The sequence below is a fragment of the Nicotiana sylvestris genome, chromosome 9 (assembly GCF_000393655.2).
Source record: "Nicotiana sylvestris chromosome 9, ASM39365v2, whole genome shotgun sequence".
NCBI lineage: Eukaryota > Viridiplantae > Streptophyta > Magnoliopsida > Solanales > Solanaceae > Nicotiana > Nicotiana sylvestris.
The window spans coordinates 52,864,769-52,936,857 of NC_091065.1; the positions used below are offsets into that span (position 1 = coordinate 52,864,769).

The window sequence follows — 72,089 nt, forward strand, 5'->3', positions numbered from 1 at the left end:
GGACCTTTAAATAATAAACGAGACGAGCCTCGCTAAATAAAATGCACATATTGCGGGGCCCTCAATAAATGGATATAATGAAATATTTTAGAATTTGGGATGGGCCATTTAACGAATTTCACGGCCTTCCCCAAAGATAAAAACACGTTAGTCTCTTTAGGCGCACACTTTAATAACATTATCTTCCTAAAATTCGGGTGCACATTTATGTGACCCGAATCCAAATCTCAACGAAGTCGAAATATGTTAACAATCACGGGTGCATTGATGTGACGTGGCTCGATATGCATTTTCACGACGTTGCAATTCTTTTAAAATAATGATAAAAGCGGTTTAAAGTAAAAGGGCACATAAGTTACAACATGTATTAAAATCAGATTTTAGCCATTTATAATAGTTTAAGCGACCGTGTTAGGACCACGGGATCCGGGGGTGCCTAACACCTTCCTTCGGGTCAACAAAATTCCTTACTTAGAATTTCTGGTTCGCAGACTCCAATTGGGAAGTCGAAAATTTTCCTCGGTTCGGGATTCAAGGTATAACAGTGTCTAATAAGACAGTATAATTAAGTGCAATAGTAAGAAGTAACACGGGATAGAAAGAACAACAACGACTATAACAGAGATAAAATAATCACAGAAAGGCATACATCTCAACACGGAGATAACAACTGGGGATCTCTCGGTATCCGGAGATCTCTTAGTATCCTCTATATGTGTGTCGGGGATTTCTCAGTATCCCGAGGATCTCTTAGTTTCCTCAATATATATACTGGGGATCTCTCAGTATCCCAAGGATCTCTTATTATCCTCAATATGTGCTAGGGATCTTTTGGTATCCCGCACTACAGTCCAAATCAATATATATATATATATATATATATATATATATATATGCAGGGGATCTCCCGGGATACCGTCCTGTAGTCCCAAAGTAAGCACGCAGCAACAATACGAAGAACACTCAATTAAATTAAATTCACACCAAGGTAAAACAGGTATTTCAAACCTAGCATGTTTCACATAGTCCAAATGAGGCAGTTTGAGCAAATAAAGTAATTAATTCAATTAGACATGATTCTCTAAGCTAACAGCAGACTTAAATTGCAAGTAGAATAAAGAGGAATGGAAAACACAATTAAAGTTACTTAATGAAAATAGGATTTTCAACAATTAGCACAAGTACGCACTCGTCACCTTACGTACAAGGAATTTCAAATATCAACAATACCAAATCCTAAGGGGAGTTTGCCCCCACAAAAGATTGGGCAAGCCACTTACCTCGAACCGGCTCAAGATCAACCCATAACCATGCTTTTGCCGCGAGTACTCAACTTCAAATGGCCCAAATCTATTCAATTCAAGTGCACAATGTAAATATAACTTCAGGTAGCTGATTCCACTAATTAATTCTAAGCTAATACGTGAAATTAGGAAAAATGCCCAAAACGTCCCTCGGGTCCACGCCTCAGAATCGGGTAAAATTTACAACTTCGGAATCCTCACACTCTCACGAGTTCATATACATAGAAATTACTCCAATCCGACATCAAAATCTTGATCCAACTCAAATATTAGGTCTAAGAACTTTTCCAACTTTTATCCAATTTTTCCACCCCAAATTCGAATTTAAAGGATGAATTTAAGAATAGATTCGTGGAAATTAGTCAAAACCGAGTAAGAATTATTTACCCAAAATACCCAGGTGAAAATCTCTCTCAAAATCGCCAGCGCCGAGCTCCCAAATCAATTTCTAAAGTTTTGAAACTAAACCCTCACTTCTGCCCCTTTTCTGACCACTGAAACTGCATCTGAGGCTCTAGGATTGCACCTGCGGTCCCACTTCTGCAAAGACCAGGTCGCATCTACGACATTTCATTAAACGGTGACATTCCGCACCTACGACTGCCTTTCCGCTCCTACGGTTCCTTGACCGCATCTGCGGTCAAATCCCATTTTAACTCAAACCGCATCTGTGGTACTTCAACCGCTTCTGCGGGCTCGCAGCTGCGGTCCCCAAGCCACAGGTGTGGTTATGATAGCAGACTCAACCGCTTCAACTGCAAACTCTCAACTCCAAACTTCATGTTAACCATCCGAAATCATCCCGAGGCCCCCGGGACCTCAACCAAAAGTACGAACAAGTTATATACCACTATCCAAACTTATATCAATCCTTAAAACACCTAAAACAACATCGAAACATTGAATCAACCATGGATTCAAGCATAAGAACTCCAAAAACTCTCAATTTACGCTTTCGATCAAAACGTTTATCAAACCTCGTCCAAATGACCTGAAATTTTGCAAGCACGTCATATTCAACACTACGGAGCTACTCCAACTTCCGAAATTCTGTTCTGACCCCGATATCAAAATCTCACTTTCGAACCGGAAACTTCAGAAATTCAACTTTCGGCATTTCAAACCTAAAGAAGCTACAGACCTCCAAAACACAATCCAAACACGCCCTAAGCCCAAAATCACCTAACGGAGCTAACGGAACCAACAAAATTCTATTTTGAGGCTGTCTTCATGCTGCTCCAAATACGGTGCAAATTCTAAAGCTAAAGCTCTCTTTTAGGGACTAAGTGTCCCAAAACACTCCAAAACTTAAAACTAAACATCCCAACAAATCAAAATAGCAGAAACAAACATGGAAAAAGCAGTTAATAGGGGATCAGGGTGTTAATTCTTAAAATGACCGTCCGAGATGTTATAGTATGCCTCTTGGGCTTATTCCCAAATAACACTTTGAACTTGTTCGAGGTGTTAGTCCCCGAGAAAGATGGCCTTGTCCTATAGATCGAGGGGCGCCTCTTTGAGGTCTTATGAATTCGAGTTTAGATAACTCGAATGTGTTGACTGTCGACGATAGTCCCCGAGTGTTCGAAGTGTATTTGTGCTTGGCCCTTGAGCCATGTCTCACAAAATAATAAGTATGGAACTCGCATAGTAGCAAATTTATTTAAGACATAAACCATTTGATATAGAAATAATGCTTCTTTGAATAATTCATACATGCGTACATCTTTTGCCATTGGGGCTTGACTAATCTATATCGACACGGTTCATTCGAGCGTTTGGCACATTACAAGGTTTCCCTATCGAGACCCTTTGACATGAAGTATTTTCCTAAAAAATACAACCCCCGAGGGTGATGCCCCCTAGTATTTGAGGTTGATTGAAAAGAGACTTGGATACTGTTGAATTTTTCTCAAGTAGCACATAATTGTTGCCTCTTCAAAACCTCGCCATAAAAACCCATTCGGGATAAAAACCAACCTGAGGGAAAAAGTGTGCAATGCGTGCTTTAAAACCCAAGATCTTCGTGTTGAAGAGTTTTCTTGAAGCCCCGATTGAACACCTACAATAAGTTAGTATCAAATACGAATGGAAAGGGGAGAAAGTCATACCTCAGCATTAATATCGTTTGAGTAGTGATACATTCCAATTGTTTGAAAATTATTCGCCCTCCATCGTGCCAAGTTTGTAAGATCCCTTTCCGATGACACCATTGACTCGATATGGTCCTTCCCAATTCGAGCCTAGTTTCCTTTTGTTTGGTATCGAGTTTTGAGGGTGACTTTCCTTAGAACTAAATCCCCAATTCTGAAGTTGCGATGGTTGGCTCTTCTTTTTAATATCTCTCGATTCTTTTCTTCTGTGCAGCCATCCAAACAAGCGCAACTTCTTGTTTTATATCCAATAGTTCGAGTCTAGTATTCATGGCCTTGTGATTCGATTCCTCCATTGCATGTAGAAATCTGGCGCTAGGTTCCCCAACCTCGACTGGAATTTAGGCCTCGGAGCCATATACTAAGGAGAACGAGGTTGCCCCTGTGCTGGACTTCGATGTCGTTCAATACGCCCAAAGAACTTCAGGTAGAACTTCTCTCTATTTCCCCTTAGCATAGCTCAATCTTTTCTTTAAGTTTTCAATGATAGTCTTGTTCGTCGATTTGGCCTGTCTGTTTCTTCTTGGGTGATATGGCGTTGATAAGATCCTTTTATTTTGTTTTCCTCGAGGAACTCTGTTACCTTGTTGCCGATGAATTGCTTTCTGTTGTCGCATACGATTTCAGCAGGTATCCCAAATCGACACACGATGTGGTCCCAGATGAAGTCTATAACTTCTTTTTCTTTTACCTTCTCAAAGGCCTGTGTTTCCACCCATTTAGAAAAGTAGTCAGTCATAAACAAAATGAATTTAGCTTTACCTGGGGCCGTTGGCAGAGGACCGACGATATCCATCCCCCATCTTATGAATGGCCATGGGGACGGGACTGAACGAAGTTCTTCTCCGGGATGATGGATCATCAGTGCAAACCTTTGACATTTAACACATTAGGTGCCGGAGTGGTGCAAACCTTTCTCCATGCTATCCTAGTAGTACCCTACTCTAATGATTTTGTTAATAAAGATTAGGTGTCGGAGTGGTTACTACTAGTGCCTTCATAGATCTCTCGTAAAACATAATCGGTGTCCCCTGGACCTAAACATACCACCAATGGTCCATCGAACGTCATTCTGTATAATGTTCCATCTTTATCCAATGTGAATCGAGCAGCTTTGGTTCGTCGGTCCCTCGACTCTTCAGGGTTCGATGGGAGCTTTCTGTTATTTGGATATTCAATATATTTATTCCTCCAATCCCAGGTCAAGCTTGTAGATTTTATCTCGGCATGACGCTCCTCGAGCACAGATCTCGATAATTTGACGACAGTCCCCGTGATAATATCATCTTCCTTGACTGATGATCCCAAATTTGCGAGTGTATCAGCCTCGCTGTTTTGTTCTCGAGGTGCAAGATCTAGAGTCCACTCCTTGAAGCGGTGCAAAGTTACCTGTAGCTTGTCTAAATACCTTTGCATTCTATCCTCTCAAACTTTGAAGCTTTTGTTTACTTGGTTCACCACCAGTAAAGAATCGCACTTGGCTTCAATTACTTCTGCCCTCAAGCTTTTAGCTAGCTGTAGACCTGCAATCATGGCCTCGTACTCAACCTCATTGTTAGTCAACCTAGATGTTTTGATAGATTGCCTAACAGTGCTACCTATGGGTGGCTTCAAAACGATGCCTAGACTGGACCCCTTCAAATTAGAAGCACCGTCTATGAAAAGAGCCATACCCCTGATGATGTGCCCGACTTTAACAAGAGTTCCTTTTCAACTTCGAGTGCGAGGATTGGTGTGAAATCGGTGTGACGACCCAAAGGGGTCATCACTTGTTTCTAATTGAAATCTATGTCTTCGAGGCCTTGAAAACCTCATTTAGAGTTGCCTCAATTTGTGTGCGCAGTCCGGGCGCGTAGCCGGAAAGCTTAAATGTGAAATCTTGTGAAAATTACTAAGTTTTGACCTCGAAATGAATAAATTTGACTTCGGTCAACATTTTAGGTAAATGGACCCGGACCCGTGGTTTTGACGATCCCGGAGGGTCCGTAGGAAAATATGGGACTCGTACGTATAACTGGATACGAAATCTGAGGTCCCTAGCCCGAGTTATGAATTTTTAAGTGAAATTGTTCTCTGAAAATGTTTAAAGAAAATGGAAATGAAATCTGATCAGAAAGCAATGGTATCGGGCCCGTATTTTGGTTTTGGCGCCCGGTACAGGTCTTATATATGACTTGAGTCATTCCTGTGAAACTTTGTTGAAAACGGACGTCGTTTGACGCGATCCGGACCCTAATTGGGAAATTGATGTTTGAAAGGAATTTTGGAGAAATTTCATTGATCTTAAGGCTCAATTCAATGTTCATGATATTACATTGGTGATGTGATCACACGAATATGTTCGTAGGGTGTGTTTGAGGTAGTGTGCATGCTTGGTTTAGAGTTTCGAGGGCTTGGGTGAGTTTCTAGTTGGTTCCGGAATGCCTTAGGCTTTAAAAGATCAGATGTTGTAGGTTCAGGAATTTTGACAGGTCTCTAAACCCTTTTGCGCGGCCCACGAGGAAATGCGTGCGGCCGCGGTCGCCTTTGCACGCTCCGCGGTGGGTGCTACGCGGCCGCGGTCGGCTTTGCGCGGTCCGCTTTGCGCGGTCCGCGCTGGGCATAGATCTGCAGGCCTTCAGGAAGCATGTGCGGCCGCGGTCCTTCTTGTGCGGTCCGCGGTGGGAACTTTAGAGGGGTATAAATACACGTGAATTTCAGTTATTTTACACTTTTCAAAACCCCAAAACATAAGAGGCGATTTTCCAAAAAACTTTTCTTCTCCAAAATGATTGGTAAGTGATTTCTAACTCATTTTCTTCACTTCTTAACATCATTTAACATGATTTCAACTTCAAATCAAATATTTTCATGGGGAAATTGGGTGATTTGGGTAGAACCTAGGTTTTTCTAAAATTGGGGATTTGGACCTCAATTTGAGGTCCGATTTCAAAACAAACCATATATTTGAATTTGTGGGGGAATGGGTAATCGGGTTTTGGTCCGAACCTCGGGTTTCAACCACGTGGCCCCGGGGTGATTTTTGACTTTTGGGTAAAACTTTGGAAAACTCATTTTCATGCATTGGGGTTGACTCATTTAGCATTTATTGATGTAGTTAAGCAACTTGTGACTAGATTCGAGCAGATTGGTGGTGGAATGAAGAGGTAAAGCTATAATTGAGACTTCAATGGTGTTCAAGGCATCGAGGTTAAGTGTTTGGTTTAACCCTAACTTGAGGGATTAGGAGTTGAGTCATATTTGTTACTTGTTTCTTGTTGAGTACGACGTATAGGCATGGTGACGAGTATCTATACGTTGGTGTCAAGCATGACCGTGGGTATTAACTTGAAAGTTGTTGTGTTTTTGAATGACACCTTGTATACTTTAATTAATGATCCTCTTTGATTAAGTATTTCCATTAATTGAACTGAGTACTAGCAAAGTGAGATTGGTTATAGCTGATTCTCCCTTGCCGGGATGACTATTTCGATATCCTTGTTACCTTACCGGGAAGTTATTATATTACTTATGTTCCCTTGCTGGGAGTTCTTGTGATTGTGTGATGAACTGAAATGGGAGCGGGTGGTAAGCTTACCACAAGATATGATGCAATGGGAGCGGGTGGTATGCCTACCACAAGATATTATGAAATGGGAGTTGGTGGTACGCCTACCACAAGATATTATGAAATGGGAGCGGGTGGTACGCCTGCCACAAGATTGATGAAATGGGAGCGGGTGGTATGCCTACCACAAGATATTATGAAATGGGAGCGGGTGGTACGCCTACCACAAGATTGATGAAATAGGAGCGGGTGGTACGCCTACCACAAGATATTATGAAATGGGAGCGGGTGGTACGCCTACCACAAGATATTATGAAATGGGAGCGGGTGGTACGCCTACCACAAGATATAATGAAATGGGAGCGGATGGTACGCCTACCATGAGATAGAATGAAATGGGAGCGGGTGGTATGCCTACCACGAGATATGAGAAATGGGATCGGGTTGCACGCCTGCAACAAGAGGAAATTGAAAGTGAAAGTTGCCTTTATTTTCTTCATTTGTGATAGAAGTTGTAGTGCTAGCTTCCTTATTATTCCCTGTTATTTCTTTTATCTGCTATCCCCAAAGCATGTTCCCCTTCCCCAGCTTTAACTGCTTACTACTTGTTTACTTTTTCGCCATATTTTATATAACTGTACAGGTTTATCTGGAGTCTGGTCTTAGCTTCGTCACTACCTCACTGGGTTAGGCCATAAACTTACCAGCACATGGGGCCGGTTGTGCTAATACTACGCTCTGTGCTCTTTTGCACAGATCCAGGTTTTCGACAACACCAGTAGCGCGGGAGCCAGCCTTCAGTCCAATGAGACACTGAGGTAGCCTTGCAGGCGTTCGTAGGCCCAGCGTCTCCTCTATCTTTTATTTTCGTCTATTATCTCATATATTCGAGACAAACAGTTTATATTTTCTTTCAAACGGTTGTATTTAGCACTCTTAGAAGTTCGTGAGTAATGTGACACCAGTTCTTGTGTAGAGGCATATGTTGATTCTCGCATTTTTGTTCAGTTTTCTTTAAATTTAAGTCTTCCGCATATTTATTTAATTCCGTTGCTTTCATGCTATCGCCGATAATTGTTAAAAGAAGTAATTGTTAACGAAGTAAGCAGTTAAGGATTGGCTTGCCTAAATCTCATTAGTAGGCGCTATCACGACTTCTGAGGGTGGGAAATCCGGGTCGTGACAAGTTGGTATCAGAGCTCTAGGTTACATAAGTCTCACAACTCACGGACAAGCTCAGTAGAGTCTGAGGGATCGGTACAGAGACGTCTGTATTTATCCCCAGAGGCTACTGAGTTAGGAAAAACTTCACTTTTGTTCTTTCTTGTCGTGCGGATTTGTTCCTCAAATGCTAATTGAACTTCTACTCTGTTCTTCGTAGATGGCGAGAACACGCGCTTCCTCATCTACTGCTCAGCATCCTGAGCCCCCTAAAGCAGCTCCCACTAGGGGTAGAGGGCGAGGCCAAGGCCGTGCTAGAGGCCGTGGTAGGGGCAACGCTCAGCCCCGAGCAGCAGCACTAGTGGCGGAGCCTCAGGTTGATTTTGAGGAGGAGGTTCCAACCCCAACATTTCTGGTGGGCCCAGCTCAGGTCCTAGAGGGGTTTATCATTACTCCAGTTCTTCAGGACGCTCTGGTTTGATTGGTGGGCCTTATGGAGAGTGTCACCCAAGCAGGTTTGCTTCTTGTAGCACCAGCCACTTCTCAGGCTGGAGGAGGGGCTCAGACTCCTACTATACGCACTCTGGAGTAGGTAGCTCCCCAGATTCAGGTTCCAGCAGTTCAGCCAGTGGTGGCAGTTCAGCCGGGTGTAGTGGCTCAGACCGGCGATGGAGCGGCTATGTCCGCCGATGCTTTGTGGAGACTGGACAGATTAACCAAGCTCTTCACTACTACTTTCAGCGGAGCTCCTTCTGAGGATCCCCAGGATTTCCTATACAGCTGCCACGAGGTTCTTAGGAACATGGGCGTTGTTGAGACCAATGGGGTCATTTTTGCTGCATTTCGCTTATCTAGATCCGCCAAGACTTGGTGGAGGGATTATTGCTTAGCGAGACCAGCCAGATCGCCATCTTTGACATGGGAGCAGTTTTTAGTGTTGTTTCTTGAGAAGTTTGTGATGCAGAGAGAAGCCTATCGGAGGCAGTTTGAGCGCCTTCAGCAGGGTTCCATGACGATCACTCAGTATGAGACCAGGTTCATCGATCTAGCTCGCCATGCTCTTGTCATACTTCCCACCGAGAGAGAGAGGGTGAGGAGGTTTATTGATGGTCTAATTTAGCCATTTCGTCTTCAGATGGCCAAGGAGGCCGGGAGTGAGATTACATTTCAAGAGGTGGCAAATGTGGCCCGCAGAGTTGAGATGGTTCTATCACAGGGAGGTGGTCATGGGTCGGATAAGCGGCCCTGTCATTCAGATAGATTCAGTGGTACCTCGTCTGGAGGTAGAGATTCATATGGTAAAGGCCATCCTCCTAGGCCCTTTCAGTCAGATCTTCAGGTCTCCCATGGTACTTCAGGCGGTCGTGGTTCTCAGACGCACTATTCTGATCAGCATCCTTACAGTGCACTATTAGCACCTATTAGTGCACCGCCACTTCAGAGTTGCTAGGGTGGTCAGCCCCAGCCCGAGGGCTTGTTTTACTTGTGGCGACACGAGGCACATTGCTAGGTATTTCCCTCGAGCTTCGAGCAGTTCTCCGCATCAGGGTTCTCGTGCTATGGTACAAGCACCAGATGTCCCACAGCCTGCCCAGCCAGCTAGAGGCAGGGGCAGAGGTGTTAGAGGTGGAGGTAGAGGTCCTAGAGGTATAGCTCAAGCCGCCAGAGATGGAGGTCAACCAGCAGCAGACCGTCCCAGAGAGGTAGTTCAGGGTGGTGGGGCCTAGCCCCAATGTTATGCACTTCCAGCCAGGCCTGAGGCTGAGTCTTAATATGCAGTCATTACAGGTACTATACTGGTTTGTGATAGAGATGCTTTAGTGCTATTTGATCCAGGGTCTACGTGTTCGTACGTGTCATCTTATTTTGCCCCATACCTGGTCGTGCCTAGTGATTCATTGAGTATTCATGTTTATGTGTCTATACCGGTGGGTGATTCTATTATGGTCGACTGAGTTCATCGTTCTTGTATTGTAGTGTTTAGGGGTATTGAGACCCGTGTTGATTTGTTGCTTTTAGACATGATCGACTTCGATGTTATATTGGGAATGGATTGGTTATCCCCGTACCATGCTATCTTGGATTGCCATGCCAAGGCCGTGACCTTAGCATTACCAGGTTTTCCCCATTTAGAGTGGAGAGGGACTCCTGGTCATTCTACCCGAAGTATTATTTCGTATGTGAAGGCTCGGCGTATGGTCGAGAAGGGGTGTTTGGCATATTTGGCTTATGTTCGTGACTCCAGTGCTGAGGTTCCTTATATTGATTCTGTGCCCGTGGTTCGTGAGTTCCCTGAGGTTTTCCCTTCAGACCTGCCGAGGATGCCACCCGACCGGGACATTGATTTCTGCATTGATCTGGCTCTGGGTACTCAGCCCATTTCTATTCCGCCATATCGTATGGCCCCGCCAGAGTTGAAAGAGCTAAAGGAACAGTTGCAGGATTTGCTTGAGAAGGGTTTTATTAGACCCAGCGTTTCGCCTTGGGGTGCGCCAGTTCTGTTGTAAAGAAAAAGGATGGTTCGATGAGAATGTGCATTGATTACTAGCAATTGAACAAGGTTACAATTAAGAATAAGTATCCACTGCCGAGGATTGATGATTTGTTCGATCAGCTTCAGGGTTCCAAGGTATTTTCAAAGATTGACTTGAGATTTGGCTACCACTTAGGGCATCCGATGTCCCTAAAACAGATTTTCGCACTCAGTACGGGTATTATGAGTTCTTGGTTATGTCATTCGGGTTGACCAATGCCCCAGCAGCGTTTATGGAGTTGATGAACCAAGTGTTCAGGCCTTATTTGGACTTGTTCGTGATAGTCTTTTTTGATGATATCCTGATATATTCTCGTAGACAGGAGGAGCACGAGCAACACCTCAGAGTGGTTCTTCAGACTCTGAAGGATAGTCAGTTATATGCTAAGTTCTCGAAGTGTGAGTTCTGGTTGAGTTCAGTGGCATTCATGGGTCACGTTGTATCAGCAGAGGGTATTCAGGTTGATCCAAAGAAGATTGAGGCAGTCAAGAACTGGCCTAGACTAGCATCAGCTACAGAGATTTGGAGTTTCTTGTGATTAGCAGGCTACTATCGTCGGTTCGTAGAGGGGTTCTCATCTGTTGCAGCCCCGATGACCAAGTTGACCCAGAAGGGTGCCTAGTTCAGATGGTCGGATAAGTGTGAGGCAAGCTTTTAGAGGCTCAAGACAACCCTAACTATGGTGCCGGTGTTAGTTTTGCCCACAGGTTCAGGGCCTTACACCGTTTATTGTAATGCATCTCGCATTGGACTTGGTGCAGTGTTGATACAGGATGGCAAGGTCATTGTCTATGCTTTGAGGCAGTTGAAGGTTCATAAGAAGAACTATCCAGTGCATGATTTGGAGTTGGCAACCATTGTTCACGCATTGAAGATTTGGAGGCATTACCTATATGGCGTGGCATGTGAGGTGTTCACGAATCATAAGAGTCTTCATTATTTGTTCAAGCAAAAGGAGTTGAATTTGAGGCAGAGGAGGTGGTTGGAGTTGTTGAAAGATTATGACATCACTATCCTATATCACCCAGGAAAGGCCAACGTGGTGGCCGATGCTTTGAGTAGAAAGTCAGCCAGTATGGGCAGTCTTGCCTGTATTCCAGTCGGTGAGAGGCTGCTTGCTTTGGATGTTCAGGCTTTGGCTAATCGATTTGTGAGGGTTGGATATTTCTGAGCCTAGTTGAGTATTATCTTGCACGGTCGCTCGTTCTTTGTTATTGGAGTGTATCCGTGATCGACAGTTTGATGATCCCCATTTATGTGTCCTTAGAGACACGGTGCAGTGTGGGGGTGCCATGCAGGTTACCTTAGGTGATGATAGAGTTCTGAGATTGCAGGGTCGAGTTTGTGTGCCTAAAGTGGATGGGCTCCGAGAATTGATTTTAGAGGAGGCTCATAGCTCCCGATACTCTATTCATCCGGGCGCCACGAAGATGTATCAGGATTTGTGGCAGCATTATTGGTGGCGTAGAATGAAAAAGGATATTGTGGCATATGTGGCTCGGTGTTTAAATTGTCAGCAGGTTAAGTATGAGCATCAGAGACCTGGTGGTTTGTTTCAGAGGATTGAGCTTCCCGAATGGAAGTGGGAGCGGAACACTATGGACTTCGTAGTTGGACTCCCGCAGACTCGGAGGAAGTTCGACATAGTATGGGTCATTGTTGATAGGCTGACCAAGTCAGCGCATTTCATTCCTATGGCAATCTCCTATTCGTCTGAGAGGTTAGCTGAGATCTATATCCGGGAGATTGTTCGTCTTTATGGTGTGTCGATATCTATCATTTCAGACCGAGCTACGCAGTTCACCTCGCATTTCTGGAGAGCAGTTCAGCGAGGGTTATGCACCCAGGTTTAGTTGAGTACAGCATTTCATCCTCAGATGGATGGACAGTCTGAGCGGACTATTCAGATATTGGAGTATATGCTCCGATCTTGTGTTTTTGACTTTGGAGGTTCGTGGGATCAGTTCTTGCCTTTAGCAGAGTTTTCCTACAACAACAGCTACCAGCCAAGTATCCAGATGGCTCCTTATAAGGCTTTATATGGTAGGCGGTGTCGATCTCCGGTTGGATGGTTTGAGCCGGAAGAGGCTCGGTTGTTGGGTACAGATCTGGTTCAGGAGGCCTTGGACAATGTCATGATTATTCAAGATAGACTTCGTACAGCTCAGTCCAGGCAAAAGAGCTATGCAGATCGTAAGGTTCGAGATGTGGCTTTTATGGTTGGTGAGCGGGTATTGCTCCGAGTGTCGCCAATGAAGGGCGTGATGAGATTCGGGAAGAAGGGCAAGCTTAGCCCTAGGTTCATTGGTCCATTTGAGATCCTTGATCGAGTGGGAGAGGTGGCTTATAGACTTGCATTTTCGCCTAGCTTATCAGCCGTGCATCCAGTGTTTCATGTGTCCATACTTCGAAAATATCACGGCGATCCATCCCACGTGTTAGATTTCAGCACTGTCCAGTTGGACAAGGATTTGTCATATGAGGAGGAGCCGGTGGCTATTCTAGACCGACAGGTTCGCCAACTGAGGTCAAAAAGTTTTCCTTTGGTTCGTGTTTGGTGGAGAGGTCAGCCTCCTGAGGCATCGAACTAGGAGTCCGAGTCCGATATGCGGGACCGTTATCCTCATCTTTTCCCCGACTAAGGTACTTCCTTCTTCTGTCCGTTCGAGGATGAATGGTTGTTTTAGAGGTGGAGAATGTGACGACCCAAAGGGGTCATCACCTGTTTGTAATTGAAATCTATGTCTTCGAGGTCCTGAAAACCTCATTTAGAGTCGCCTCGATTTGTGTGCGTAGTCAGGGCGCGTAGCCGGAAAGCTTAAATGTGAAATCTTGTGAAAATTGCTAAGTTTTGACCTCAAAATGAATAAATTTGACTTTGGTCAACATTTTAGGTAAATGGACCCGGACCCGTGATTTGACGATCCCAGAGGGTCCGTAGGAAAATATGGGACTCGGGCGTATGCCCGAAATCGAATTCCGAGGTCCCCAGCCCGAGTTATGAATTTTTAAGTGAAATTGTTCTTTGAAACTATTTAAAGAAAGTGAAAATGAAATCTGATTAGAAAGAAATGGTATCGGGCCCGTATTTTGGTTCTGGCGCCCGGTACAGGTCTTATATATGACTTGAGTCATTCCTGTGAAACTTGGTTGAAAACGGACGTCGTTTGACGCGATCCGGACCCTAATTGGGAAATTGATGTTTGAAAGGAATTTTGTAGAAATTTCATTGATCTTAAGGCTCAATTCGATGTTCATGATGTTATATTGGTGATGTGATCACACGAATATGTTCGTAGGGTGTTTTTGAGGTAGTGTGCATGCTTGGTTTAGAGTTTCGAGGGCTCGGGTGAGTTTCTAGTTGGTTCTGGGATGCCTTAGGCTTTAAAAGATTAGATGTTGCAGGTTCAGGAATTTTGACAGGTCTCTGAACACTTTTGCGTGGCCCGCGAGGAAACGCGTGCGGCCTCGAAGGGGCCAGCGCGGCCGCGGTCGCCTTTGCACGGTCCGCGGTGGGTGCTGCGCGGCCGCGGTCGCCTTTACACGGTCCGCGCGGGGATAGATCCGTAGGCCTTTAGGAAGCCTGTGCGGCCGCGGTTCTTCTTGCGCGGTCCACGGTGGGAACTTCAGAGGGGTATAAATACACGTGAATTTCAGTTATTTTACACTTTTCAAAACCCCAAAACATAAGAGGCGATTTTCCAACAAAAAAACTTTTCTTCTCCAAAATGATTGGTAAGTGATTTCTAACTCATTTTCTTCACTTCTTAACATCTTTTAACATGATTTCAACTTCAAATCAAAGATTTTCATGGGGAAATTGGGTGATTTGGTTAGAACCTAGGTTTTTCTAAAATTGGGGATTTGGACCTCAATTTAAGGTCCGATTTCAAAACAAACCATATATTTGAATTTGTGGGGGAATGGGTAATCGGGTTTTGGTCCGAACCTCGGGTTTCGACCACGTGGGCCTGGGGTGATTTTTGACTTTTGGGTAAAACTATGGAAAACTCATTTTCATGCATTGGGGTTGACTCATTTAGCATTTATTGATGTAGTTAAGCAACTTATGACTAGATTCGAGCGGATTGGTGGTGGAATGAAGAGGTGAAGCTATAATTGAGACTTCAGTGGTGTTCAAGGCATCGAGGTAAGTGTTTTGTTTAACCCTGGCTTGAGGGATTAGGAGTTGAGTCATATTTGCTACTTGCTTCTTGTTGAGTACGACGTATAGGCATGGTGACGAGTATCTATACGTTGGTGTCAAGCATGACCGTGGGTCTTAACTTGAAAGTTGTTGTGTTTTTGAATGACACCTTGTATACTTTAATTAATGATCCTCTATGATTAAGTATTTCCATTAATTGAACTGAGTACTAGCAAAGTGAGATTGGTTATAGTTGATTCTCCCTTGCCGGGATGACTATTTCGATATCCTTGTTCCCTTGCCGGGAAGTTATTATATTACTTATGTTCCCTTGCCGGGAGTTCTTGTAATTGTGTGATGAACTGAAATGGGAGCGGGTGGTAAGCCTACCAAAAAATATGATGCAATGGGAGCGGGTGGTACGCCTACCACAAGATATTATGAAATGGGAGCGGGTGGTACGCCTACCATAAGATATTATGAAATGGGAGCGGGTGGTACGCCTACCACAAGATTGATGAAATGGGAGCGGGTGGTATGCCTACCATAAGATATTATGAAATGGGAGCGGGTGTTACGCCTACCACAAGATATAATGAAATGGGAGCGGGTGGTACGCCTACCACGAGATAGAATGAAATGGGAGCGGGTGGTACGCCTACCACGAGATATGAGAAATAGGATTGGATTGCATGCCTGCAACAAGAGGAAACTGAAAGTGAAAGTTGCCTTTATTTTCTTCATTTGTGATAGAAGTTATAGTTCTAGCTTCCTTCTTATTCCCTGTTATTTCTTTTAACTGCTATCCCCGAAGCATGTTCCCCTTCCCCAGGTTTAACTGCTTATTACTTGTTTATTTTTCCGCCATATTTTATTTAACTGTACAGGTTTATCTGGAGTCTGGTCCTAGCCTCGTCACTACCTCGTCGGGGTTAGGCCAGACACTTACCAGCACATGGGGTCGGTTGTGCTGATACTACGCATTGTGCTCTTTTGCACAGATCCAGGTTTTGGATAGCACTAGTAGCGCGGGAGCCAGCCTTCAGTCCAGTGAGACACTGAGGTAGCCTTGCAGGCGTTTGCAGGCCCGGCGTCTCCTCTATCTTTTATTTTCATCTGTTATCTCATATATTCGAGACAAACAGTTTTTATTTTCTTTCAAACGGTTTTATTTAGCACTCTTAGAAGTTCGGAAGTAATGTGACACCAGTTCTTGGGTAGAGGCATATGTTGATTCTCGCATTATTGTTCATTTTTTTTTAAATTTAAGACTTCCGCATATTTATTTAATTCCGTTGCTTTCATGCTATCGCCGATAATTGTTAAAAGAAGTAATTATTAACGAAGTAAGCAGTTAAGGATTGGCTTGCCTAGCTCTCATTAGTAGGCGCCATCACGACTCCCGAGGGTGAGAAATCTGGGTCGTGACAATCGGCCACGAAGTCTGCTAAAATTTGAGACTTGATGGTCGTTCGGGGTTGATACTCAATATCATACCCATTGAGTTTGGCGGTCCATTTGGCCAATTGACCCGAAAGTTTGGGTTTGTGCAAAATATTATGAAGTGGGTATGTGGTTAACACTCATATGGGGTGACATTAAAAGTATGGTTTCAACTTTCTAGAAGCGCTTATTAGTGCAAGTGCTAATTTTTCTAAGTGTGGATATTTAGTTTCTGCTTCCACTAAGGTTCGACTTACATAGTAAACGGTAAATTGCATACCTTGGTCTTCTCGAACTAGGACACCAGTTACCACGATTTTCGACACTGCCAAGTATAAGTGGAGTTTCTCATCTGCCTTCGAGGTGTGAAGCAATGGTGGGCTCGATAGGTATCGTTTTAATTCCTCTAACTCTTGTTATCACTCCGGGGTCCAGGTGAATCATCCTTCTTCTTAAGTAAAGAGAACAATTTGTGCCTTCGATCCGATGACCTCAAGATAAATCGGCCTAAAGCAGCTATCCGCCCAGTAAACCTCTGCACGACTTTTATGATTTCCACAACGGTGATGTCTTCAATGGCCTTGAGTTCATCGAGGTTGATCTCGATTCCCCAAGTTTGACACTGTCACTCCTACTTTTTACCTCGAGGGGGTATATAAGGGAGTTTTTCCAATTTAAGTGACATAATTCGAAATGAGATTATTTTATTTATTTCAGAGTCGCCAGTTGGCATATTTATTATGGTGTCCCAAGTCACAGATTTATTTAAAATCCCAAATCGAGGAAAATCGACTTTATTTAAATGTCTGCCAAACCAGAAAACTAGGTAAGGAATTCTGTTAACCCAGGAGAAGGTGTTAGGCATTCCCGGGTTCCGTGGTTCAAGCACGGTCGCTTAACTATTAATAATTGGCCTAATTATCTGATTTATACATGTTTTTAATCTAGTATGCATTTTTAACTTTATTACCACTTTTAATTATTTTAACCGCTTTTTAGGATTTATGGAATTATTTCTTGAACAGGTTACGATTGTCGTACACTTGCCGTTTTGGAACATACCGCAAACCACGCTACAAGAAATTCACCCACAATTCGCGACATGTTTATTTTATTATTATTATTCAAAGTTGTTATGATCGGGTCACATGAAATGCACACCCGAATATAGAAAATTAAGCATCGTAACTATGTTACGGGAACCGTACCCATAATCACGATGGTTTATTAATAACACCTAAAGCATGATACAATGTTCAAATTATTTCCAAAGATATTTTTGATAGTTCCCAGCATATACAACAATGTCTAGTAATAAAAGGGACCAACTACTTCATGAAAGTATGGCCTTAAAGGGTTACAGGCCCCAAGGTGTAGATGAAACAGCCGAATTGGGATTTTTGGCAAGGACTGGCCAAATCATGATTCTTGAATAGCTGGGCCTATCAGGCCTTTGTGTTTGATGCCAACAAAATTTACCGAACATACATATTTGTCCAAAAGTTAGAATCCAGTTCATTTTTAATGTAAAAATAAGAATTTCGAGTTTTAAAATTGATTACACTATATGCGATTTACAATAAAAAAAAAAGGAAATAAGTTTATGTCATAGTTCAAAAGGTAATACCATAGCGGGGTCAAGTTATTGGGCTTAATGCCCAGGCCGAATGACCTAAGCTCAGTCTGATTTGAGATCATTTTTCCCGACTGAGCTCATTTGCGAGTCTAGCTCAATCTGAATCGTAGAAGCAGAAGTTTAATTTTAACATCTTGCCCATAGCCTTAACTATTGTGACATTACAAATTACACTAATAAAGAAGCATTACTATAACAAATAATGTAAAGGCAATTTAATAATCAGAAAAAAATTACATTGGAGTACTTAAAACATGAATTACTACAACAATAACTAATCTATTACATCAAAGTTCTATTTTTAAAAGGTAAAGATGTCAACCAATTCTATTACGATCTTTTTGGAATGGACCACCTAGTGAACACTCACTCCTTTTGGATATAATTGATCCATCAAGCTTAGTTCACCACATGAAGCCATCAATTTCAGCATAATAGCAACAACCAAATTCCATCTTTTGGCTTTCAAAATATGCTGATTTGGCCAACTAGTGACCAAATCCACAAGTTACAGCCCATAGGCAACATGACCTCAAGCAAAACACTATGTCATTATCATGTGAGCAGAAGAAGAAAGAAAAACAACTTCAGCAATCAATGTTCAGAATCGGTATAAAATTTCAACTAAAAATTCAAACTTGGCCGTTTTTAAGAGGGGATTATAAGTATCGGTATACCAAACAAGGTGTTCATACTACTTCATTTCCATCCTTAAACTCACATAGCAATAAACTAATTAGGTCTATAACAATGTAATAAACCACTACATGAAATGACTCTTATTCATCATATATAATTGCATCTTTGTTGATATTATAACATTCGAAATAGGCAGTACATCAAGAGACGTAAAATTAGTACCTTAACAACAACAAAAACCAACAGTAAACGTTGAAACTTTAAAGAGGGAGCAACAACCAAAACTAAACAGCAGCAATAAGAAACCAACCTAGAAACCAAAGAACCAACACTTAGACTTCAAAAATCAGGACACTAGAGAAAATCAGCCTAGGGTTCCAATAAAAAAACCAATGTTCTTAGCCAAAAGAAAGTTTTAGAAATTCTTTCTTTTGTATTCAGAACTTTTTAGGTGAAGATATGCTCGTGAATTCTACGCAGAATGACGAATAACTTTTTCTTTTATAAGGTATGCCAAAACAGCATCAAAATGGCATATTCTACCCTAAATTCTCTAAGTATCAGATAATACAACATATTTGGATAGTTGTCTGTCCTTTTTCAGCCCAGTTCCAACATTTTTCATGCTGGAAATGGGGACAACTGTACAATGCTAGAACCTTCTGATTTTTACTCAACATAAGTTTCAATTTTACCCCTTCAATTACTGATTATTTCAGCTATACCCTACATTCTGATCTTATTTTGATTTTAGATTCCTCTTAGGACCTTCTAGAACCAACTAGGTAATTCTACATTAGGGTTCCTAAACTTGTTTCAATTGTCCTTTTTAATTCTGAAATAAGTTCTAGGCTTAAGGGTATCTAGGATTTAATTCAAACAAATTAATCCAAATTAGTAAATTAAAAGGTTCCCTTAACAAGAACACTGCATTCAAAACTTATATCTAAATTAGTAACCAAACAAAACAGAATGCGATGCATAAAAAACCTATAATTTAACCTAATCAATTTGCAAATCAAACAAATTAATCAACCAAGCTAAACTTTCTAATAGCTAATCAGCAATAGACCAAGTAGATCATTAATTAACTTTTGAAATTTGAGTGAAACTATTCTAATCAACCTAAATTAAACACTGAATATAAAACAAACGAGCATAAGAAAGAAACAACCATAAAAAAATGGAAAACAAAACAGTCATGCAATTTATCAAAACCTAAAAGTTAAACCTAATTCACCTAAATTTATGCAATCGAAATTAAGCTTCAAGTAATTTATGAAATTCAGCATGATTTAATTACCCTAAACAAACGGCTACAAACCAACAAGATCAAACAAACAGAAAAGACCTAACATTATAATTAACCAAATTGTGTAGGCTAAGCAAAACCGAACATGAAAGAAGACAGAAGAAAAAGAAATAAATAAAAAATGGAAAAGAAATTACCTAAGGCTCATTTTGAAATGGACCAGTTATAAACTTGACCAAATTTAATGGGGTAAAAGTGAACTTGAACGTTCATTAATCAACTGTTCTTAACAAGAATAGTCGACTGATGGAAGTCTTGGGTTCAAATGATCCAGAAACTAACTGAAAATCAGAAGGGGAAAAATTTAGGGTTTTAGTGATCTTAGATCTCACTTCCCAAAAATTAGCATTTAGCGACAGCAGCATTCCGTCGCTAAATCAATGTTTTATGTCGCTAAAGTTGTTTAGCGACGGAATAGCAACGGATTCAAGTTGGTCCCTAAAATCCTGGAGCCTAGTCTTATAGCAATGAAAAATACCAAATTGTCGCAGAATTAGCGACGGAGTAGCGACGACATATTTTTGTAGCAAAGTTTAGCGAGGGAAATATCCGTCGCTATAGAGCTTGTTTATGTCGCTATTTTGATGCCTTTCGTCGCTGCAATTCATAATAAAATTCATCGTTTGTTATTATAGCGACAAAATAGTCCGTCACTAGCCGTGTTATAGCTAATTGTCCCTGCTTTTTGCAACAAAAACCTTTTGTCGCCAATTCGTCGCAATATTTTATTTTACGCGATAATTTTAGCTATGGAACGTATCCGTCGCTGATTTATTTTTACTATATTGCTGATTTTTTAAAATTCTTTTTATTTATTATTTTAAATGTACTTTGTTCAAACATATTACATAAACTATTAAATACACTTAATAAAAAGTCACCGATATTAATATAAATTCAACAAGGTCCAAAATATATAGCATAATGCATATAACAGTATCATTAAGTACAAAAAATCCACAAGGACCAACAATAATGTCCAAACAAAGTAGGCTAACTACGCTAGGCTGGAGAGTTACAATCATCATCAGAACCCAATGCATGAACCTCATCAATGTTAGCAACAGTAGAAGATGTTGGAACTGTTGGTGTCATATCAGTAATTGGCTGATGCGAGGGTAAGGAAACTAATTCACGTACCCACTCAACGATTACAGGAACTATATGATCTGTCAGTGCAGGAATCAATCGCATCACTAACTCATCCAGATTCCCTGTCGGTGTTGATTGAGAATTTGGAGGTGTTGTTGACAATGTAGCATCAGATCCAAGAGAGCCATGAAGATTTGACCCGTAGTAGCATTTTGCTTGCGATCCAAGACCATATACTCTTCTTTTCTTTTCTCCTCCCGCGGCTTGATAATATGCTTTACACTGATCAATATCAGATTGAGTTTGTGTTTGTTGTTGTAATATCTCCTGATATTTTTCCTGTAGAAGAGTTAATAATAACATTCAATTTACAAAATGAAAAAATATATGAAAGTAAAGTCAATAAAAAAGTTATCTTACACGTACGATTCGGGATTTCTCAGCAACAAAAGATTTTTCATCATTACCATTTGTATGGATGTGCAAATGCAACTCATTTGGTGTTGGATCTCGACCCTTTTTAACAGCCTATACAAAAATTATTCAATTAAGAAGATAGAGAAACAAAACGGTACACTAAGCGAATCCCAATCAACCTGAAGTTTGCTAAGGAGTTGAACGCTATAAAGAGTGTGTGCAAGGCACAAAAGAATAAAAGAAATAGTTTCAACATATATGCAGTAATAGCAAAAATTATTTTACACCATCAGGTTAAAATGACAACAATTAACAAAAGCCAATAAGATTTTTTTAATTCGTGCCCAGTCAAATGAGTTCAAGTAAATTGAAACGGAGGGATTATCTTGGTTCCAAATTTGAAATCCTAATTTCACAAACTAAGGCAGTTGTTCATCAGGACAAAGTGAATATTTCTTCCAAATTTCACATACTTAATTTCCTTTGAATTTCAAAGAAAGAACATGTTTGTTTACTTCAAATAGCAGATTAAATTTTTAGGTAATTAAACACGAAAAACATCGAAAGTCTATAGGTGCAAAATCAAGAGCTTGGCATCCCTCATTGCAGAGCATATCTGAGGCTACAGACTGATTTGTGATACCAAATAAATGCTTATAAGCTTATAGACTTGTTTTAGCAATGGAAAATTTTACCGCACCCCCCAATGTTAGTCTAATGACAGTTAGCAGCCAACCCTGAACTAACGTAAGTATACCAAATAAATTCTTATAAGACTTTTTCAACTTTTCCCAATTTCTATCAACTTTATATTTCAAAGAGTACACACCAAGATCTAATTTAAAAATACACCCCTTATCTAGAATATTTATAGTATCTACTAAGTTAATTCTCTTTTATATTTTTTCTTCTTAGTTATATTTTTCAGTTTAGACTAAAGTCAGTATCTATATATTGACTTCAAATTGGAGTGGAAATATAGAAACTAAATTATTCTTTAAATACCATTATTTGACATTTTCCAAAACCAATATTTCAGTAGCTGTTTAGCTTTTGGCTGAAGACAAAGGCTTTTAAAATGAGCTAACTTAAGTGTTTCAACCAACTTAATAGGCAAATATAAAAGACAATGCAGAACTAGCTTAAGAACATGAGTATCTACTCAACAACACACCTAATAGTATCATGATCAAAGAACGGGGAAGTTACTAGTTAAATTGTTCAATGTGGATTAGGAAATGGCTGGAAGCTCAAAATCTAAAAAGAACTCAATAAAAAAAGGGAGCAGTAAATGTATAAAGAAAAATATGGAAGATGCTATCAAATGAGCTATGGATCAGAACACTATCATTAATCAAAACAGCTTTGATAAACTGATGGAGGAGGGAGGAAGATAAAGGAAATAATTATGATATACAGAGAAAATTATATAAACTAGTATAGGTACTAAATAATAAAGGAATGGAACTAAAGAAGTTACTAGTGAGGACTCTATGTAAGGGAACATATCCCCTTTCATTCCTACATACAGGAAATGCTTTAATGATTTTGACAGAATCGAGTGATGTCATATGATTAGATAATTCAGTGGAAAAAAAGTCAGTGAATTCAGATATCGAAATTACTTCAAATCCTAGAAATACTTTCAAAACAAACATTTGATAGTAAAATGCATGAAAAGAATATTGCCAATATTACATTTTATAGAAATATATTGAGAAGATATTTTTGTAGGAAATTTTAAGAGTAAAAGGTCTTCATAGTAAAAGCATGAAACACTCTTATCAATTTGTCTTCTGCTTAGTATTCTTGAGAAACTTGACTGTCAATTTTGATTCTATCAACTGTTTGGTATTATGGTATCTCCTCGATCAGAAGTTTCATTGGTAATTTCATGTTTAACACAGCTCGGACAATATTATTGGTATATTTGGAGGAGAAAACTATGAGGAAAAGTTATTGATATCCCACAACAACCTAAGTGGTGAATGTATTTTCACATTAAGGTATAAACATATATAAGTTCTTTCAAGTTTATATGTATACACTTTTCTTGTAAAATATCTAATCCACTTTTGGAACAGAGGAATCTGGGGCTGCAAGTGAACATGCACACAGTACAAATCCAGGGAAAAGTTATAAATACACTTACAAGTCTCTTGTGATGCTCCCCAACACTGATAGAGCCACCTGTATGAGTCCCAGTAGCAATTTCGCTCCCACCACAATGATTTTTTGCATTTATTTCTGACTTTTCAACACACTTAGGATATTTCCAAAGTCTCGACCAACTTTTCCACACATTATTTGGAATAGTGTCCGGTTGCACCATATTCGCTTTTAGTTTGCTAACAAAATATTGTATCTTCTTGCAGCCCTACGCTCCCATTGGATCTGCACCGCACTATCAATTGAAGAATCCCAGTAGAAAGCCTTCTGAAATAATTTTATAAAGTAATAACATTAATAAGTTACATATAAAAGTTAATATACTTTCAAAATCTAATTGTGATATATTATACCTTGAATTCTCCAAAATAAAATTTTCTTAACTCATTTGAATGTTTTTCCAGTTGAATCCATTAGGATCAAGTTCATTCTTGAAAGACTTAGTTATAAACTCAGAGCATTCATATGAAGGCTCTAACCTGAACAAATTAGAAGACATTATTAAAAGGAATACCATGTATGAATAACAATATACCAAAAGTAATAGTACAAGTATGGACTAACCCTGTAGGAGAAATAGTAAGAAGCGTCCGCGGTCGGCGGGTACTGCTACACTCAGTTTCGCCTATTATGTTGCTTTGAGAAGATGTACCCTCACCTATTGTGTTGCTCTGATTAGGGGTATTTTGAGATGGTTCCAAATTAATAGTTGGGGTACTACCATGGCCTGATGTTTGAATAGGTGGCGTACTACTAAGACCTAATGTTTGAACTTGATTGATGTGATCCGGTCCACCTGAGGAACTCATACCACCTTGTTGAGGATTGACTGTGGGAATGGGAACAACAAGCATATTTTCACGAGTAGAAAAATTACCCCTAACAGAAGATTTACCTACACGGCATGCGCTACCTCGACCTCTACCTCGAGGCATATTTCCAATTGCTCCTTTTCTTGGCCTACAATGGGCTGCTCCAACTTAACCTGAGTAGTATAGTCTCTGAATATTCAAACAAGTAGAAGCTAAGTTATAGAAAATTCAAGCAAGCAGAAGCTAAGCTAGTATGAAAGCTTATAAAATTCAAACAAGCAGAAGCTAAGTTACAGAAAATTCAAGCAAGCAGAAGCTAAGCTAGTATGAAAGCTTATAAAATTCAAACAAGCAGAAGCTAAGTTACAGAAGCTAACTTACTGAAAATTCAAATAAGCAGAAGCTAAGTTACAGAAGCTAAGCTAGTATGAAAGTTTATGAAATTCAACAGAATGCGGAGAGATACATGGTGACTCCATTGGAGGCACCTGAAGAGATCAAGGGAATGATCAAGGAAACAACAACAAAAATGAGCATAGAATTTGGGAAAGCACTAAAAGAACTAGCACGTTCTATAAAAACAATGACTTTTCCCTTGTCAGCTAATAAACATGTCTAAAACGCCAAAACCGCAGCCAAGAACCTGAAATCACTTCTCATATCAGGTTTCTAGGAAGATATTAACTTACTAGAAGTCATACCAATGGCTACAGTTGCATCAATACTAACCGATATCATCATTTGTGTCAAAGAAATTGCTGATTCTGTTAATGAGCTTGCTTCTTTAGCTCATTTTAGAAGCAAAGAAATAAAGGTAGATTCATCAAAAGAATCCAATATTGAAGCAACACAAAGCAGAAAAATACATGCTACAAACGTGGTATTCGATTCACAACACAACGTAAGCTAGAAGTGTACTATACCATTTAGATTACTACAAACGTAGTATTCGATTCGATTATCTATAGATTATACTACAAAATAGATACATGACTTATAACATACCACACAGATTACTAGAAAACCAAAATTCAATAAAAATATAGTAGTGCATTATCAACACACTAGTCATCATATGTTTCTTCTTCATGCTCTTCCTCATCATCCTCCTCATTTTCATCCTCAGTTTCATACTCGTCTTCTGAATATTCTTCTTCAAACTCTTGATTCTCTATCAATAGTCCATCATTAATGGGTTCAACCATTTCAATTACATCCCCATTTAGGTCATGTAAGATTATATTCTCATCAGTGGTGAAATTCATATCTATCAAATGAACTTCAACTTCTTTAACTTGGAATAGAAGAGCCGGTTCTGGAGTTGATGTTATTGCCTCATCAGGAAGTTCAATAACATCCCGAGGTTTAACTTTCAAAATAGCTACCCAATCATCCTTGTCCTTTTTCGTGCTAGGATAAGGCACATAACACACTTGAGTTGCTTGCATCGCAAGAATAAAAGGTTCATACTTGTTAAAACGACGGTGACGGTTCACATCGACTAGTTTGTATTGGTTATGCTCTTCCACACCAACATTCACAGTTAGATCAAACCATTCACACTTGAATAACACAGTTTGCTTTAAAGGTTCTTCGTGGTATTCCAATTGTATAATCTCTTGTATCCATCCATAATAGTCACCAAAATTTGGATCCGAGATACAAACTCCACTATTAATTGTTGATCTTGCACTACCATGACATTCCGTGTGAAATTTGTATCCATTAACAAAATACGCCGGATAACATTTTGCGCTTATTAATGGTCCATGAGCAAGACTACGCAAGAATTGGTTCTCAATGTGGTTGCATCGAACCTATTTCAAAAAATTTATAAGACTTGGTTAAATATAAAAAGCCAATTTAAGTACATAATTGCTTAAAATATAATGATTTTTATATTCTTACATATTCCTTGAACCATATAGCAAAACACGTTTCGAGACTCTCATTTATTTGATCTTGAGATAGGTTGGGGAATTCTTCTTGCAACCGTTATATGTACATACTTCATTGCAACAAAATAAGTTAAATACTTACTCAAAATATATGGATATATTTATTATTATTAAAAGATGATACCTTACAAACGGCTCAACCAGTACACAATTTAGTAGAATATAAGTTTGGGCTGCCTTGATTTCTTCGAGGGACAAACTTCTCTTTTTTCCTTCTCCCCATAGTCGGCCTGGATGGGTGAATATTGATAAATTTCCTTCAAGATCTTCCATAACACCACTATCATCATTACGGGCCACATTATGATTACGTGTCATGACATGAGGTTCAAAATAATGAGAAAATAATTGTGTTGATTCCATCATCAAGTATGCTTCGCAAATTGACCCCTCGACACTAGCTTTATTCCCTATCATTTTTTTAAGAGTTCGAAGGTGCCTATACAAGTAAATGGATAGACCATTAAATTCATAAAGTCATGTGTATCATATTTGTCATAATAAGAGAATAAAAAGTTCATAACCTCTTAAAATAATGCATCCATATATATTGTATATGTCCAGCAATCCTTGCTTCATATGACAGGTGTACAGGCACATGTTCCATTGAATTAAAGAATCCAGGAGGAAATATACGCTCTAACTTACACAAGATCTGTGGGTTGTCTGCCTCTAATCTCTCCATGTCCACCACTCGAAGAACAGTCGAGGTGAGATCCTTAAAAAATAAGCTCAATTCTGTAAGTGCTTGTCACACGTTACTAGGAAGTATCTCACGAAAGGCAATAGGCATTAATCGTTGCATGAACACATGGCAATCATGACTTTTCATACCAAATAATTTATACTTGTCTATGTCTAGGCACCGACTCAAATTCGAAACATACCCATCTGGAAACTTCACATTTTTCAACCAATTGAAAAAGGCAATTTTTTGATTCTTCTCTATTGTATATGCAGCTTTGGGATAGCTTCCATCAATAGGATTCTTTGCCAACTGCGGTCGATCGCAATAGTTTACCATATCTTCACGTGCCTTTGGATTGTTTTTTATTTTGCCATCAACGTTAAGAACTGTGTTAAATACATTATCAAAGACGTTCTTCTCAATATGCAAGACATCGAGATTATGGCAGATCATGTTAGAGCTCCAATAAGGCAAATCCCAAAAAATGCTTCTCTTTTTCCATCCACAACACCTAAAAATTCTCCCATTAACTTCTTCTACATCTAGCTCAGTTACTTTTCTCAGTCCCAACTCACAAATTTGGTTCAAGATTTCATCTCCTGTCCTAAGGGGTGGTGGTAGCCTTCTGACAGTCTGACCTTTACGAAGGTTTTTACGATCTCTCCTAAATGGATGATTTTGGTCAAGAAACATTCTATGACTGTCAAACCAAGTTGTTTTCCCACCATGACGTAATCTGAAGGATTGTGCTTCCTCCATACAATAAGGACATGTAAGTTACCGGCATTACTCCATCCAGATAATATAGAATATGCTGGAAAGTCATTGATTGTCCACATCAAAGCGACCCTTAATTGAAAATTTTGTTTTTTGAGATGTCAAATGCTTCTACACCCGTCTCCCACAACAAGGTCAATTCCTTTATTAAAGGTTGTAGATAAACATCAATTTTTTGTTTAGGGTTGTTTGACCCTGGAACAATGACAGTTAAGAACATGTACGCCCCTTTCATACACATCCCTGGAGGTAAATTGTATGGAGTAACAATCACTGGCCATGATGTGTATTTCCTCCCTGAATGACCAAAGGGTTGAAAACCATCAGTACATAATCCCAACCTCACATTTCTTGGTTCAGCAGCAAAAAAGGGATGAGTTTCATTGAAATGCTTCCAAGCCTCAGAGTCTGATGGATGACGCATTACTCCCTCCTCTTGTTTTTGCTCATGATGTCATCTCATATCAGCGACTGTAGCATGAGATGCATATAATCTCCGCAATCTAGGAATCAAAGGAAAATAATACATTTTTTTATAAGGGATTAATTTCCTTTTACAAGAACAGACACGACGTTTGTACCTCTGGTGGCCACAAAACTTGCAAGATGTGAGGTCCTCATCTTCACCCCAATACAACATATATCCAGAATTACAACAATCAATCTTTTCAACTAGCAAATCCAAGCTACGCACTAGCTTCTTGGTCTCGTAATAGTTATCAAGTATTGTGTTATCTTCTGGTAAATCCTCTTTCAACAATTGCATCATTTGGTTATAACTTCTTTGTGATAAAGTATTCTCCATTTTAATATTTAGCATCCTGGAAACCACTGCGAGTTGAGAGAGGGAAGAACCAGGGTATAATTTTGCATCAGCGGCCTATAGCAAATCATAAAACCTTTGGCACTAAAGATTTGGCTCCTCATCCATTGAAGTATTAGGCTCCTCCTCCATTGAAGGATTAGGCTCCGCCTCCATTGAAGGTTCATAAGAATGCGACGACTCAGGTTCAGTATTATTATAAGACTGCTAGCTCAAACCATGGCCAAAATTGGGTCCAGCTGCATCCAAGACCATTTGTCGATATGGATTCTCATATCCCGATTCAGGTTGAGCGCCACCATGCAAATCACCACTAGAAAACATCTCACCGATCACATCTTTTTCTCCTTGATACTTCTAAAGAAAATAGTTCTCAACAAATCCATACCGATAAAGGTGCGATTTAACAGTTTCAACATCCATGTATTTAATGTTGTGACATTTTTTACATGGACATCTAACTTTGTCACCACTCATGCGATTGCGCTGAGAATAAACAAACTGAAGAAACTTGTTCACACCGGTTATAAAACTTGAATTAATACCCCCTCGGCCATCCAACCTTTTGTACATCCAATCACGCTCTAGATTGTCCATGTTCCTATTTAATATTAAAATAAACAAGAAGTTGTTAAAGCTTGTTAAAGCTGCAGGAGGTATAAAAGTAGGTGCAGCTGCTACTGCTATGACTGCTGCAGCAACTGCTACCAATTCAGGATCCAACTGCAGTAATTGAAGGCTTTTCAGCATGAAGTGAAAGTTTTTGAATAAATGTCATCATTGATTGGATTAAACTTGTACGTGAAGTCATATATTACAGAAAGTTCTTTCAAAGAACTCACATTGCTCAAAATCTCAAGACTATATTACACTTGTTTTGTCTTGAATGGTGGAAAATCTCTTTCATCCCAAACAGAGATGTTTGATCCTAACCAATCTAAGTGCAATGACTAATTACGGACTGCACTACTCATCTATAGAAAAGCAAAACTTTCAATTACAAGCAGCAGAATCATATATCTTCTACCAATCAGAGCCATATTTTACCAAGTACTACAATTTCACTATCATGTAACACAATGTGCAAACGCAGAAATATTCACATTGTCCCTTAATATATGGAAAAACAGTATTTTGTTGTATGAAGTTTTTGAAGTGAAAATGGTGGTGTTTAAATTCTACCATTGTGTTAAATTGCTGGACAGAGGGTGACACACATAGGTATTCCTGTGTCCTTTTGTGGCACTTAAATGTTAAAGAGTTAAAAATACTTGAAGTATATTTCTTTCCTTTTCAACACTTTTTCATAACATACATGATAATCCTTAAAAAATTGCATTGGTTCAATCATGGAAAAACATATATTCTCAATTTTTCGGCATTCATGTTAAGCATTTCCTTACTCTTAAGGTTAGTAACAATTTGAAACTAACTCAAAATTAGCTGGATAGAGAACCACAGCTCCCAAATCTTAGCAAATCTTTGAGTAAGATACTCTTGTATTACTAGCAAATAGTACATCACTCTGGAAAGTATCATGGTATTACATTTTACAACATGTGACTCAAGAGATATCAACTCAAATGCAAGAAATAAAAGATCAAACTGGATATAAATCATTAGTTACAGTAACTACTCAGCTAAAAGGTGCAGATTTCAGATGCATTTCTGATGACAATGCAGCCAATTAAGGTAACCAATGGCAGCAACATTTACTTGCCCTTTAACTGGTCAGGATCAAGCTAGCATAAAATCAGAGTAAACATCAGGAGAAGTTTGAAATCTCTCATAGAACTTTACTACAAATCCCTAAGATTGAAGAGGAAGACCATGCACGGATAGGAAATATTTGACTTAGGATAATCACACAGAAGAAAGAAGAACTACTGCTATATGAATACAAACAATTGAATTTACAAAAGAATAGGAACAAGGTAGAAAGTACTACACAAAGAAGTTTACCTTATCAAGGACATGCAATCCCTAAAATCAACGCACAACTTTGAGTTTCAGAATTCTACAAACACATGACTTCGAATTTCAGAGATCTGCAGCAAAAATTTGCAATTTCAAAGGTTTTCTTCTATTTTTCAGATAGGTATAAAGAATCACTTTTTAACACAAGAAAAGTAATGAAATTGTCAAAGATTTGACACTTAATTTGTGAAATATCAGAAGAAAGCAAGCCCATACCTCTGAGAACAAAACCCCTTTGCAAAAATAGGAAACCCTCGACTGAAAACCTACGCTACTGAGGTCTCAGCCTTTGTTGAGGACCGTCGACTGAAAAAGTGGAGGTGCTGAAGTCTCAGTGTTTGTGCCTTCGAAGAAGAGGAAGAGAAGAAATAGGAAGAACAATGGAGAAATTAGGGTGTTTGTGCCCTAATGGTTAGGAAGGTCTTTTACCTAGGGTAATTTAATTTTGGGGACGGAAATTTAACGATGGAAAAGCAACGGACCAAAATTCTGTCTCTAATAGTAATTAATGAAATTATATTTTAGGAAATTTGCGACGGAATATTTTGTCGCAGATAACTTTCGAATGCCTTGATAAGTAAAATGAATTCTACGACGGATTATTGGATGTTAAATCCGTCGCTAAGTTTCAATATTTTTTGTCGCCCAGCATTCATCGCTAATTTTGTAGCTAAAATAAAGGCACTAATATTTAGCACCAATTTTAGCGAGGAATTTAAGTTTTTTTCGCTAATCCGTCGCTATATTTGGTACAAATTATCTTCTAGCTTATTTGGCGACAAAATACAAATTTCATCGCTAATCCATCGTTATTTAGTTATGGAATATCGCTTGTCGCTAAATTCCATCGTTAAACGCTATTTTTTGTAGTGTCTAAGAGTCAAGAGGTTCTGGACTTGTTTGAAAGGATTTGTGGTGATAGACGAAAAGAGGAAGCGAAGGTGGTTATAGGATGTTAATTTGGTAGAGTTTGGAGGTGGTCTGCCGCCGTGAGGCGATTTCCGACCGGCGGACCACATCAGAGACGGCGAGGCATTGAAGGGCGGCTAGGGTTTGTTTGTAAGAGCTCAGAGACAGATGTAAAGGGGGTTCTCTAGGGTTTCATGGGGAGTTCAGACAGTTTTATAGTTAAAGGGCAGGCAGTTACGAGCCGTTGGATCAAGGGGAGGGTAGACGATGTCATTTTGGCAAGTGGGGGTTTGGACCGGGTAAGGGTGGTCTGGGCCTGGGCGGATAAGAAAGGGAAAATGGGTTTCTAAGTTGGCCCAATTTCCAAACAAGACCTGCCCATTTCTTTTGTTCTCTTTCTTTGTTTTCCTTTTTTTCTTTTTCTTTAATTTTAAAATTCTAATTAAATTAATTAAATCCTAAATTAATCTAACCTATAAATCAAACTAATTATATATTTATAATAATTACAAAATTATTTAATCCTAAATTAATGAAGAGAAAATTACCAATCTAATATTAAAAGCTAAAAATATAAAAATGAACAATATTTTTTGTAATTTTCATTTTAATAAAGCAATTAATTTACTAATTAATCCTAAAATATGAACACAAAATCTAATATGCAATGCATGAAGCTTTTGATATTTTTGGGGCATTTTTCATGATTTAAACAAAATTAAACGTGCACAAAAATGCAAACAAATAATAAAATCCTACAAAAATCCTATAAAATTGAAAACAATTTGGAAAAAATCTATTCTTTAATTTTGTAAGAGTATTTTTTAGTGGGGCATAAATTACATGCTCACAGCTGCCCCTCTTTGCTCAGAAACACGAAGAGGTTTCGGCAAAGATAAAATGAGCAATTAAGAGCGATTTTTGACTGTCTGGATACTCCATAGGAAGCATGTTTTTGGGAAAAGTCTAACCGAACCTTGCTTCGGAGGTTGCCTACATATCTTTGGCTATAAAGGAATCAGGTCAGTGTAGTTCTGGAAGCTTTGGTAGCTGGGACTACCGAATAGCTGTGATTTCACTATTGTTGCTATTGTTACTGCTTGCTGAGCTCCTTATTATACCAAGATCAAAATGAAAAACTAAACTAACTAAACCTATCATCTACGAGTTACATGATCCCTATCTATAAACTTTCTGAAGCTTGATCTTGAGTCTCGACTGGTTATTCATGCGGACTCTGATCTGAATCTTAATGCTCGTTAGCTGAAAATGCTGGTTCATTTTTCTTCTGCTTTTCAGATCAAGACGAGACATGCAACGCTTGTGACTTCAATCATATCTTGAGCAGTCCACATCTTTTCTCCGCTTCTACACTTAGAGTTCACTTCTTTTATTGTTCTTCTTTTCTTTTATTTTGGATTGAGACTTCTTTTTTTGGTCGTCTCGAAGCCTGTGTCTCTAGGTATAACCTGCTCAGACACCAAAACAAACAAACGAACAAAATTCTTCTGCCCCAGTTTTCACTAGGAAAATTTCGTGAGTTATTGTAACAAAATTCGAAACTACTTCACTATTGAAAGCAATAAAATCACGATTGTGTATCCTTGGGGAAAAAAGATTAAGGAGTGGAGACCCTATATCTAAAATGAAATGAACTAGGGAGTAGGACCCTATGTTAGAAATGTCATCGGGTTATGCCGACATCAACTAGGGAGTGAAACCCTATGTTGGAAAAGTCATCGGGTTATGCCGGCATGAACTAGGGAGTGGGACCCTATGTTGGAAAAATCATCAGGTTATGCTGGCATCAACTAGGGAGTGGGACCCTAGGTTAGAAAAGATGCAACTAGGGATTAGAGACCCTATACTACCATGATTTTGAATTTTTCTTATTTTCTTTCTTTTCATTTCACTTTTAATCTTATTTAGGAGAATAAATAAAGTGTTCCGAAGGGACTTCCCTTTTTGGGTTAACTTTGCTTGCAGAACCGTTTTGAGTCTCTGCATGCTTTGCTTTTATCGCATCTGCTTCTTGCAAGGTGGTTTTGGATTGTACCTGTTTTCCTGTTTTCAAATCAAAAAACAATTTGTCAGTTTGAAACGGTGGTTGGTTTTGTGGCCTTGATTGTTTCAATCATTTGATCTTAGCCTTGCTCTTCCAGTAAGGATATTCAGGGCTTGCTTGCTCTTTCTGGTAGTCGGCTTCATCTCTAAAACTCGGGGATCTTGACTTTTCCCAAATTCCACATGATGATTAACCCGTGTGGGGCTTGGCCTTTTCCATTTTATTTTGCCTTTATGGGTACTTGACTTTGATTTCCTTTCTTTTCAAGAGTTTTTGACTCGGGAGCATCGACCATCATGGCCAGTCGAGGTCGACTTGATGTACCTGCTGAGGCTGGGTGCTTTCTTGAATATTAGAATTTGCCAACAAAACCCTATAAGACCAATCTTTCCATCTTTTCTTTGTATTATTTTCGGAGGAGAATTAGACCGAAAGGGATTCAAAGAAAAGTAAACAAAGGATAGGATAATGAATTTAAACGAGAAGTGTCCCTTTTGGGAAAGAAAATAAGGACTTATCTGGAGTGCATTCAAACTTCAATAGACATGACATGCTTTTTGGATTGGATACCCGATATGTGCAAACCATCCAACTCTCATAACCCATCATAACCCATACCTCAAAACCGAGAAACCTTGCCAGGACTGATTCAGTGTCGATGGTTGTAAGGGATCCTTTTCGATCTGTGGCGCCCTTTGCGAGTTTTCACCAACTGAACTCTCTCATTTCTCTTCTCATCAGTATCTTATAGTTCTCTTTGCAAATTTTCACTAACAAGACTCTCTCATTTCAATTTCTCTGCTTACCATCGCCCTATGGTGCCCATGTGGGTTTTCACCAATAAGACTCTCTCATTTTATTTCTCTCATTTGATTTTATCAGATCCAAGCAACCATATCCTCCAAATTTAAACATCTTTACCGATTGATCGGAAGAACTTGAACAGGATTTGGGGTAAAATAGTTTGGATTGAATTATAACTTTGGAACCTTTCAGGCGAACCACCACCGAATCATTATAACTTCTGCCTCAGTTTCAACTTTTGGAGAATTGTGGAATTTTGTTTTGGTGTGACTGAACCCCCGAGAGACTGTCTAGGTATCCTTTCAGAATCAAGTCGAACGTAGTTTAGCAAACCTTGTTTTTGATTTCTTTTTGTTTTTGTTGTTTTGTTGTGTTTTTTTTTATCAACATTTTCGGGTTCCAAAGAGGGTAGTCAAAGAAAGTAACAGGCTCATAGGGTTTACAAACGGTTGATAGTGTTTGGGTAGCGAGAATGAAAGCCTTCTTCATCCCAATCGGAGAATATTAGCACCACAGAAGGGTCAAACGTAATACCTTTTGACTGCGTTCGCATTGACAGCTGTTTCGGGGTTATTTCCTTCAATATCTCTTAAGTACAATGCCCCTTTTGGCAACAATTTTCTTATAATGTACGGACCCCTCCAATTTGGAGCGAAATTTCCTTTTGCTTCCTTATAATGCGGGAGAATACGTCTCAAGACGAGTTGCCCCACTTTAAAGTTTCTAGGCCACACTTTCTTGTTGTAGTTACGGGCCATTCTTTATTAATACAATGGCCCGTGGCAGACTGCGGCCATCCGCTTTTCATCAATCATGGTTAACTGTTCTAGACGGGTCTTGACCAATTCATTATCCTCAATCTCAGCTTCAACGATGATTCAAAGAGATGGAACTTCCACTTCTGTAGGTATTACGGCTTCAGTGTCATAAACCAATAGATAGGGTGTTGCCCCAACTGATGTGCGCACGGTTGTGCGATATCCTAACAATGCAAAAGGCAACTTTTCATGTCATTGTCTCGAACTTTGAATCATTTTCCTGAGGATCTTCTTGATATTTTTGTTCGCTGCTTCAACAGCACCATTAGCTTTAGGCCGATAAGGGGTAGAATTCTGACGTATGATCTTAAATTGTTCTCATACCTCCTTCATCAAATGACTGTTCAAATTTGCAGCATTGTCCGTAATGATAGTCTTAGGAATACCAAAACGATAGATAATGTTGGAATGCACGAAGTCCACTACCGTTTTCTTGGTGACGGCTTTGAGAGTCACTGCTTCAACCCACTTTGTGAAATAGTCAATGGAAACTAAGATGAATCTGTGCCCATTTTAAGCTTTCGGCTCGATTGGCCTAATGACATCCATACCCCAAGCAACGAACGGCCACGGTGCTGACATAGGATGTAATTCTGAAGACGGTACATGAATCAGCTCACCGTGCACTTGACACTGATAACACTTTCGGACAAAACTGAAGCAATCCTTTTCCATAGTCATCCAGATATAACCTACCCGAAGGATTTTCTTTGAAATGACGTATCCGTTCATATAGGCTCCGCATACTCCTATATGCACTTCATTCATGATTATTCTGGCCTCTTGAGCACCCATGCATCTTAAAATGTTCAGATCTGGAGTTCTTTTATATGAGACTTCTCCGCTCAAGAAGAAACTACTGGCGAGCCTTCTAATGGTTCTCTTTTGGTCTCCACTAGCTTGTTCGGGATATTCCTTTATTTTCAAGAATCTTTTGATATCATGATACCATGTCTGAATATTTGATTCCATTTCAACTGTATTGCAATAACCATGTCTTTCTCGAATTTGGATTTCTAGTGGGTCAATGTGGATATTGCGTGGATACGGCAGCATTGAGGCGAAAGTGTCTAGTGCATCAGCTAACTCATTGTGGAACCGAGAGATATACCTGAGCTCAACGGATTTGAACTGTTTGCTAAGATCTTCTACATGTTGCCTATATGGAATAAGCTTGATATCTTGAGTTTCCCATTCAGCTTGAGCTTGTCGAATAATCAAGTCAGAATCTCCCATGATTAACAATTCTTCCACAACAAGGTCAACTGCCATGTTCATGCCCATAATGCAGGCTTCATACACGGCATTATTGTTCATACAAAATAACTGAAGCTGGGTTATGGCCGGTTAGTGATGTCCAGTGGGCGAAATCAAAATTGCCCCTATCCCAACACCCTTTGCATTTACAGCTCCATCAAAGAATATTTTCCAAGCATTAGTGTCTTCTGGAATTACCTCAACCGAACTTACTTCCTCGTCTAGAAAGTAAGTACTCATGGGTCGATATTCATCATCAACGAGATTCTCAGCTAGGTGATCCGCCATGTCTTGAGCTTTCATAATTGTGTGGGTGACATAGACTATGTCAAACTCGGTGAGCAGGATTTGCCATTTTGCTAACCTTCCCGAGGGCATCGACTTTTGGAATATGTACTTCAAAGGATCTAATATGGTTATGAGATAGGTGGTATAAGCCAACAAGTAATGCCTGAGCTTCTAAGCGACCCAAGTTAGGGCGCAACAAGTTCTTTCCAACAAAGTGTACTTGGCTTCATAACTAGTGAACCTTTTGCTCAGATAGTATATGGCTTGTTATTTCTTCCCGGTCACATCATGTTTCCCGAGAACACATCCAAAAGAATTCTCCAACACTATCAAGTACAAGAAGAAAGGCCTTCCAGGCTCGGGTGGGACCAACACTGGCGAAATTGACAGATATTCTTTGATTTTGTCAAAAGCTTCTTGACATTCATCTGTCCTTCTAATCGCTGTATCTTTCTTCAATAGCTTAAATATGGGCTCACATGTGGTAGTCAGTTGAGCAATGAACCTGCAGATGTAATTAAATCTTCCCAACAGACTCATAACCTCTTTCTTGGTTCTTGGAGGGGGCAAGTCCCGAATAGACTTTAGCTTTGTTGGATCTAGCTCGATGCCCCCTCGACTGACTATAAACCCTAAAAGTTTCCCAAATGGTACTCCAAATGCACACTTAGCTAGATTCAACTTCAAGTCATACTTACGTAGGCGCTCAAAGAACTTTCTCAAATCTCATACATGGTCATCCTACGTTCTGGATTTAATGATCATATCATCCACATACACCTCAATTTCCTGATGCATCATGTCGTGAAAGATGGCAATCATAGCTCTCACGTAAGTTGCCCCGATGTTCTTTAAACCAAATGGAATGATCCTATAATAGTAAGTACCCCAAGGTGTGGTGAAAGCCACCTTTTCTGCATCTTTTTCATCCATCAAAATCTGATGATACCCAACATAACAGTCCACAAATGACTATATCTCATGTTTGGCATAATTGTTAATAAGAATGTGAATGTTTGGTAATGGAAAGTTGTCCTTAGGGCTTGCTTTGTTCAAATCCCGATAATCAACACACACTCGGGTTTTTCATCTTTCTTTGACACTGGGACCACATTAGCCAACCATGTGGTATATCGGACCACTCGGATCATACCCGCTTTCAACTATTTGGTGACTTCTTCTTTGATCTTGTTACTGATGTCTGTTTTAAACTTTCTCTATTTTTGTTGGACAGGTGGATAACCGGGGTATGTTGGCAATTTATGCACCACTAAATCAACAGTCAGTCCTGGCATATCATCATAGGACCAGGCAAACACGTCTTTGAATTCAAATAAAAATTGGACCAATGCATCTCTAGTTCTTTCATCAGCGTGAATGCTTATCATGGTTTCCTGGACCTCTTCCGGACTACCCAAATTAACTGGCTCGGTTTCATTTAAGTTTGGCTTAGGCTTATTCTCAAATTGTTCCAGTTCTCGATTTATTTACGTAAAAGCCTCATCTTCATCATATTCTGGTTCTTGATTAATTATTTCACAGTTAGACAGCGTAATAAGATCCGAGCATGAAGTCCGCAAGCATGTCATGTTATTTAAGTCCTCATTATTAGAACTCAAAAGAGAGATAAGAAAAAATAACAAAGAATCAAAAAGAATAAAGAAAGAGATTCATAGATGATGAAATATTGATTTCATTTCATTAAATTTGAAGATAGGAGGGTTTACATCGGAATTTAAAAGACAATAAACTAAAAACATTCGAGCTACACCCTGAAATAATTCAGAATGCAGAAAAGATGGCAAGACTGAGCTACCGGGATTCCCGCCTGACTAGGAACGGAGTAGCCTTCCAATTTTGAAGCTTGTCATTTGGCCCCATATATTGAACCCCAGCGGTGCTTGAACCTTCACCTGGTTGGACCATGTGAACCTCATACAACATTTGCCTCATTGCCCCACATATGTACTCAATTTCTTTGGTCGTGAAGGCCTTTTCTTCTTCTTCTATGTACCTTGGCTTAACAAACATTCTGGCGAGATGCGGGACTGACTGAGGAAGAACCCACCCATTGTTCTTACATTTATTAGCCCATTTTACGTCGGCTTCTGTATCTTGGAAACCAATTCCAAGGAATTTCTCACTGGCAGTCAAAGTGATGGGCTCTGTAATGCCTTGCAAAGATGCCCCGAGCCCTATCCCGGGCTTGTAGCTATGTTTGATCATTTCACTAGTGACCATGATTGATGTGTTTGACAAGAAGGGTTGAGGACACGGGGTTCCTTTCTCACACTGGTCCGCGACCACGATCTCAAAAGCATGGTAGACTATGTGCTCGCTACCTTCTTTAGCCTCCAGACATGGGACCGACAGGTCCCTGTAGATTGATTGCTCATCTTCTCTGTGTACCATGATTTCTCGGTCTTCACGTTCAAACTTAACCATTTTGTGGAGAGTATAGGGTACAGCTCCTACAGCATGGATCCAAGGCCTTCTTAGGAGAAAATTGTAGGAGGTGTCCTTGTCCAAAACATGAAATGTTACTTCAAAATCCACAGGGTCAGTGGTTAGGATCAAATCAATCTCCCCTATCGTATCCCTCTTGACGCTGTTGAAAGCACGTATGCAAATATTATTGGGTCTAATCCTTTCAGTCCTATTTTCCATTCTCTGTAAGGTCGAGAGAGGGCAGATGTCAACCCCAGATCCGCCATCCAACATAACTCTTTTCACGTAGTATCCTTCACATTTAACGGTCAAATGAAGAGCTTTGTTGTGGGCAAACCCTTCTGGAGGCAAGTCATTTCGGCTGAATGAGATCCGGTTGACTTCAAAAAATCCTTCCGCCATTCTTTCCAATTGCTCAACTGTGGTCTTGACCAGAACATATGCTTCATTAAGTGTCTTTAACAGCACTTTCTGATGCTCATTCGAGCTTATCAACAGGGACAAAAGTGAAACCTGAGAGAGGGACTTTCTGAGTTAATCAATCATGGCGTAGTCCGAGGTTTTCATCTTTTGGAAGAATTCCTCTATCTCTTCATCACTGACTGGCTTTTTGAGCGGAAAATGCTTCTGTTTGGTCATGTTCAATTCTTCTAAGTTGAGATACTTCCCAGACGGGATCGTTTCATTCACCTCCCCCATGATTTCCTTTCCCTTGCACGTCACCACTGCTTTATTGTAGTTCCAGGGGATGGCAGTGGGGTCCTTCATGGGATTCTGTGGTGCACGGCTGATAACCACGGGCTCAGTCAGTCTGGGTGAAATTATCGGCCCCTATGCCACATAAGTCCCTTTTGGTACGTACATCTTTGGTACCTTCAGTGTAACCTTGTTTTGCTCAAACCTTTTGGGGGGACTCAACACAAACTGTTCTTTTCTGGGGGCCCTAGGAACATAGAGAACGGCATGTTTAGGAGTCGCTGCCCCTATCTTGGTTTCCACAACCCTGCTTTTCTTCTCATCCTTAGCTTGTTTTTCTACCACTTTGGGTTTCTTTTCTACATCAGCAATAGCAATAATAGCTTTCAAAGCTAGGTCGAACTGTTTTCCTCACATATCATCCCAATGACTGGCTCGTTGTTGTGAGCCGGCAATGGGTTATTAGTTACATTGGGAACTTCCTCATCCCTCAACACTACTCACTTCTGCTCTATCAGATTTTTGACTACCCTCTTAAGGGTCCAACAATCTTCAGTGTCGTGTTCTTCCGCCCCTGAGTGATAAGCGCATCTGGTACCGGGTCGGTATGACGGTGACTCTAGGTTTTGCCTGTTTGGAGGCACGGGCTGTAACAGGCCCATTTGGACCAACTTTGAAAAGAGGCTGGAATATGATTCACCAATGGGTGTGAAGTTAGTTTTCCTGGGTGGCTTACCGGGACAGGCATAATATGGATAATTATTCTTGGTGAGGAAGGTTGTTTCTTGGAGGTGGAGCTCGAATTTAGTTATAATATTGTTGTGGCCGAGCGTATGTCTGGGCGTTCATTACTGCATAAGGCTGAGGAGTCATGGCATATGCCGCATTTTGGTGAGGGCAGTAATGTTGCGGGCTGCTGGAAGAGGAACCAAAGTAACCTCAGGGTTGACAAGGTTCTCAGACTTGAGGCCATCATTTCTACTTCTTCTTTCTTTTTCCGGTTTGCTATACCCCCCGACCCGCTCTAAATTGCTTGAGAAGTGGCTCTTATAGCTGACTGGCTCAGGATGCAACCTGTTTTCAAACTATTTTCCACATTTCCTCAATCTTTATGGCTTCTGCAAATGGCTTGCCCATAGCGGACATCCTGTTCTGGAAGTAATCAGCCTCTTGGGCTTGCAAGAAGACACTGACCATCTCGGTCTCATCCATTAGGGGTTTTATCCTGGCAGTTTGTTCATGCCACTTGATAGCATACTCTCAGAAGCTTTCTGAAGATTTCTTTTTGAAATTAGACAAAGAGTTTCTCTTTGAAGCTATGCCCACATTGTACTGAAACTGTCTAACAAAGTCTCGGGCCAAGTCATCCCATATGTCCCAGTGGGAGATGTCTTGGTCCATATACCACTCGGATGCAATTCCAGCTAAACTCTCCCCGAAGAAAGCCATCAAGAGTTCTTCTTTTCGACCCGCTCCTCTTAACTGATTGCAATACCTTTTCATGTGGGCTATGGGGTCTCCATATCCATCACACTTTTCAAATTTAGGAGTCTTGAAGCCGATGGGTAGATGAACATGAGGGAATATGCACAAGTCAGCGTAGGAGACACTCTTCTGGCCACTCAGGCCTTGCATGTTCTTGAGACTTTGTTCGATGCTTTTCATTTTTTGAGTGATCTCTTCTTGCTCAGGGTTCTTCACAGTTCTCTCTTGTTCCATGGTAGATTCATACCGAGGGTGCTGAGGGTAGGAGTTTGGGGTGACATAAGTCGTGTCCATTTGAAATGGTGGTATTTGGAAAGTAAAGGCTGACGGCTCAAAACCTGGCCTGGGAACTGTTGGCTGGGCCGTAGAAGAGGTTGGTGGTGTGGTGAATATGTTAGAAGACACTATCGAAAATAGTGTGTGGGGACAAACCTTAGAAGGTATTCCGGTGAAATGGGTTGACATAGTGGAGTACCCGAATGGGGTGGCTGGGTAAATTATAGGGACATTGGAGGTTCCACTTGTTCTGGGAATTCATTCGAGAAAACCAGGGATTGCACTCTCTACCATTAGACCAAGCGTCCCACATCTCCAATATACGGAGGTACACCTGTTCTCTTCAGCAGTTGCTGAATCTGAAATCGGGATAACCGACATCGGGCTGTCCTCTGAGGGGTTAATGATTGGTAGGTGACTCTCCGATGTCATTTCAACACTCCCTTTAGATCTCATGAAGTAAGGGTATGAAGCCATATTACCACAAAACCAAACACTTAAAACAGAACCAGTTCTCAACAACATACACAACAAACCGGTTAGTTTGAGACATTTAACACATAGGAAACCGCATGTTGGAGGAATGTAATGCACCTAGATAGTTAAACGTTTTTCTACATGTTTTGCAACGGTTGTGTGTCTCATCCCAGCTTTTGTTACCTCCCATATCTTTGGAATCTTTTTCTTTTCTTTTGCGTTTTTTCATCATTCTTTCTCTTTTCTTTGTGCTCTCTCTTTTGTATTGTTTTCTCTCTTTTTCTTATGCCCTCTTTTCATCATTTTCTATCTTATTTGAATTATCTATACCTATGACCAGATACGATGGGGATTGCCTACATATCATAATCCCGCATGAATCAGATCATTACGTAGTTCAGGGGATAAATGCGAAATAAAAGAAAGAAACATTTTTGGGTTTTCAAATTTTCATTAAATAAAAACTTCTGATTTTCCTCTATTACAACGACTCCGACATACAGACTTAAGAACTGAAAAACCAAAATAGACTGAAAGTAGACTAACGGACTCTAAAAGAAAACTGAAATACAGACTCGAAAAGAAAAATCAGGAATACATAAGTGCCTCCAAGACTACTCCGGGGGTCCTAGGGACGTCAGTCAATCTCGCCGCGAGCCTGCATGCCATATCTTCTTGGAGGTGATGTAGATCGTCCATTATCTGACGAACAAAAATCATCACAGTGGTGAAGAACATGGATCTGGTCATATCCTCACACTCATGGCATTTCATGACGACATAATTAGCAATTCCTCTAATCCTTTCTCTAATGATGCCGTTTTCTTGGAGTAGGCATCCAATCTACTAAGACCTGGCCTCTAGAACATGGGTTGCCGTATGGTTTTGCTCTTGTAACTATTGCATGCCTTCTTCCAATTGAGACATCAATGCATAACAATGCTCTTTTTCCGCTTTAAAGTTCTTTGTTTGCTGAGCCATTTCGTTCTCAAGAGTGGTTAGCGTTTTCTTTAAACTTGTGACTTCTTTATCATACTTTCCTTTTAGCTGCTGAACAAACTTCACCCGTTCCTCTACATTCTTTGCCAATTTTTCTTGGGTTCTTGCCAATTCATCTTCGGCTTTTTCAAAATCGGCACCATTATCGCACATTTTCTGCCTAAGGCCGTTTATAAGTTTTTCATCTGTTCTACTCCTCTCCAGGTTTTCAGCAGCTATTTTCATCCTTTGAATCTGGGCTCGTAGGGCCTCATTTTCTCGGGCCAACATTTTCTTCCCCCCTTCATCTACAGCGGCCTGCAAACTGCTATCAAATTTAATGTCTCTGATTTGCCCTTCTAATTTGCTTATCGTAACCATATAGGTTTTCTCCTTTGCCAACCAATTCTATTGTTCTTGTGCCCCATCAGTGAACTGTTGTACGTGGGGCCTTTTGGCGGGCCATTCAGGCTCTTAATGGACTCGAACCCTTTTACCATACCAAGCCGTGTAGCTAGGCTCTACCTCACCTTTGTACAAATCCCGTACTCGAGTTTATGGCTCCAGAAACCTATATTGATGCCAAATATGGCGAACCTTTTCTTCTGGGAATGCAGCTTTTGGACATAGTTCAATGACTTGTCGACTCAAATCTTCATCTTGAGGGACAGTTTGGTACCTGCCCAGCTGTCGTAGAACCCTGTGTGGGGCATATGGCTGAACATTCCGAAGACCCATTAATAGAAGAAAACACACTCGGGCCGACATATAAATAACTTCGTTGACCGGGAGCTAGCTGAATGTCCACTCAATTTGGCTTGCATTCAAGGAACCCAAATGTGCAAACTATGCTTTTGTACCTTCCGAAAACTCATGACCGTCTACCCGGTTTTCATGTTTTTCAATGCAGTTGAGACCAGTCAGACCATAGTTCATGTAACCCGGGCGATGGCAAAGATGTTCAATCATCCAGATCTGTAAGAGCAAGTTGCAACCCTCAAAGAACTTTACCCCTCCTCGACATACAGTTAGAGCTCGATAAATTTCTGCTAGGATCATTAGTGTAATAGTACCATTAGCCTTTTTTATCATGAAATTAGCTACTCCTGCGAGCCCCAACTCTATATGCCCATCACTCCTTAGGCAAATTAGAGTGCCTAAGAATGCCACTACGAAGACCAATCCCCGGAGTGCTTCCCATTTGCCTTTATTCCCTTTATGACTTAACCCGGTATCCGGAGCCTCAAAACCGTGGGGGTCCCTATAACGGCGGTATAGGAAGTAGAATATGCAAAATTCTTCAGCCAAATTTCCATATTTGACTTCCCGACTAATACTCAGAAGATCTAGAAACTTGTGAGGGGTTACAACTCTTGGTGACACTGGGTATCGGCTCCTAAGATTCCCGTTAAGGCCAGCATATCCTGCTATCTCCTCAAGTGTAGGGGTTACTCAAAATCAGAGAAATGGAACACATTGTGCGTCGGGTCCCAAAACAGTATCAAAGCTTCAATTATGTCCACCCTTGGTTCAACGGTATCAAAGAAAGAAATCGGGTATCCCGATTTCCACCGTATACAATGCTACAATACTAAATTAAAATATAGAAAGGGTAAGCTATTTTAAGATTCACTCAAAATCATAGTAAACAAAACTAATAAACAATTTATTACAGCAAGTTTTCCTATTATTATTATCATTATTATCTCAAAGCCAAAAAGTTGTAGGAGCAAAAATATGACGGAAGAAAGACTGCTATAAAGTGAGTTCTACAAGAACATATTGACTAAGGTATAATTAAATTTATCAAAAAAAATTATTTTGTGTCTCACACAACTGATACTAGTTGTGTGAGGCTTTGTTTTGTCTTACAGCAAATGAACCCAAGGTTTTGTGGACCCAATGTATAAGAATTAGGTCCATTTTAATACTCCATCTGTTCTAATTTATGTGAACCTATTTACTTTTTGATTTGTTTTAAGAAGAATGACCCTGTTCTAAATTTGAAAACACTATTACGACCCAAGCTGGAGGGCCATGACTAGCACCCGACCATACTTGTCGAGCACCAACGTACATTTTATCTAACCTTCTTTATTATCTTTTAGGGTCGACGAGATCAATATAAATGGTAGACATGGATCATGGACAGCCAACAATAGAAGATGATAGAATGAACATACATAACATGGGATTACCAGACAACCAAGAAACTATATATAAGGTACGAGCTACCACGCTACCATGAAAGACTATACAACAAAAATCAGTCGACAAGGCATACCAAACTATACATGAGTCGACACCTGTCTATGAGCCTCTACAGGAACATAAGTACTGCAACATTGCCGGAACAGGGCCCCGACATACCCTTAATATCTATAACAAAAATGCATACCAAGACCACGGCAAGTCCGAAGAAGGGATCTCGCCAATCACCGCTGAACTGGATAGCCTACTATGGTGAGGGAGTGCGCATGCCTGTCTATCAGGACCAGTAGCACGACATGCAGCGTCCACAAATAAAAGGATGTCAGTACAAATAAAGTACTGAGTATGTAAGACAGGGAACCATAAGTACGAATAATAATGTAAGTAGGGATAGAGAATATACAACATGTAACATCTGTGTACCTCTGATGGCTACTGACATGAAATGCATGATACATATGTATATATACATAAACTTTTAAAACATACACCTTTGTGGGCATCATCATCATCATATCGTACCCGGCCGTAATAGGCTCGGTAAAAATGTATCCGGCCATCATAAGGCTCGGTAGAATCATACCCAGCCACGTAGAGCTCGATAAAACCTAACTAATCAGTGGTTGCACAATGTCGTACACGGCCGACTATAGCGCGACTCGGTATAGTAAAATAGATACATATATATATAATGCATACTCGACTCATGGAATCACGTTCTAAACCTTTCGAAGTGACGTAAGGTTAGTATCCTCTGTACACGTTATTAGGACCAACTCATCACCATGAACCTTATAAGAATCAGGAAGTACCAACAACATTTATAACATAAGAATAAGAGAAGCAACATCAACACCAATCGTTCCATAAGAGGGAAAACAATCTAATTACTGCTATCTTCTAAGAGTAGAGTATCTTTGGATGCTCGTTCATTACATTATGTACAATCGAAGTCGTGCAAAAGAAGGAAAGGGATAGCCTCACATACCTTGTATATTCTACCCAACCTCAAGCTATGCAAATGTCATGACTCCTTAGTCTACAATAGGAGAAATGACACTATTGTGAATGTTTAAGCGTTGTAACTATTATGTACCGACCACAACCTATTTTACGATGAAACGGACAGCACCTCCCCTATTTAAATAACTTCCCACAAGTGAAAACAATCACCAAACATCCCAAACAACATCAATGTTAATCATATTGAGCCTCCAAAAGTAGTCCACCAACCGATAACATTACTACCAAGCCTTTCGATATATATTTCACAAGTTCTAGTTTCAATGACTTAGCCGCAACTTGGATAATCTTAAATACATGTAGAGTAAGAGGTTCCTTACCTTTACGTAGAAAGATCAACTCCAATTTGACCTCAATTTTCCACGAAATATCCTTTCAATGCTTCCACAACAACAAGGAAGCGAAACTAGCAATCAATTAGGGTTTTTCGCTACTAGAATCACTTTAGAAGGCTTGAAATCACCTAGGTTTGATATTAGAAATTTGAGGGAGTATTTACAGAACATAAACCCCTTAAAACAACCTCCCACACGAGCTAGAACAACACAAAAATGAGCAACAATAAGAACAAGAAACTTACTAGCGCCACGAGATTCCCGACACTTGATTTGTGTTGTTTGCCCTTTGTTTGGGTCTTGAATCTTGAGAGAACCTTGAGAGGGTATTTCTAGGGTTCTAAGGTATGAATATACTGTAAACAATGACATAAAACGGGTTGGAGGCATCATATATATATATCCAAATGTCTTAAACCACCTAAGTGGGCCCATAGAGAGGTGCTTGGCGCAGTCTCGCAAAAATGCGAATATCTCTCTACTCCGAGATTGTATCGATGAACGGTTTAATGCATTGGAAACTAGACTCATAGATATTCATTTTGATGTCATATATATTCAATTTGATGGGTAGAACACCCCTTAATTCCAAGTAAATTGGGTGAAAATATTAGTAACATTTGACCTAATGTTTAAGTAAAATTATGAACCTAAGTCGCGACACTTTTGTCGACTTTTGTTTCATAACTCGTTTGACTTCAAGACTTATGATACAGATATTATATAATTCAAATACCTTAAAACACAACCTCTTTAGTGTATTAAGCACCTCTAGGTTTACCCGAAAATACGGCTGACAACATCCTTTATTCGTTTAACTTCTAATACTTGTTAACCACCCTTATACACCTTTGTATCATTTAAGACCAATAGGATTAATTTCTTATCATCTTAAAGATAATCTCTTCATGGATTTACGTCGACTACCTTATGTAATGAACTAACATACGTGTATATGGGTTGTAACACCATCCCCCCCCCAGGAACATTCACCCTCGAATGTAAGGGTTTATGGGGAGTCCAAATCATCGTGGATTCCAACGGAAATTTCCGGTCAATTTTCCCGTATAAAATGGTCACTAGCAAAACTTACAAGTAGTTAAGCCCAATGTATGGCCTCACAAGGCTAAACAAAGCATTATGGATATGTACATTATCTGCATATCACCATTTTGTATTAAGGTAGAGTATTCTCAAGTTATTGCTTACCTCATAGAGTCGTTTCACTTTCTAATGTATCCTGCGTTCCACCAACATCCTTGTTATCTTCATACTGGAATAGGTAAGGGTATTTAGACTTTATCTCCTCTTCTGCTTCCCATGTCATTTCTTCCATATTCTTGTTCCTCCACAATACATTGACCGAAGCTACATCTTTTGTTCTCAGCTTGCGGACTTGTCGATCTAATATAGCCACTGGCACTTCTTCATATGATAGATCCTCTGTAACTTGTACATATTTGATAGGCACAACCTGAGAAGGGTCTCCAATACATTTCCTCAACATAGATACATGGAATACCGGGTGGACAAATTCCAATTCTGATGGCAATTATAACTCATAAGCAAACTGTCCAATTCATTGAAGAATTTTATGCAGCTCGATATACCGCGGACTTAGCTTACCTTTCTTCCCGAAACGCATAACACCCTTCATTGGTGATATCCTCAGGAAAGCCCAATCACCAACCTCAAACTCCAGATCATGACGTCAAACATCGGAATAAGAATTTTGCCTGCTTTGTGCCATCCTCAATCGCTCCTGTATCACTTTCACCTTCTCAATGGCTTGGTGAATCAAATCTGGCCCATATAATTCTGTTTCACTGACTTCAAACCATCCAACTGCTGATCCACATCTCCTCCTGTATAGTGCCTTTTATGGGGCCATTTTAATACTAGAATGATACCTATTATTGTAAGCAAATTCTATGAGTGGAAGATGGTCATCCCAATTCCCCTTGAAATCTAGAACACATGCTCGTAGCATATCTACAAGTGTCTGAATGGTACGTTCAGCCTTTTCGTCAGTCTGCGGATGAAATGCAATGCTAAGATTCACTTGTGTGCCTAAACCCTTTTGAGAAGACCTTCAAAAGTTAGCCGTAAATTGAGCTCCTCGGTATGATATAATAGATATCGGCACACCATGAAGCCTAACAATCTCCTTGATATACAACTTCGCATAATCTCCAGTCGTGTAAATTGTATTAACTAGCAGAAAATGGGCACATTTTGTACGTCGATCAATTATCACCCAAATGGAGTCAAACGTATGATAAGAATGAGGTAATCCAATAATGAAGTCCATATCAATCACCTCCCATTTCCAGGTCGGAATCTCTATATTCTGAAGCAATCCACCGGGTTTCTGATGTTTTATATTTACTTGTTGACAATTGGGACACTGGGCTACAAATTCTGCAATAGACTTCTTCATGTTGTCCCACCAATACTGCTCCTTGACATCATGATACATCTTTGTCGAGCCGGGATAGATGGAATACCGATATTGATGAATCTCATTCATAATCTTCTCTCGCAACCCTGCCACATTAGGTACACATAATCAGCCATGGTATCTCAGTGCCTCATCTCCTCCGATCTCAAAAGCCGTAATTTTACACTGATGAATGCTCTCTCTCAATCGTACTAAGATAGGATCTTCATTGTCGTGCTTTTACCTCGGCTACCAAAGATGATTCTGATGTATTCTGTACAGTAACACATTTGTCATCAGAGTCTAATAATAAGATTCTCATATTGGCTAGCTGATGAAGCTCTTTAGTCAACCCCCATCTACCTGCCTCAATATGTACTAAGCTTCCCCCTGACTTAGGGCTAAGAGCGTCTGCCATAACATTGGCTTTACTGGGATGATACAATATCTCGATGTCGTAGTCTTTCAGTAATTCAAGCCACCTATGCTGCCTCAAATTCAAATCCTTCTGCTTTAAGATGTATTGTAAACTCTTGTGATCTGTGTAGATGTCAACATGGACGATGTATAAGTAGTGCCGCCATATCTTCAAAGCATATATTACTGCAGCCAATTCCAAATCATGGGTTGGATAATTCTTTTCATACTTCTTCAATTGTCTTGATGCATAAGCAATCACCTTCCCACGCTGCATCAATACGCACCCCAAACCTATACCTGAGGCATCACAATATACCACATAACCTTCTGTTCCTTCAGGGAGAGTGAGCACTGGTGCAGATGTCAATCAATTTTTCAGCTCCTGAAAACTACGTTCACAAGCGTAAGACCACTGGAACTTGGTAGCTTTCTATGTTAACTTAGTCAATGGTATTGATATAGAGGAAAATCCTTCTACAAACCACTTATAATATCCTGCTAGCCCTAGGAAGCTGCGGACTTCTGATGGTGTTGTAAGTCTCGGCCAATTCTTTACTGCATCGATCTTCTGAGTTTCGACACTAATACCCTCGTCAGATATCACATGGCCAAGGAATGCTACTGAGTTCAGCCAGAATTCACATTTGGAGTGCTTAGCATATAACTTACAATCCTGAAGCGTCTGTAATATTATCCGCAAGTGGCCCGCATGTTCCACCTCCGAACGAGAATATACTAGAATGTCATCAATGAATACAATCACGAACACATCAAGATAGGGCCTGAATACATTATTCATGAGATCTATAAAAGCTGCTAGGGAATTTGTTGGCCTGAACGACCTCACCAAGAACTCAAAGTGCCCATATCTTGTCCGGAAGGCCATCTTTGGGACATCCTTCTCCTTAACCCTTACCTGATGATACCCTGAACGTAAGTCAATCTTGGAGAAATACTTGGTACCCTGGAGTTGGTCAAAAAGGTCATCAATCCTTGGAAGTGGATACTTGTTCTTTATAGTAAACTTATTCAACTGTCGATAATCGATACACATCCTTAACGACCTGTCTTTCTTCCACACGAACAAAACTGGCACACCCCAAAGTGAAGTGATAGGCCTAATGAGGCCCTTATCCAGCAAGTCCTTTAACTGCACCTTCAACTCTCGCAACTCTATCGGGCCCATTCTGTATAGAGGGATAGAGATCGGTTGAGTGTCAGGCAACACATCAATGCTAAACTCAATCTCCCTTTCAGAAGGAAGGCCTGGGAGTTCATCTGGGAAAACATTTGGAAATTCATTGACCACGGGAATTGATTGTAGAGTAGGCGGCTTCGCTTTTTCATCCCTAACGCGAACGAGATGATAAATGTAACCTTTTAAGATCATTTTCCTTGCCTGAAGATAGGAAATAAACCTACCTTTTGGTGTAGTAATATTCCCCTTCCATTCAATGACGGGTTCACCAGGAAACTGAAACCTAACCATCTTCGTATGACAGTCAACATTTGCATAGAATGAGGCCAACCAGTCCATTCCCATTATCACAACGAAATCAACCATTTCTAACTCAAATAAATTTTCCGAGGTTTGACGACTACAAATCATCATAGTGCAACCTCTTTATACCCTTCTAGCAATCACAGAATCTCCTATTGGAGTAGATACCACAAGGGGTTTACTTATCAATTCAGGTTCAACGCCAAACTTATTAGCCACAAAGGGTGTAATATATGATAATGTAGATCCCGGATCAATCAGCGCATATACATCATAAGAAAACACAGACAATATACCTGTAACAACATATGGAGATGACTCAAGATCCTATCGACCTACTAGAGCATAGGTTCGATTTTTGAGCACCACTCGAACTCGGCACTACACCTTTACCTCTACCATGACTTGTCGACTGCTGAAAACCTCGTATTGGAGGTCGAATTGATGAGGAAGAACCAGACATAGATCTAGTCGGCTGATCCATACCACCACCTCCTCTGTTAGGACAATCCCCGCATCATATGTCCAGGCTATCCGCAAGAATAGCACGCATCAGAACCATGATGGCACAGTCCAAAGTGGGCCTTGCTGTACTGATCACAAAGTGGTGTTGGAGGTCTCGTCTGACTAGTTTCCCTGTGATGTTGCGAGGCTGATGCCCGTGAACTCTGACCAGGACCAGAATAGGTAAATCGATCATACCTAGGCCTCTGAAACTGTGGAGGAGCACTAGCTACAGGTGGCACCAAACTCCTTGAAGACTGGGCTTGACACTACCTCTGAAGTCATCAGAATACACAACAAATCTCGCCCTCTTATGTTGGCCCCTATCCTGCTCCCTATCTGCCCTTTTTTGGAGCTTTCGATCCTCTAGGTTCTGGGCATAAGCCTGAATACAGGAAATATCCATGCCTCCACCAAGGAGGCTGTCGTGTACTCATTTATCAGATATGGTCCCAACTCGTTCATGAACAGATGCACTCTATCGCTCATCTCGGCCACCATATGGGGAGCATACCTTGCTAAAGAATCAAACCGCATATTATACTCTCGCACACTCATATTACCTTGTCAAAGGTTCAAGAACTTATCAGCTCTAGCTCATCATATCTCAAATGGCAAGTAGTGGCGAAGAAAGGCCTCAGAAAATTCTTTCCACACAACTAGAGGAGCGTTCGGACCCCTAGATCTCTCCCAACTGTCATACCAGAAAACCGCTAAATCCCGTAACCCATAAGAAGCCAACTCTACTACCTCCGTATCACTAGCATGCATAACCCACAGTGTACAATGAACCTGGTCAATAAAAGTCTGCAGGTCCTCCTTGGGGTCTACTCCGGTAAACACAAGAGGGTCTAAATTAATAAAATCATGAACTCTCGTACTAAGTGGTTTATCATCAGCACTTGTATTCTGCCTCTGAGCGTGAGCAACTACCAACCTAGTCAACAACTACAAAGTACTCTGCATATCCTGGTTTGTAGTGCCAGACAGAGGAACTGGTGGTGTTGGGTGCCTCCTAATATCCTCTGGAGGAGACAGAGTAGATGAGGTATGAGAGGGCATTTCACTTTGAGCCTCACTTTGCCCTGCTCTGGCTTGGGGCACCTGATTGGTACCCTCTCCCGCTGCTGTATCATACCGTCTACTAATCGTTTGCTTCCTAGTCAAAGGCATCACTAAAAGAAAACAAGGTAAATATTAAAGACGAACATTTACGACTCAACTCTACGCACGATCTAGATTTAGGAAGAAGGTGACAACCCTAGATATCATGTAGCCTCCTAATTATAAATGTGCGCGCTACGCATCCATAATCAAGACTCTACTAGACATGGCTCATAGATAACCCCTAGGAAAGACTTGCTCTAATACCATGTTTGGCACGACCCAAACTGGAGGGCCATGACTAGCAATCGGCCATACTTGCGGAGCACCAACGTACATTTTATCTAACCTTCTTTATTATCTTTTAAGGCCGACGAGATCAATATAAATGGTAGACATGGATCATGGAAAACTAACGATAAAAGATGATGGCATGGACATACATAACATAGGATTACCAGACAACCAAGAAACAATATATAAGGTACGAGCTACCATGCTACCATGAAAGACTATACAACAAAAATCAGTCGACAAGGCATACCAAACTATACATGAGTCAACACCTGTCTATGAGCCTCTAATGGAACATAAGTGCTACAACATTGCCGGAACAGGGCCCCGACATACCCATAATGTCTATAACAAAAATGCATACCAAGACCATGGCAAGTCCGAAGAAGGGATCTCGCCAATCATCGCTGAACTGGACAGCCTACTGTGGTAGGGGAGCTGGGCCTGCCTATCTATCAGGACCTACAGCACGACGTGCAGCGTCCACAAATAAAAGGACGTCAGTACGAATAAACTACTGAGTATGTAAGGCAGGGAACCATAAGTACGAATAGTAATGTAAGTAGGGATAGAGAATATACAATTTGTAACATCTGGGTACCTGTGAGGGCTGCTGACATGAAATGCATGATACATATGTATATATACATAAACTTTTAAAACATACGACTTTGTGGACATCATCATATCTTACCCGGCCGTAATAGGCTTGGTAAAAGCGTACCCGGCCATCATAAGGCTCGGTAGAATCATACCCGGCCATATGGAGCTCGATAAAACCCAACTGATCAGTGGTTGCACAACCGATTCCATATCCGGTCGACTATAGCATGGCTCGGTAGAGTAAAATAGATACATATATATAATGCATGCTCGACTCATGGAATCATGTTCTAAACCTTTCGGAGTCACATAAGGTCGGTATCCTCTGTACACGTTATTAGGACTAACTCTTCACCATAAACCTTATAAGAATCAGGAAGTACCAACAACATTGATAACATAAGAATAAGAGAAGCAACATCAACATCAATCGTTCTATAAGAGGGGAAACAATCTAAGTACTGCTATCTTCTAAGAGTAGAGTATCTTTGGAAGCTTGTACAATCGGAGTCGTGCAAAAGAAGGAAAGGGATAGCCTCACATACCTTGTATATGCTTCTCAACCTCAAGCTATGCAAATGTCACGACTCCTTAGTCAACAATAGGAGAAATGACACTATCGTTAACGTTTAAGCGTCGTTACTATTATGTACCAACCACAACCTATTTTACGATGAAACGGACAGCACCTCCCCTATTTATATGACTTCCCACAAGTGAAAACAATCACCAAACAGCCCAAACAACATCAATGTTAATCATATTAAGCCTCCAAAAACAGTCCACCAACCGATAACATTACTACCAAGCCTTTCTATATATATATTTCACAAGTTCTAGCTTTAATGACTTAGCCGCAACTTGGATAATCTTAAATACATGTAGAGTAACAGGTTCCTTACCTTTATACAGAAATAACAACTCCAATTTTACCTTAATTGTCCACGAAATATCCCTTCAATGCTTCCACAACAACAAGGAAGCGAAACTAGCAATCAATTAGGGTTTTCGGTACTAGAATCACTTTAGAAGGATTAAAATCGCCTAGGGTTGATATTAAGAACTTGAGGGAGTATTTACAGAACATAAACCCCTTAAAAACCTCCTAGACGATCTAGAACAACACAAAAATGAGCAACAACAAGAAGAACAAGAAACTTACTAGCGTCACGGGATTCCCGACACTTGATTTGTGTTGTTTTCCCTTTGTTTGGGACTTGAATCTTGAGAGAACCTTGAGAGGGTGTTTTTAGGGTTCTAAGGTCTGAATATACTAAAAACAATGAGTTAAAATGGGTAGGAGGCATCATATATATATCCAAATGTCTTAAACCGCCTAAGTGGGCCCCATAGAGAGGTGCTTGGTGCAGTCTCGAAAAAATACGAATATCACTCTACTCCGAGATCGTATCGAGGAATGATTTAATGTATTGGAAACTATACTCATAGATCTTCAATTTGGTGGTTAGAACACCCCTTAATTCCAAGTAAATTGAGAGAAAAGCTTAGTAACATTTGATCTAATGTTTAAGTAAAATTATGAACCTAAGTTGCGACAACTTTTGTCGTCTTTTGTTTTATAACTCGTTTGACTTCAAGACTTATGATATGGATATTATATGATTCAAATACCTTAAAATACGACCTCTAGAGTGTATTAAGCACCTCTAGGTTTACCGAAAAATATGGCTGACAACATCCTTGATTCGTTTAACTTCTAATACTTGTTAACCACCCTTATACATCTTTGTATCATTTAAGACCAATAGGATTAACTTCTTATTATCTTAAAGATAATCTCTTTAAGGATTTACGTCGACTACCTTATGTAATGAACTAATATACGTGAATATGGGTTGTAAAAAACACTTTAGCTTAAACTTCTAACTCTACCCTTAATGAGAAGAATTTATAAACACACAAATACTCTAGATCCTTTTGACTTGTTTAGGACCACAAATTTTAAAAGTCTTTATTTTTTCTTAAGCTTCGTGCCTAGTTAAACTGTGATGACCCGATAGGTCATCTTACGATTTAAAACCAATTCTATGTTCTAAGGCCCTTTAACCTTATTTTATCCCTTCTCGATTTGCATGCGTAGTCCGGACGTGTTTCCGAAAAGCTTTTGTGTTGAAAGTTGATAAAAATAGGGATTTTTTATTAAAAACATAGCAAAATACATAAGTACCCACCTAATCTATGGCTCAAATCCCCCTTACACACTTTCTGTGGATGATAATAATATTACAGACGCAACATTTTAAAATTGTGCCTAATACACACTACGCTTGCCAGATGGCACGCGCGTGTTTAACAAAAAGAATGAGCGCGTCAAACCAATGCATTATCTGTCCAAGTCCTTATATAAGTACACGTGTCTAAATCTTATTTGTCCACTTATTTTTGTTAATTTAATAATTAAATGAAAAGAAAATGATATTCAAGCCCTTCTTCCCCATTTGGAGCCCTCCCCGGAAGCCGGCGACAACCGCAGCCTCCTCATCTCCTTCCTCTTGCATCTCCTTTAAGAAGATGTCAGCCATAACTCATAATACCAGCACCGACCTCAAGAAACAAGCCGAGAAGTCCATCGCCAGGTCATTAGTTTCACTGTCCGTTCATGATCGATGAGCTCAGATCTTCTCCGCGTGGGTGGAAATATCAGATCTTTTGGCAAGCTGGTGTTCTTCGTTCAAATCTGGTCTCGTTTGGTTAAAAAAAGGCAAACAACAGCGACCTCCATTTTCGACCATTGTTACAGTGGCAAACCCATCGGTAACAATGGTGATTCCACAGCAAACAAAACAAACAAAACCTAGAAACTAAAAAAAAGTGAAAATTTTATAGACTAAAAAAATGGTGAAAATTCATGTTAAAATTTTGTTCTGGTGGGGATTTTCCATGGCTGGTGGGGAGGAGGTCGACAGGTATGGGGTTTAGAAGAAAATGAGAAACGTGGGGGGTGGGGGGGCATTGTTTCTTTTTTGTTTGTTTTCTTTTAAATATTATCAATTGGTGTAAATTTAGTATTTTCTTTTTTTTCTTGAGTTAGGAAACGTGTCACGACCTTATTGGCGCGTGACCTCACACATATTTTGAAAAGCTGGTCAAAAAAAAAGTGGTGTGTACTAGCTATACTTTAGAAAGGTTGCATGTGTAATATTATTATCGTCCACAGAAGTGTGTAAGGGGGATTTGGGCCATAGGTTAGGTGGGTACTTATGTATTTTACCTAAAAACATCATTGGAGTTTACTTCGATCATATATTTTTGGTAAGACCTGAATTCATGTTTTGACAGTCCCGGTGGGTCCGTATCGAAATATAGGACCTAGACGTATGTCCGGAAATGGATTCGGAGGTCCTAGCCCGAGTTATGAATTTTTGTCAAACATTGAAATCTCAAAAATTATTGGTTTTTAAGAAAAGTATTGATGTTTGATCTTATTGGTATCGGCTGCATATTTTGGTTCCGGAGCCTGGTACATGTTCAATATAATATTTAAGACTTATCTGTGAAATTTTATGAAAAACGGAATTGGTTTGACATGATTCGGACATCCGGTTGAGAAAATAGAAATTTCAAAGTGTTCTTGAGTATTTCATTTGATTTGGTGCTAAATTCGAAGTTCTAGGTATTATTTTGGTGATTTGATTACTTGAGCAAGTTCGTATGGTGTATTAAGACTTGTGTGCATGTTTGGTTTAGAGCCCCGAGCGCTCGGGTGAGTTTCGGATAGGCTATGGAATGAATTGAACTTAGGAATTCTTGCTGGTGTGCTACAGGTCTGCAAACTTCGCAATTGCGAGGTCTGGCTCGCAAATGCCAGCCTTGCAATTGCGAAAAGCCTATCGCATTTGCGAGTAGTCGATCTGGGGGGTGGACTTCGCATTTGCGAAGTATTGGTCGTTTTTGTGATCATCTCATGTCGCATTTGCGAACAAATGTTCGCATTTGCGAAGATAGCAGGGCTGGGGAACACTTCCCATTTGCGAAGGATTTATCACAATTGTGGGGTTTGCAATTGCGAAACCCTGGTCGCATTTGTGACATCTGCAGCTATGTAAAACCTAACTTAGACGGGATTTTTTCTCATTTCTCAAAATTTTCAAAACAAGAAACCTTCTAGGCGATTTTCCAAAGACCATTTCTTCCCCAAATCATAGGTAAGTGATTTTTATCTAGTTTCTTTCAATCTTTTACTTTATTTTACACGATTTTAATCTAGAATCTAAGGTTTTCATGGTGGAATTGGGGATTTTTGGGTAGAAACTAGGAATTTCAAAATTTGGGATTTAGACCTCAAATTGAGGTCGGATTCCAAAACCAATTATATATCCTGGCTCGGAGGCGAATGGGTAATCGGATTTTGGTTCGAATTTCGAGTTTGGACCAAGTGGGGCTGGGTGTTGACTTTTTCAATAATGGCCTAAACTGAATTTTTATCGATTGTAAGGGATTCCTAAGGTTTATTTTGAAATGTTTGGTTGGTAATTTGCTAGATATTGTTAGCTCGGAGGCGTGTTTGAAAGGCAAAGTTGTGATTAAGCTTTGAGTGGCCTTTGTAGTGAGGTAAGTGTTGTGTCTAATCTTTACTTGAGGGAATTAGGAACCCTCGGACTTTGTGTTATGTGAATTCTCTGTGAGCAGTGTATATGTAAGGTGACGAGTGCTTATATGCCACTGAACTATCTATTTTTCCTTGAAATATCGCTTTTCCTTAAATGTTTTTCCTCATATCTTAATTGTTACATGCTCTAAATATTTTTCAAGCTTAATTGCCACATGTTAATCAATGTTTTCTTGTTGTTAACCATCATAGCTCTTTCACAGTTTCCCCTAATCCCTGTTATTTGCTTAATTTGATTCGTTTGTACCTTTTTAACTATAAATTGCTGGTTTGGTCTCGCTGTGTTGTATTATTTGTGTAGATTTTATAGGGGACAAGGTTCCTTTTCTTGGTTTAGTTTGGTATCTATTCATCGTAAAGGCCTTGTGATTTAGCCTGTTGATTTGACTATGTACATTGATTGTTTTGTACTAATAGGGTGGGATAGGGCTGCATGCCGTAGTAGTGTAATAAGGGAGAACTGATATGGTAAAATAAGGGTGAATATGTATATACAGTGGGATCGGGTTGCACGTCGCAACAGGTGGAATGGGGGTGGATTGATATGGTGAAATAAGAGTGAACTACGATATTGATATTGATATTGATATATGGTGGGATTGGGTTACGCATCGCAACATATTATATATTATTTACTATTAATAATATTGTGTTGGTGGAATAAGGGAGGATCATCTGATGTCTTGTGGAATTGGGTTACGCGCCTCAACAACCTATATGTTTCTATTTCTTGAGCTGTGTTGGTTTTCGGTATTTTTATTTGAGCTGGTAGAGATTGGTAAAATTTGGAGGATGCTGGTTTTTTTATGAGGCTGTGGTTATCATTTCCTGTTGGCTGTTTAATTCTGTGCTGTATTTCAATTATTCTATCATTATTATAGACTACGTACAACTTTTAGTGTAAGTGACCCGCTTTAGCCTCGTCACTACTTTATCGAGGTTAGGCTCGGCACTTACCAGTACATAGGGTCGATTGTACTGATACTGCACTCTGCACACTGTGTAGATTTTGGAGAGGGTCCCGGTAGAGGCTACTAGAGAGCTCAGATCCGCTATCCGCGGAGACTAGAGGTATGACTGTTCAGTGCCCGCAGATCCTGGAGTCCCCATCCTCTATTTATTTAGCTGTGAACTTCCATTCAAACAACTTGTTATTTATTTTAGACCCTTATGTATATTACTCTAGTAATTTGTGCAGTCGTGACACCAGATTCAGGGAATGGTAATAGATATTTGTCTAGTTAAGCTTTCGCACTGTTACTTTAAATTTATTCAGTTATCTTAGTTCTTCTTTGATATCTGATTTAAACTGTAAAAAGGAGTAGATTGTTCTAACGTTGGCTTGCCTAGCAAGTGAAATGTTAAGAGCCATCATGGTCCCGATGGTGTGAATTCCGGGTCGTGACAAGATGGTATCAGAGTACTATGTTACATAGGTCTCACGAGTCACGAGAAAACTTAGTAGAGTCTTGAGGATCGGTACAGAGACGTCTGTATTTATCTTCCAGAGTCTATGGAGTTAGGAATAGTTGCACTTCTATTCTTCTCTGTCGTGCGGTTTTTATTCTATTATTGTTGATTGAACTCTTCTGTTATGTTCTCTCACAGATGGCGAGAGTGTGTACTGTATTTCAACCGAGTAGTAGCTAGAGCCCCCAGCAGCAGCACCTACGAGGGGCAGGGGTCGAGGCCGAGGTCGTGCCTGAGGCCGAGGTAGGGGCAGAGCTCAACCCCAAACTCGAGCAGAAACACCAGCGGTAGAGCCTCAGGTAGAGTTTGATAAGGAGGTTTCAGCCCAAACTGTGCCTATCAGACAAGCTTAGGTCCTGGAGTGGTTCATCGCCACCCTAGTGCTTCAGGATGCTTTGGTCCATCTAGTAGGTCTTATGGAGAGTGTTGCTCATATCGACACATTTCCTATGGCACCAACCGTCTCTCGGGCTGGGGGAGGAGTCCAGACTCCAGCTACTCACACTCCGAAGGAGATGGCTCCCCAGTTTCAAACTCCAGTAGCCCAGCTAGTGGGGGCAGTTCCGTCGGGTATTGCAGCATAGACCGATGATGGCTCAGCTATGTCTTCCGAGGCTTTGTGGAAGTTGGATAGGTTTACCAAGCTTTTCCCAGTTCACTTCAGCGGTGCATCTTCAGAGGATCCCTAGGATTATTGGACATCTGTCATGAGGTGTTATGGAACATAGGGATAGTGGAGACTAATGGGGTCGACTTTGCTACATTTCATTTGTCAGGTTCCGCCAAGAAATAGTGGATATGTTGACCAGACCAGCTGGGTCGCCTGCTTTTACATGGGACTAGTTCTCTCAGTTATTTCTTGAGAAGTTCCTTCCTATCACTCAGAGAGAGGACTATCGGAGTCATTTCGAGTGTCTTCAATAGGGTTCTATGACTATCACTCAATACGAGACTCGATTTGCGGATCTGGCCCATCATGCTATTATTCTGCTTCCTACCGAGAGAGAGACGGTAAGGAGGTCTATTGAGGGACTTGCTCAGCCTATTAGATTGCAGATGTCTAAGGAAACTAGGAGCGAGATTTCTTTTCAGGCGGCAGCCAAAGTTGTCAGGCGAGTTGAGATGGTACTAGCTCAGGGGAGTGGTCAAGGATATGACAAGAGACTTCGTCATTTAGGTGGATTTAGTGGTGCCTCATCTGGAGGCAGGGGCACTTTTGGTAGGAGCTATCCTCCCAGGCCATATCATTCAGCACTTCAGACATCCCATAGTGCTTTAGGGGGTCGTGGTCATTACATGCCTCATTCTAGGTAGCTAGCTTGCAGTGCACCACCAGCTCCTCTCAGTACACCTCATATTCAGAGTTATTACCATGGTCCGCTAGCCCGTTCAGGTCAGTCTCAGTTTCAGCAGCCACAGTACCAGGATGGATGTTTTGAGTGTGGTGGTTATGGGAATATTAGGAGGACTTTTCCGAGATTATTAGGCGGCATGCCATAGTAGAGTTCTCGTGCCATAATTTTGGCACCGGTTGCATCATCGCCCACTCAGCCAACCAGAGGTAGGGGTTAGGGAGCTAGAGGTAGAGGTTAGGCTGCAAAAGGTGGAGGTCAGGCCGCTAGAGGTGGAGGTCAGGCCGCTAGAGGTAGAGGCCAGGCTGCTAGAGGTGGAGGCCGTCCTAAAGATATGGTCCAAAGTGGTGCTTTTCCAGCCAAGCTGGAGGCTGAGTCATCTGATGCAGTTATCACAGGTACAGTTTCAATTACAGTAGATATGCCTCAGTTCTATTTGATTCGGGTTCTACATATTCATACGTGTCGTCCTATTTTGCTTCATATTTGGTTACGCCTCGTGATTCTTTGAGTGCTCCTATATATTTGTCCACCCCTGTGGGAGATTCTATTGGTGTAGATCGTGTCTATCATTTGTGTGTGGTTACTATTGGAGGTCTTGAGACTAGTATAGATCTTCTTCTTCTCGATATTGTTGATTTCAATGTCATTTTGGGAATGGATTGGTTGTTACCTTATCATGCTATATTGGATTGGCATGCCAAGATAGTGACCTTAGCCTTGCCGGGGTTTCCTCGATTAGAGTGGAGGGTGACCCTTGACCATTCTGCCAGCAAGATTATCTCTTTTATGAAGGCTCGACACATGGTCGAGAAGGGGTGTCTAGCTTATTTGGCTTATGTCCATGATTCTAGTACGGAGGTTCCTTCTATGGATTTTATGCCTGTTGTTCGTGAGTTTCCTGAGGTATTTCCTGCAGACCTGTCGGGGATGCCACTCGATAGAGATATTGACTTCTTTATTGATTTGGCTCTAGGCACTCAGCCCATTTCTATTCTGTCATACCGCATGGGCCCGCCAGAGTTAAAAGAATTGAAGGAGCAATTTCAAGACTTGCTTGATAAGGGCTTTATTAGACCTAGTGTCTCGCCCTGGGGTGCACCTGTGTTGTTTATGAAGAAAAAGGATGGATCGATGAGGATGTGCGTAGATTATCGACAGTTAAACAAAGTCACCATTAACAACAAGTATCCATTGCCGAGTATTGACGACTTATTTGATCAACTTCAGGGTGCCAAAGTGTTTTCAAAGACCGATTTGAGGTCTGGATACCATCAGTTAAGGATTAAGGCATCCGATGTTCCTTAGACAGCTTTTTGGACTCGGTATGGGCATTATGAGTTTCTAGTAATGTCATTTGGGCTGACAAATGCCCTAGTAGTATTCATGGATTTGATGAATCAGGTGTTCAAGCCCTATCTAGATTCCTTTATGATTGTCTTTATTGATGATATTTTGATCTACTCCCGCAGTCAAAGAGGAGCATGAGCAGCATCTTCGAATCGCTCTTCAGACTCTAAGAGACAACCAGTTATATACTAAGTTTTAAAAATGCGGGTATTGGTTTAGTTCAGTTACTTTCTTGGGTCACGTTGTATCAGCAGAGGATATTCAGGTGGATCCTAAGAAGATTGAGGCAGTCAAGAATTGGCCTAGACCCACATCAGCTATAGAGATTCGGAGTTTCTTGGGATTGGCGAGATATTACCGTCGGTTTATGAAGGGGTTCTCATCTATAGCAGCCTCGTTGACCAGGTTGACCCAGAAGGATGCCCTGTTCAGATGGTCGGACGAGTGTGAGGCAAGCTTTCAGAAGCTCAATACTGCTTTGACTACGCACTAGTGTTGGTATTTCTCATAGAATCAGGGCCTTATACAGTATATTGTGATTCATCTCGTATTGGACTTGGTGCAGTATTGATGCAGGGTGACAGGGTTATTGCATATGCTTTACGGCAGCTGAAGGTTCACGAGAAGAATTACCCTGTTCACGACTTAGAGTTGGCATCCATTGTTCATGCACTGAAGATTTGGAGGCACTATCTTTATGGCGTGGAGTTTGCAGTATTTGTTTAAGTAAAAGGAGCTCAATTGAGGCAGAGGAGGTGGTTAGAGCTGTTGAAATACTATGATATCACCATCTTGTATCATCCTGGAAAGGCCAATGTGGTGGTCAATGCTTTGAGTAAGAAGTCAGCTAGTATAGGCAGCCTTGCGTACATTCCAGTCGGTGAGAAACCGCTTGCATTAGATTTCCAGGCTTTGGCAAATCAGTTCGTAAGGTTGGATGTTTCTGACCCCAGTCATGTTTTAGCTTGTATAATTGCTCGGTCTTCGTGCATCAGGGAGCGGCAGTATGATGACTCTCATTTGCTTGTCCTTAGGGACACAGTGCGACACGGAGATGCCAAGCAGGTTACAGTTGGAGATGATGGAGTTATGAGGATGCAGGGTCGTGTTTGTGTTCCCAATGTGGATGGACTTCGTGAGTTGATTCTAGAAGAGGCCCACAGATCCCGGTATTCTATTTATACGGGCACTGCCAAGATGTATCAGGACTTGCGGCAACATTATTGATGGAGGAGAAAGAAGAAAGATATAGTGGCGTATGTGGATTGGTGTCTAAATTATCAACAAGTAAAATACGAGCATCAGACACCTGGTGGTTTGCTTCAGAAAATAGAGATTCCAAAGTGGAAGTGGGAGCGTATCACTATGGATTTCGTTGTTGGACCCCACGGACTCAGAGAAAGTTCGATTCAGTTTAGGCTATTGTGGATAGACTGACCAAGTCAGCACATTTCATTCTTGTGGCAATTACCTACTCTTCAAAGTAGTTGGTAGAGATCTATATCTGTGATATCATTCATCTTCACGGTGTGCCCGTGTCTATCATTTCTGATCGAGTGTCGTTCACCTCGCACTTCTGGAGGACAGTACAGCGTGATTTGGGCACGCAAGTTGAGTTGAGCATAACATTTCATCCTCAAATGGATAGACAGTCCGAGCGCACTATTCAGATATTGGAGGATATGCTCTCTGTGTGTGTTGTTGACTTTGGAGGCTCTTGGGATCAGTTCTTGCCACTTGCAGTGTTTGCCTACAACAACAGCTACCAGTCGAGCATGCAGATAACCCCTTATGAGGCATTATATAGTAGACGATGTAGATCACCAGTTGGATGGTTTGAGCCGGGGGAAGCTTGGTTATTGGGTACAGATTTGGTACAGGATGCCTTGGATAAGGTTAAGATCATTCAGGATAAACTTCGCGCAGCTCAGTCCAGGTAGAAAAGTTATGTCGACCGTAAGGTCCGCGAGGTTGCATTCATGGTCGGAGAGAAAATGTTGCTCCGTGTGTCACCCGTGAAGGGTGTAATGAGGTTTGGAAAGAAGGGCAAGTTGAGCCCTAGATACATCGGGCCTTTTTAGATTCTTGATCGAGTGGAAGAGTGGCTTACAGACTTGTGTTGCCACCTGGTTTATTAGCGGTCCATCCAATATTCCATGTGTCCATGCTTCGGGAGTATCACGGCGATCCATCTCACGTGTTAGACTTCAGCACTGTCCAGCTGGACAAGGATTTGACCTACGAGGAGGAGTCGGTAGCTATTCTAGACCGGCAGTTTCGTTAGTTGAGATCAAAGAGTTTTCCTTCAACTCGAATGTAGTGGAGAGGTCAGCCTGTTGAGGTAGTTACATGGGAGTCCGAGTCCGATATGTGGAGTAGATATCCCCACCTTTTTCTTAGCTTAGGTACTTATCTATGTCCGTTCGAGGACGAACAATTGTTTTAAAGGTGAAGAATGTGATGACCCGATAGGTCATCTTATGATTTAGAACCAAATTCTATGTTCTGAGGCCCTTAAAACCTCATTTTATCTCTTCTCGATTTGCGTGCGCAGTCCAGACATGTTTCCGAAAAGCTTTTGTGTTGAAAGTTGATAAAAATAGGGATTTTTGATTAAAAACATCATTTGAGTTGACTTCGGTCAATATTTTTACTAAACGGATGCAGATTCGTATTTTTACAGTCCCGGTGGGTCCGTATCGAAATATGAGACCTGCGCGTACTCCCGGAATCGGATTCGGAGGTCCCTAGCACGAGTTATGAATTTTTGTTAAAAATTAAAATATGAAAAATTATTTGTTTTTAAGAAAAGTATTGATGTTTGATCTTGTTAGTACCGGGTTCGTATTTTGGTTTCGGAGCCCGGTACATGTTCAATAAAATATTTAAGACTTGTGTCGTGTCCTTAGTTGTTAACTAAGTACACGTGCGGCACTTGACAACTTGTTCACGATCTTGCACAGCTTGCGCACGTTCTTACTATGCCAAGTCAGCCAAGAGAATTGTTTAAGTAAGCTTTGTATTAGAGAGAACTTGAATTGTTTGCTTGGTGAATTACAAATGAATTGCCCCCTTTATATACTAGTCTCCTAGGGGCTAGTATGTAAATATTAATTATGACACAAGTCCTTAATATTTATAAGATAAAGGCTTTCTCTAGAATTCTCTACAAGCCTAGAAGATTCCAAGGACTTTCCTAGCAAATCCATAAAGATCTAGGTTCTTCCTAAGGAAATGTCCATACTTCTCTAGAATCTTCTCACAAATGATAGCCTTCTTCTTATGTAAGCTTCCACATGGCATTAATATATGCCAAATGGCGCCTATATGGCATGATGATGTGGGGCATCATCACACTCTCCCCCACCTAATATTGCGACGACAGCGGCGCAATGCTGCTCCATAAACTCTCGGATCTTTTCTTTGAATTTCCATAAGTCTTTATATCGTTCCCATGTGGCCTCTTCCAGTGATTTCCCCTTCCAATGGATAAGGAACATAGCGGTGGTTTTTTGCCCTTATTTTTGCCTGGCCTGGTAATCCATAATAGCCTCAATCTCCCGATCATGCGAGGCAGTGATAGTCTTAGGCGCTCAACTTGATTGGCCCCTACTCGGATCATCCTTAGCTTCATGATATGGCTTAAGCATGCTAGCATGGAAGACAGGGTAGATCTTAAGATACGATGGCATGTCAAGCTTGTATAAGATCTTGCCTACCTTGGTGACGATCTTAAATGGCCCCTCGTACTTGCGAATCGGATTCTGATGCATGCCCCGTAGTGCCTTGAAGTGTCTTGGGTTAAACATCACCATGACCATGTCCCCAACTCTATAGTCTCTGGGATGCCGCTTACGGTCCGCAAACATCTTCATCTTCTTAGCTGCCTTATCCAAGTAGGACTTAGCTGCGTCGAGCTGCTCCTCCCATCCTTTGTCCATATGATAAGCCCCCAAACTCTTTCCCTCGAATGCAGCTGGTAATGAATGTGGAGTTTGTGGTTGTTGGATGTGGCTAGCTCAAACCGTGTTCGCCCTGTGGACTCACTCCGCTGCAAGTTATAAGAGAATTGAGCGATGTCTAGGAGCCTTGCCCAATCTTTCTGATGCGCGCTTATATAATGCCTCAAGTAGCATTCTAGTAAGGCATTGACCCATTCTGTTTGTCCATTCGTCTGTGGGTGGAAACTAGTAGAAAAGTGCAGTTCTGTGCTAAGTATGTCGAACAACTCTCTCCAAAAGTTCCCAGTGAAGCGGGGGTCTCGATCACTAATGATATGCCTTGGTAATCCCAATACTTTACCACGTTCTTAAAGAATAGCTTGGCGGCTTCCTTAGCTATGTAACCCGGTGAGGCAGGCATGAAGGTGGCATATTTGGAAAATCTATCCACGACCACAATAATAGTACCATAACCGTTGGACTTCGGTAGGAAAGTGATAAAGTCCATAGTCACGATCTCCTATGGACGCTCTGCAACTGGTAGTGGCTCTAAAAGTCCTCCGGGTTGTTGTTCAACCTTGTCCTGTTGACAGACAAGACAAGTCTCCACATAGCACTCTATTCATCTCGCATTCGTGGCCAATAGTAGACTGACTCAACCAAGGCCCTAGTACGACATTGACCTAGATGACTTGTCCACATTGTGTCATGACTCTCCCTTATGATATGTCGTCTAATGTCTCCAAACTTAGGCATGTAGACCCACCGACCTATGGTAAGTAGTAGGTCGTCTTTTATCCAAAACAGTCTTGTCTTGCCTTTGTTGGCTAACTCGATAAGTTGTTTGGTTGTTGGATCATGTTGCATGCCTTCTTTTATAGCCTCCTGAATGTCCCATCTCGCTGAAGTGATTGCAGCAAGCTCGGCTTTCCGGCTCAAGGTATCGGCTACAACGTTACCTTTGTCCGGCTTATACTCCAACGCATAATCAAACTCGGCTAAGAAATCCTATCACCTAGCCTACTTTGGTGTGAGCTTCTTTTGTGTCTGAAAGTAGCTAGTCGCCACATTATCAGTCTTGACCATAAACCTTGACCCGAGCAGATAATGTCTCCATGTACGAAGGCAATGCACAATGGAAGTCATTTCCTTCTCTTGCACCGTGTAACACTGCTCCGTCTCATTTAACTTGCGGCTCTCAAATGCTATGGGATGCTTATCTTGCATTGGGGCACCCCCAATGGAAAAGTTTGAGGCATCTGTGTGCACCTCAAATGTCTTGGCAAAGTCAGGTAACGCCAAGACTAGCTCCTCTGTTACAGTTGCCTTAAGGCATTCAAATGCCTTTTGACAATGCTCCGTCCAAACCCATGGCTTGTTATTCTTTAGCAACTCAGTCAATGGTGCGGCCTTTGCTGAGTATCCACTAATTAACCGACAATAGTAGTTAACAAGGTCAAGGAAGGATCTCAACTCAGTTACTTTTATAGGTGCCTTTCACTCCTTGATAGCACATACCTTAGCCTCGTCCATACGTAGCTCGCCATTGCTAATGACATGGCCCAAGAAATGCAACTTTGATTGTGCAAACTTGCACTTCTCCTTCTTGATGTATAGCTCGTTCTCCTGCAAGACTTGGAAAACCTTCTTTGAGTGCTCCATGTGTTCCTCTAAGGTGTTGCTGTAGATGACTATGTCACCTAGGTAGACTACGATGAACTGATCAAGTTAGGGAAGGAAAATCTTGTTCATAATGGTGCAAAATGTGGTCGATGCATTGGTTAAGCCGAAGGGCATCACCAACCACTCAAAGGCTCCATATCTCGTCACATATGCTATCTTTGGCTCATCCCCTTCCGCAATGCAAACCTGGTAGTAGCCCTTTTGAAGATCCACCTTGGTAAAGTACTTGGCTTGCCCAAGTCTATCGAACAAGTCAGCAATGAGCGACATAGGGTACTTCTTCTTCACTATGACCTTATTAAGTGCTCAGTAGTCTATGAACAAGTGAAACGATCCATCCTTCTTTTTCTAGAACAATACTGGTGCGCCAAAAGGTGCCTTTGATGGGCGAATATGACCAGCATCTAGCAGCTCTTTCAATTTTTTCCTGAGCTCCTCTAGCTCGGGCAGTGCCATACGATATGGGGCAAATACGGGTGGATTAGCCCCTGGTTCCAACTCAATCTTGTGATCCACCTCTCGCCTAAGCTGCAAGTGCTTAGACAACTCCTCGGTCATGACATCTTTGTTTTCCTCAAGCAACTTCTCTATGCAAGGAAGCACTGTCTCTTGAAACTTCTTGTCTTCCTCTAGACTTGCAATGGTTGCCACGAATGACGGCTCCCGTTTCTTGATCCACTTGACAACTTGCATAGCTGAGAGTTGTGTTTGGATCTGTCTGTGTGGCATAGTCACTATAGGTACCATGCAAGCTCCTTCTCACTCCATAACCAGGAGATGTTAGAGGTAGGGTCGATCAAAGTATGATAATGTCTAAATTCTTGACCTAGTATGATGTCAAAGATATCCATAGCGGTTACGGTAAAGTTTGTCATACCTTTCCAAGTTCCCAATTTGACACCAACCCCATTAGCTACCCTACGAGCATTTTGTAGATTGGCATTCACGGTCTTGACGCGAGAGTTGGTTGGAGCAAGCTTCAATTCTAGTCTCTTTGCAGCAGCCTCAGTCATGAAATTATGAGTTGCTTCAGTATCCACCATTGCACGAGCGAGCTTGTTGTTGATGGTGAGATCCACATACTGATTGCCATTCTCGGTAGGTTGGATAGCTTGCTTTGTTACAGCACCACATAATTCGATACTACCCAACTGTTTGATTCCCGAATTCTCTCCTTATGGCTGCTCCTTTCGTTCACGGACTATGGCGCTGAGGCTCTTTAGGTCGGGACAATTCTTGAGGTTGCGCGGCCCTCCGCATATGTAGCATCCCTTCTTTTTGGTATGTGCCTTCTTCTCGGCGTAGCCCTGGAGACCACTCGACTTTTTGGGATTATTGTTATATCTCCTTGCCTTTGCCACGGTCTCCCCCTCCTTTGACATTGTTAACTTTTGACTCCTTGTCTTTGCCTTTGCCGTTCTTGTCATGTCTGAAATCTATCAATGATTTAGCCTCCACTATGGCTTGGTCTATATCCGCGACTTGCTGGTGTTGCAACTCTTGCTTATCCCAATTTTGCAACCCGTCCATGAAGTGGAACAATAAGTTATTATTTGTCAGGTTAGGAATTTGAAGCATAAGGGTAGTGAACTCCTTGACATAGTCACGTATGCTCCCTGTTTGCTTCAACTCCCTAAGCTTATGCCTTGCCTCATACAAGAAATTGTTTGGAAAGAACTGTCGCTTGAACTCGGCTTTGAACTGATCCCATGTTCTAATAGTACATAGACCTTTATCCACGTCGGTCATATTCCTTCTCCACCATAGCATGGAAGTCTCTGAGAGATACAACACAGCAGTGTTGATCTTGGCCTTGTCGTCCCTCACTTTCCCATGCCTAAAGTAGTTCTCCAAGTGCTAAAGGAAGTTTTCCACTTCTTGTGCATCACGAACACCTTTGAACATTGGGGGTTTGGGAGCCTCGATCTTGGTCTCCCTCGTCACCACAACATTGTTGGCTGCCTCGGTCACACCAACATCGACATGCTCCTCGAGTGACTCTATCTTTGCCTTCATAGCATCGATAGTACTCAAAGCCTCCATGAATCTGCATTCTAAGGCAATGATGGTTTGCCTTAGTTCCATCTTGGTCTGTGTACATCCCTCCAAGTCATTTCGGATGTTCTCAATCTCTTCAAGAGTGTGCCCCTCAATAACGCTAAGGGTGCCTTCCACCTTCCCCAAGCATTGGCCAAAGATCTCCACGACATCCATCCCCGCGTTCATCTTCATCACCCACTCTTTATTGAGCGAGACATACTCGGGCAGGACCTCCACTTCATCCTCGCTCACCTCAGTGGCAGATGCTTCTTGGGATGTAAGCCCTTCGTTTGGCACAATCTCGGATGGTACCTCCTAGCTCTTGTTGGCGGCATTCCTCTTTTTGTTGTGTCCCTTCCTGTTAACAACATCCTAAATGACGTTGGCTTGGGTGTTGGCAGTGTATTCTCCCTCGTTCACCATTCCCCTAGTTGCAACCTTTGCTCTGATACCACGTTGTCACGTCCTTAGTTGTTAATTAAGTACACGTGCGACACTTAACAACTTGCTCACGATCTTGTACAGCTTGCTCACGTTCTTACTATGCCAAGTCAGCCTTATTATACTCAAGATCGCTAAGAGAATGATAGAAAGAACACAAGATAATTATTAAAGGAACATTTGTATTAGAGAGAACTTGAATTGTTTGCTGTGTGAATTACAAATGAATGACCCCCTTTATATACTAGTCTCCTAGGGGCTAGTATGTAAATATTAATTATTACGTAAGACTTTAATATTTACAAGATAAGGGCTTTCTCTAGAATTCTCTACCAGCCTAGAAGATTCCAAGAACTTTCCTAGCGAATCCATAAGGGTCTAGGTTCTTCCTAAGGAAATGTCCATACTTCTCTAGAATCTTCTCACAAATGCTAGCTTTCTTTTTATGTAATCTTCCACATGGCATTAATATATGCCAAATGGAGCCTATGTGGTATGATGACATGGCGGGTCATCACACTTATCTGTGAAATTTGATGAAAAACGAAATTGGTTTGACGTGATTCAGACGTCCGGTTGGGAAAATAAAATTTTCAAAGTGTTCTTGAGAATTTCATTTGATTTGGTGCTAAATTCTTAGTTCTAGGTGTTATTTTGGCGATTTGATTGCGTGTGTAAGTTCATATGATGTTTTAAGACTTGTGTGTATGTTTGGTTTAGAGCCACGACGGCTCGGTGAGTTTCGAATAGGCTACGGAGTGAATTGAACTTATGAATTCTTGCTGATGTGCTACAGGTCTGCAGACTTCGCAATTGAAAGGTCTGGATTGCAAATGCGAGCCTCGCAATTGCGAAAAACCCATTGCATTTGTGAGCAGTTGGCTGGGGGTGGACTTCGCATTTGTGAAGTATTGGTCGCATTTGCGATCATCTCAGGCCACATTTGAGAACAAATGTTCGCATTTGCAAAGACAACAGGGCTAGGGAACACTTTGCATTTGCAAAGGATTTCTCGCAATTGCGAACCCCTGATCGCATTTGCGACATCTACAGTTGTGTAAAACCTAACTTAGATGGGATTTTTGCTCATTTCTCAAAAATTTCAAAACAAGAAACCCTCTAGGCGATTTTTCAAAGACCATTTCTTCCCTAAATCATAGGTAAGTGAATCTTAACTAGTTTTTTTCAATCTTTCACTTCATTTTACAAGATTGCAACTTAGAATCTAAGGTTTTCATGGTGGAATCGCGGATTTCGAGTAGAAACTAGTGATTTCAAAATTTGGAGATTTAATCCTCAAATTGAGGTCGGATTCCAAAATCAATTGTATATCCGGGATCGGGGTGAATGGGTAATCGAATTTTGGTCCGAATTTCGGGTTTGGACCAAGCAGCCCGGGTGTTGACTTTTTCAATAATGGCCTAAATTGATTTCTTATCAATTGTGGGTGATTCCTAAGGTTTATTTCGAAACGTTTGGTTGGTAATTTTCTAGATATTGTTGGTTCGGAGGCGTGTTTGAAAGGCAAAGCTGTGATTGAGCTTTGAGTGGCCTTTGGAGTAAGGTAAGTGTTGTGTCTAACCTTGACTTGAGGGAATTAGGAACCCTCAGACTTTGTGTTATGTGAATCCTATGTGAGCAGTGTATATGTAAAGTG

General features: G+C 40.8%; 2 protein-coding genes and 1 pseudogene across 2 annotated transcripts; all 3 read right to left on the reverse strand.

Annotated features, from left to right (window-relative positions):
• Nucleotides 1–20,789: 20,789 nt before the first annotated feature.
• Nucleotides 20,790–24,408, reverse strand: LOC104248873 (uncharacterized; annotated as a pseudogene).
• An 18,601-nt stretch (nt 24,409–43,009) lies between these two features.
• Nucleotides 43,010–43,471, reverse strand: LOC138877585 (uncharacterized). The gene has a single exon (XM_070157208.1). It carries the CDS (start codon nt 43,469–43,471, stop codon nt 43,010–43,012), a length of 462 nt encoding a protein of 153 aa, XP_070013309.1.
• Nucleotides 43,472–68,299: 24,828 nt separating this feature from the next.
• Nucleotides 68,300–68,994, reverse strand: LOC138877586 (uncharacterized). The gene is made up of 2 exons (XM_070157209.1): nt 68,829–68,994; nt 68,300–68,685 (listed from the first exon to the last, which is right to left on the reverse strand). The coding sequence occupies exons 1-2, from the start codon at nt 68,992–68,994 to the stop codon at nt 68,300–68,302; spliced, it is 552 nt and encodes a 183-aa protein (XP_070013310.1).
• Between the last annotated feature and the right edge of the window lie 3,095 nt (nt 68,995–72,089).

Coding starts and splice junctions, on each gene's coding strand:
- LOC138877585 (XM_070157208.1), bottom strand. CDS start 43,471: ATGGTTACGATAAGCAAATTAGAAGGGCAAATCAGAGACATTAAATTT.
- LOC138877586 (XM_070157209.1), bottom strand. CDS start 68,994: ATGGTGGATACTGAAGCAACTCATAATTTCATGACTGAGGCTGCTGCA. Junction 68,686..68,828: donor CAAATTGGGAACTTGGAAAG/GTATGACAAACT, acceptor TGGTACCTATAG/TGACTATGCCACACAGACAG.